Source organism: Nuphar pumila, chromosome 8 (assembly GCF_984573655.1).
Source record: "Nuphar pumila chromosome 8, dmNupPumi1.hap1.1, whole genome shotgun sequence".
In the NCBI taxonomy this organism is placed as follows: Eukaryota; Viridiplantae; Streptophyta; class Magnoliopsida; order Nymphaeales; family Nymphaeaceae; genus Nuphar; species Nuphar pumila.
This window is the reverse complement of record NC_143256.1, coordinates 35,495,489-35,567,577: the sequence shown is the minus strand read 5'-3', so window position 1 is coordinate 35,567,577 and position 72,089 is coordinate 35,495,489. Positions and strand designations below refer to the sequence as shown.

The following is a 72,089-nucleotide window of genomic DNA, read 5'->3' as shown; positions in this document are numbered from 1 at the left end:
TGCTTAAGAAAAGTAGAATATCCTTAAAACATGTGCAGCCAGTTGGATTCAAAGCTAGCTGAAGATGGAGAAGGTAGCTGGTTTAAATTCTAGTGGAAAACTTGTATAAAGCAGGGAGCTTTTGCTATAAGAGGCATTTCTTTCATGTTATCTTTTATAAAAAATTTAATGAATGTATGCCACCAAATTTTAAGAAATTTACATTATTTTAGAGTTTACAATTTTAGCTCTAGTTTTTTTTATTAAAATATGAATAACGATTTTTATACCGATTAACATGTTTCTGTCTTGCCAAGAATGAGGTTGACCCATTTTTAACCGATTAATAACGAATCGCCAAGGAAAACACCACGAGGAATTGCCGCTATTCCTAAATCTTAATATCAGCTGGAGGTAATATTGTGTTTTCTTTCCGTATTCCACAAATTTGTCTTCATCTCTCTCTCTCTCTCTCTCTCTCTCTCTCTCTCTCTCTCTCTCTCTCTCTCCTGCTTCCCCTCTGTAAATATATCGAGTTGTGGTGATACACGTTAAGATAGATGGATATGTGGTGTACTTCCGATTGAAAGATAAGAAAATGTTGAGACCCATCTCCCGTTTCTCGTCCGCATCATCATCACCACTTTGGTCATCTTTGATTTTGCACCACCGCTCCGTTTCCCCTTCTGTTTCAGCCTCGTTAGTATTGAATCATACAAATAGAAGCAATAATAATCACAAGTACTTATCTCCCCGCTCATTCCTTAACCACCCACAAACCACCCATCTTCGTGGGATCAGCAATTCTTCTGCCGAACTAGGCCATTCGTCTGAGGGCTATGGAATCCTAAGTAATCTGAGCCATAACTCTAGCAATGTTGAAATTGAGAAGGCTTTGGCTGTTTTCGACCGCATTCTCATTCGTCGGGCCAGCGAAATCCCAATTATCTTCTGCAATCGTATATTCGGTGTTGTTGTTAGAAGGGGATACTATGAAGCGGGGTTCTTGCTTTACTCTAAGATGGTAACCTTTGGGGTCTCCCCTGATCTTGTGACTCTCAACACCTTACTCAACTGCTGCTGTAAATCTCACTCTGTTGGCTCAGCGTTGTCGGTGCTCTCTGGTATCTTCAAGCGCGGGTTCGCTCCCTCCACCATCACTTTCAATTCTCTTATCGACGGTCTGCTCAAGTTCGGTAGAGTGGATGAAGCTCTGCAGATGTGGAATCGGATGCATACTGAGGGTTGTAATGCCGATGTTTTTACGTATAGTTGTCTCATAGATGGAGCTTGTAAAATTGGTAAGCTTGAAGATGCTAGATCTCTCATACAAGAGATGGAGTTGAGAGGCGTTACTGCAGATTTGTTTACTTATAGTGCTGTTATGGATGGTCTTTGTAAGCAAGGACTCGTGGACGATGCTTATAGAGTCTACAAAGAGATGACTGAAAGGGGTGTCTCTCCTGATGCTGTTACTTTCACCTGCTTGATTCACAGTCAATGTATTGCTGGGAAGTGGCAAGAAGCCAAGGCATTGTTTCATGAGATGTTTGATCAAGGAATCAGGCCCAATGCTGTTACTTTTAGTGCACTGGTTGATGGTTTTAGTCGACATATGATGGTTGAGGAAGCTGTTCGATTCATTACCTTAACGACTGAAATGGGTGAGGTTCCTGACGCATACGCGTATAACCCGCTTATTGAAGCATTATCTAAAGATGGAAGATTGTGTGAGGCAATGCAGTTTATAACCCACCTAGTTAAGAGGGGAAATTTATTTAATGTCAGGACATACTATATTCTTATAAGTTGTTTTTGTAAATCAGATAGGGTAGATGAAGCACTGAAATTGCACCATCTTATGATAATGGAAGGCTATAAGCCAAATGTCGTTGCCTATAACACTCTCATATGTGGAGTTTGTAAGGTGGGTAGGCAGGAAGAGGCGAAGGTTTTGCTACATGAAATGAGTTCGATGGGAATTAGTGCAGACGTAGTTAGTTACAGCATACTTATTGATAGCCTTTGTAAAGAAGGGTTTCTTGATGAAGCTGTAAGAATTTATAAGGAGATGGAAGAGAAAAGTATTTGTCCTGATGTTGTTACTTTTAGCATTTTGATTAACGGATATTGCATTCAAGGAAAATGGCAGGAAGCAAAAGATACACTCCAGCAGATGTTTATTCAGGGAATCAAGCCTAATGTTGTTACCTTTACTAGCATCATCGATGGCTTTTGTAAAGAAGGAAGAGTAAACAATGCCACTGATATCTTGAGTCTGATGCTTGATGTAGGTGAATCTCCTAATACACTTACTTACAATGTTCTTATGGATGGACTTTTCAAAGAGGGGAGACTTAATGAAGCAATGCAGCTTTTTTCCCATCTTGTTAAGAGTGGTAACTTCTTTGACATTGTGACCTATGCTATTCTCATTGATGGTCTACGCAAATGTGACAGAGTTGAAGAAGCATTGGAAACATATAATCATATGTTGTGTGTGGGTGAGAAACCTAATGCAGTCGTTTTTACTTCCCTCATAGATGGACTTTGTAAAACTGGCAAAGTTAAGGATGCCATGATTCTGCTAAAAGAGATGGTTTATGGAGGAATAAATATCGATGTGGTTACATGTACTGCACTTATTAATGCTCTTTGTAAAGAAGGGCTCCTTGATGATGCTTGGAAGATCTATAAAGAGATGGCTGAGAGAAATGTTTATCCTAATGTTGCTACTTTCAATATTCTAATTCACAACTTTTGTGTTCAAAGACGATATCAAGAATCAAGGGAACTATTCCGTGAGATGTTGGCTCAGGGGATTAAACCAAATGTGCTTACCTTCAATGGAGTTGTTAGTGGTTTTTGTAAAAATATGAACATTGATGAGGTAGCTGGTTATCTTTGTGAGATGGCTGAGATGGATATCTCATATCAACCAATAAATGAAAATGGTTAATACATATCGTTTACTGGATTTATTATTGTGGTTGTTTTCACTTTGCTGCACTGGATTTCTCTGGCTAGAATTGTCTTCTTGGTATGAATTTATAAAAGTCTATTGCAAATCTGGTAGGTTAGATGAAGCATTTGGGATTATACTGTGATATATGTTGCAAACAGCCTTAGCCCAATGGGTGGCTAATCTTTAGACTAATCTTATTTACATAATGCATTTGAAGACCACTTCTATTTGGTCTGGGTGGAGGTCATGGGGTAGTGAAGCCTGGAAGCCAGATTTGGTATCATTGAGGGTACTATGTGGCAGCTTGGGGGTGGCAACAACATAGAGTTCTGGTTTGATCCTTGGATCGGATGCTATTCTCGTGTAAGTCACCAGAAGGCTCCTTGTCTAAGCAGCTTTATAAATCTCTGCTTTTAACAGTGAAGGATACTTTTATGATTCATGGAGATGTGGTACCAGCAGGACTCTACAAGTTAATTTCTCAAGGTGCTGGCTTTTGTAATGCTCCTGATCAGCTTGTCTGGACAAGGTCTACAGCCTTCAGCACAAATTTCTGCTTGGGATGTCATTAGGGAAGAGGGTGACAAATTCTCACTAAGCAGATTGATATGCACAAACCAACATCTACATCGTGCAGCTATCGCACTTCAGACATGTGATGACCCTTGCTAATGGGCTGCTCACAATGGAGAGATTGATTGCATTTTGCAAAACGGATGTTGCCTTTGTAGGAGGGCGAAGACAAACTCATCTCTTGAGCGCAGGGTGGTGAAGAAGATTTGGAGAAGGGTCGGCAGTCTCCTTGGCACCTTGATGAATCCACATCTTAATCTGAAGTATGCCATATATACTTGGGAAGTGTGGATTTTACGAATAACTATGTGAAGCCTAGTTGTGTAATCACCTTTCAGGTTGCTATTCAGAACATCTGGGATGTGTGGGATTCTATTATCTTAAAGGCTGCTATCAAAACTGAGGAACATATCTTTAAGGATGTTCTGAGTTTGGCTTGGGTCCAAATTCTGCCGTTCCTTAGAGAACCAATCATGCCAAGCTGCGATGGCTATATGCAATAGATGGACACCACCTCTAACTTGTTTGATTACTGTATCCATCCTTTAGCAGATGCACTCACCAGCAGTACATTGGATATGCAGTCAGGGACTGTCAAGGCTGGTTTAGGAAAATTGGGTGGTTGGTTTGAGCTGACAAAAGAGAATGGAAATGGTGGAAGGAAATCCTTATAGAGTTTCAGCACTTTCATCAGGTGATCATGGAGTCCTTGGGGAGAAATGTCTTGAAGGTCATTTTTCAGATGCTGGAGTGCAGTGATGCACAACGCTTAATCAATGATTGTGTTAAGAATTTCCAGTTTCATTGATTTCTGTGTTTCTGGGTCCTTGAGGAATGTAATCATGTTCCTAGATGTCTCGCTCATTTAGGGATCCTAGGGATTTATCATTACTGGAAGGACAAACCACCGTTCTGGTTTCCTTCATCCTCTGATATGACTTGGTCTTCATATTCTTGTAGGGGCCTGCTTAACCCAAGCTTGTATCAAAAAAAAAAAGAACTGCTGGACCTAATGTTATAATTTTCTTTTACTGGGAGATTCTATAAAATATGCAGGTTTCAGGGCACTAAAACGCAGGAGAATAATGCCCTTTATGAGAGACTTCTTGATGAAACCTGTCTTTGTCACAAAGGGATGATTGGGAGCAGTGCCTTATATCGTTGCTTATAGTCCATAATTTTTGTGTTCAAAGCTATGTCACACGGACTCGACTGGGGAGGCGACGCACCCGCATCGACACGCCCCGACATGGGTGCGGCTTCGGACACGGGGCGGACTTGGTCAATAGGTGTCGGACTCGGTCAACGCACCTGGGCCGAGTCCGTCTACTTTATAGACTCGGTCAACTTTGATAGTCTATAAAGGTTCATTTTCAAACTCATTTTGGATCCGAGTCGGGTCCGGATTTGGACCCAACCTAGATCCAAAATGTTACCTGCGTCAGGGTCGAACTCCAAAGAGGGGTTTACGACAGGGGGAGGGGCTTACCCTGTCAATCTTTGCCTCCCCCCCCCCCCCAGTCGTCCGGTCTTCATCCCCTGCAGTCACGTCGGCGACCCAGACCTCGACGATCGTAGCCGTAGGCGATGCCAGCCACCCTCTTCCCCAACCACCGGTCTCAGGTATGCCTCCTCCCTCTTTCGTTCTTCTTCCTCTTCGTCCGACAGGGGGCTCCCCCTTCCTCCTTGTTTTCCGATGGGGGGCTGCCCCCTACCTCATTCTTATTTTCCAGCAGGGGGCGGAGCCCCTGCCATACTTTATTTTCTGGCAAGGGGATCCTCTCCCTGCCTTGTTCTTTTTTTTTGGCAAGGGGCGGAGGCCCCTGCCATACTTTATTTTTTGGCAAGGGGCTCCGCCCCCTGCCTCGTTCTTTTTTCCGACAGGGGGTGGAGGTCCCTGCCATACTTTATTTTCCAGGAGGGGGCTCCTCTGCATCAGATGTATTTTTCAACAGGAGGCTGCCCCTGCCTCGGATATGTGTTCAGTAGGGGGCTCCGCCCCCCTGCCTCAGTTTCTCAAACATAAGCCCAAGAAAAAAGTTCTTCTGGGGGGCAACGCTCAGTGGGACCCGCGTCGGGGGAGCCCCCAGACACCCCTTCCTGTAAGGGCAAAAATCTGAATCAGGCTCCACAACTTATCACCCCCTACCTTGTTCTTGCTAGGTTGGTGCCTTTTGGGGTCTCTGTGTTTGCTTTCCCTTTGCCGCAGCAGAATCGTGTCCCTACTCGGTGTTAACAACTCAACTGCAAGGTTTCTTGTGCATCTTGCCAAAGGGCTTGGACATGCGGTTTGGCAGGCCGCAACATGCACTTTTTGATGTGCACAGCTGCGGCAGAGAGTGAGAGGGGTGGAGCGCTTGTTACTTTTTTTTTGAAGTGTTTATTAACTTTATTTTATTTACGTATTTTATTTTCAGTTTTCACTTTTCAGATATAATGGTGCGTTCTAGCGGTAGTGTCAATATAGTTGGTTCAAGTTCTAACCCTGAATTAGAAGTTTTTCAACTACTTTGGAGGCTTGTGACAAAAGGGATAAAAGCTAGTGGTAGTGGGAATGTGCAGTTTCATTATAATCTATGTAAGACTGTTTTCACAGGTTCTTATACACATGTGAAAGCACATCTTTTGCATATTCGTGGTCAAGGAATTAGGGCATGTTCTGGGGTTGGCAAAGACTTGTTAAAACAACTAAAGAAGGAACAAGAGAAAGCTGAAAAGAAGAAAATTGCAGAGATGAGAAGCGATTCGATTAATCTACCTTTTTCTATTGCTAGTGATGTACAAGAAGAGCTTTTGAAGAAAAGAAATATGGAAAGCAATAAAACAATACAAGCGGCATTCAAAAACATGGCAAGAGCAGAAATTAATAAAAAGATTGGTCAATTCTTTTACTCAAACGCAATTCCCTTTAATATAGCTAGAAGTCCATACTGGAAAGATATGATTACATCTTTGGCTAATTATAATTTGAGTGTTTATGTGCCTCCTAGTTCAGAAAAACTAAGAACAGTCGTTCTTGCAGAGGAAAAAAATAGAATTGAAGACTTGTTAGAGACCCAAAAAATTGCATAGAAACGACATAGAGTGTTTATTATTTCTGATGGGTGGACTGATATACAAAGGCGACCATTGATAAACTTTATTGCTTACTCACTTAATGGGCCAATCTTTTTTAAGATTCTTGATGCATCTGGGGAGTATAAAGATGTTGAATATTTAAAGAGATTATTTATCGAAGTGATAAAAGAAGTGGGTGAAGAAAGTGTGGTGCAAATCATTACTGACATTGCTCCAGTTTGCAGTCATGCAGGAATGAATTTGGCAAGTGAAGATACATATTCACATATTTTTTGGACTCCTTGTGCAACACACAGTTTAAATTTGGTACTTAAGAGTATATGCAATCCATCAAAAGATGATGCACATGCACGTAAAATATGTCTATGGATTGAGGAAATAGAGCATGATGTTCGAAATATTAGAAATTTTATTATAAACCATCATCATGCCCTTTCTATATTTAATAGGCATTCTGATCTCAAGTTACTGAAAGTTGTTGAAACTCGTTTTGCTTCTCTCATTGTTATGATGAAAAGAATTAAGCAACTCAAGAATGCATTGATGATGATGGTGGTTGATCAAGATTGGGATTTTTATTGTACTGAAGATGATGTCAAGGCTCAAGCTATCAAAAAATGCATATGTGATGATTTTGGTGGGATAAAATTATATATTTTGTTGAATTTACAGAGCCTATTTGAGAAATGTTGAGAGAAGTTGGCAACGATGTACTCATGCTTCATAGAATTTATGAAATGTGGGACAATATGATTGAAAAAGTTCAAAGTATCATTTTTAAACATGAGAAGAAAAATGTTGCACTTGATGATTCAGAATTTTACAATCATGTACATTTAGTTTTAGTGAGAAAATGGGATAAAAGCAATTCACTTTTGCATTGCATGGCATACTCTCTTAATTTAAAATACTATGCAAAAAAATTATTGACAGCAGATGTTGGTCGTGTTTCTCCAAATGAAGATCCTGAGATATCAAGGAATAGAATGATATGTTTGGGAAGACTTTTTAATGATCCTCACATGTTTAAGGTTGTAAATAGTGAGTTTGAAAAGTTTTCTACTTGGAGATTTGATTTTTTAGCAGTACTTGTGGCAAGGGATGAGGAAGATCCCCTTAATTGGTGGGCAACATATGGATCAGAGACACTGAATCTACAATGTCTTGCAATGAAGTTGTTATCCCAACCTTCTACATCATCGTGTTGTGAAAGAAATTGCACTACATATGATTAAATTCACAACATTAAAATAAACAAACTCGCTAGTAAAAAAGCAAAGGATTTGGTTTATGTTCACTCAAATGTATGATTAATTTCTCGTTGCACCAAAGAAGAGTATAGGTACTTTTTTATTTTGTATTCAAAGTTTATATTTAAATATTTGTATTCAAAGATTGAAGTTAGATACTAATATAGTCATTTTTTGATGCAGTTGTGGATTATCCAAGTATTGGGATATAAATCCAAAAGATTTTGACTTGGAGGGAGAACATGATTTGCATACTCTCAACATGGACTACCTCGATCTTGTTCTTCCCTCTAATTCAGACGATGAGGTAGATTTATGATAAGTTTTATTGTTTATGACACTCACAAGCTTCTTTATGTGTTATATTTTGGTAATTTTGTATCGTTAAGAATTACTTTTTTATTTTTGCTTTAAAATTTATAATCTTTATGTGTTAATTTATTGTTATATATATAATTATATATATATATAGCTGAGTCCCCATATCCAAAAATTTTGAAATTGTGCCGCACCCATATCGCACCCGCACCCATGTGACATAGGTTCAAAGGTGATATGAAGAAGCAAAAGAGCAATGGAAACAAAATATAGTTATCTTTAATGGAACAACGGGTGTTTTTTATAGAAGGGAGTTGTTAATGTTCAAGAAATACATGGGCATTAACAAAGTTCACAAATTTCTACCCCTGCAAACATTAAATTATTGAAGAGTAAATGGGACATTTAACAACTGATCTTTACGAGTGCAATGTCTTCTAAATTTTTCGTTGAAATATATGTCCATGATAATGTTACTTAATGCATGAGCTACTATGTCATTTTTGTGGTGATGGCAAATTTGATGACTTTGCTAACGTCCACATATCATTGTAGGCATTGCCAGCCACTTCATGGAAATGTGACCATTAATGAGACGATCATCTTTCTAAGACAGTCTAGATGGATGTTGCAGTATGTTTCATATGGAATAGGTCAATTAGCTTAATTGTGCAACCTTTTCAAGCTTATTTTCCATTTTACTTATCCTTCAATAATAATTACCCTCTTCATGAATGTGTAATGAAATAAGGAATAGATATTCACACATAAGGGACATATACATAAGCCACTAAGGGCTAGAGAACACCACTCAAGAGCACACAAGCCAATAAAGGGCTACACTCAAAATATAAAAAATATAATTTTATTGGATATAGGAAATGCTCAAGAGAGAGGCATGTTTGAAAGAGAGTTTGTCCTTAGACATGGGGAAGCATTTTTCACCCAGACACAATTCAGAAGCATGAAATGTGACGCTTTCAAAACGCTAGAGGAAGCGTTGTTTTAAAATGAAGAGTGTGTTTTCTCGTTAATGAAAAGCAAGCTTCCCTAAATGGGAAGGAGAGCTTCCATTAATGACTATTTTTCCTTTAAAATTTTAGTTTTTACCAAAAAGTAACTTTTTTTAAGGCTATAATGGTCATTTGTCATTATCTCTCATTTTCAATCTTCGACGAACCTCGGCTCCAGCAACTTTCGGTGACCTGCTGTGGGTTTCAACAACCTCCAGCTCTGGTGATCATGACTATTTTCAGGTGTGGGTCCTCTCTCTCTGACTCTCTCGCTATCTCTTTCTCTCTCACTCACTCAGATTCTCTCACTCTCCCTTTCCCTCTGTCTCTATCTCTCACTAGAGTTTTAGCAACCTCCAACTCTGGTGATCATGGCTATTTTCAGGTGCGGGTCCTTTCTCGCTAACTCTCTCGCTATCTCTTTCTCTCTCACTCACTCAGATTCTCTCACTCTCCCTTTGTCTCTGTCTCTCACTAGAGTTTCAGCAACCTCCTGCTCTGGTGATCATGGCTATTTTCAGGTACGGGTCCTCTCTCTCTCTCTCTCTCTCTCTCTCTCTCTCTCTCTCTCCCTCTCTTTCGCTCAGTCTCGCTTTCTCTCCCTTTGTCTCTGTCTCTCACTCTTTCTCCATCTCTCTCTTTCTCCATCTCTTTCTCCATCTCTTTCTCTCACTCTCTTCGTCTTACTCATGCGTTGTCGTTATTACATGTTAGCAAAATTGTTTTATGATTATTATAGTTAATATTGTTTTCTGTTTTGGTTTTTCATGTGCTTTATCACATCATAGGTTGACTTATAATGTTTGTTTTTTCATATTTATGGTAACTTATTTTTGTTGATAAATGTATTTGTAATTTTGCACCATGTTAATGATTCAGTCTCTCAAGTTAACAATTTTTTTCCTCCAATCTGATTCTATATCATGTTTTTTGTTTTAATCTTCATGGCATTGTTTATAACTGTAATTTGATTTGTATCATTTTGCTACATGATGAGCATTGCAAGATCTTTTTTATTGCTTGTGACCTATAGTGAGTGGGTTTTTACTTGCCTAGATTTCCAAGTGTCCTTCCACTATTATGAAATTAAAATATGTTTTTTAGTGCTTAAATGTATTTTGTGCATTTAAAAATTTAACCATATCTCCATATAATCTTTTAGTTTATTGATTTTTCTTTCATAAAGATCACAACCTCAAATAACAAGTCATTTGATTTACTTCTTAAAAAAAGTACATCTTTTTAATTAAATTTATAAGATTTCTTGATGTATTTATAAGATTTACAAGTCATTTAATCTTTGTTAAATGCTTGTATTTGAATGCATTTATTAAATGGTTGCAATAGGAATACGAATTATGGATTTTTCTTAATGTATTATTTATTAACTGTTTGCAACATAATGCATTTGTTAAATGGCTGCAACTTGCAACTAGAACATGAATTATGATTTTTTCTTGATGTATTATTTATTAAATGCTTGTAATGGGATGCATTTGTTAAATGGTTGCAACATGAATATGAATTATATTTTTTTATGTATTATTTATTAAATGATTGCAACAAGATGCATTTGTTAAATGATTGCCTTGCATACATGATTCAGTTTTGAGATTAATAAATCAACTTTAATGTTATCTAGTCATATTTTATTTTGTCAATGATAATATAAATCTTATATTTTGATAAATTAGAAAATATACATTTTCGATTGCCTTTATATTCTTACTCGCTTCCCTCTTCTTTTTTCCTTTGAATCCTTGTTTGCTTCCTGTTTGCTTCTAAGTCGCTTCCCACTTCCTGTACTCTAAAATTTTAAAGTGCATTGCTTCCCACTTTCGCTTTCGCTTTCCGCTCCCACTTTCTCGACTAACAACTCTGATTTCACCCCATATATGTATACACTAAGTGGAAAGGAGAGGGAGAGCTATCCGTTGGGCCTAGCCCAACGGCTAGCAAGTTGAACAAAAATACTCCTTATGAAAGGGGCAAAATACAAACAATAAAAAAAATACATAGAATCATAAAATAGTATTCTAAATAAATATATATGTATGTATATATATATATATATATATATATATATATTTTATATATATATATATATATATATATATATATTTGACATCTCCCTCAAATTGACTATGAGATCACCAAAAGTTTGTTAAGGAGGAAAGAAAAGTGAGGTGCCCACAATGCTTTAGTGAAGAAGTCTGCAAGTTGATATTCATATGTTACAAAAGGAAGCTCAATAATTTCTCTGATGAGCTCTTCGTGAACGTAGTGACAAGTCATCTCAATGTGCTTTGTGCACTCATGAAATGTGTGGTTCTTGGCAATGTAGATGGCACTCTTGTTGTTGCAACACCTTTGATAGAGTAGAGATGATGACAGCCATGTCTTTCAAAAGACTCTTTAGTTAAAAAAAAATTTAGGTAGTTATAGTCATTGCATGGTACTCAACTTCGATGGAAGAATGCAACACTTTTGTTGCTTCTTACACCTTCAGGAAATAAGAGAGTTGCCAAAAAAAATACAATAACCTATCTCAAAAATACAATAATTAAGATTGTCTCCCCAATCATAATCAGTATAAGTAATTAATTTAAACTAGAAGAAGAGGAAATAAATAATCATTTAGTTAGAGTGCCCTTGATGTATCAAATGATCCGCATGACTGCACTCATATGAACTGAAGTGGGTGCATGATGAAATTGGTTGGCGTTGTATACCTCATGTGCCATGTCAGGTCGAGTAATAGACAAGTGAGAGATCCAATCAGTTGTCTGTATAGCATTAGATTGTCCAGAGGAATCTTATCGTTAGCTCTTAGTTTAGCATTAATTACTTCAAGTGTGTCTCAGTCTTTTCATCTGACAACCCTCACCTGACATCAATCTTATATTCCAATTTCATTTGAGATAAAGCATACTCACGAAGACAATATACTTTGATACATAGAAAATATGTTAGAAAACCAAGATTAGACTGTAATAAAACAAGAGCTTTCAATCAAGAACAAGTGTCTACTAAGGGCACACTAATAAAACCCATAAAAGGGCATACACAAGAAGGCTCAATAATATAAAATAAATATTTTATTCAATCCACAAATGCAAGAAGCATTGGTTACCATTTGAGGGGAATCACCCCTATTTATATACAAAAGCGGACACAAGAGAGAGACTCAAATCGAGTCATTGGAGCTAGTCCAACGACTCTATTTGTAGCCATTGGTCTAACTCTAACAACTATCAAACTAGTTAACAATGTGTATCCTTATATCTAATAGGATCTCCTTTCACCCTTGGTACTTCAAATCTGACGATTCATGTTTCTTGCCTCTTTTTCTATGTTTTGGATCCTTTCTTTAAATTTATTGGTTTGAAAATTTGAAATCTGATTTGTGAGTACTATGACCTCTTGAAGGTACCAAGGTTGAACTTTCCTCGTAGGAATATTATGTTCCCTTTGTCTCAGTGACTAACTAGATATTTTTGACATTGGCTTCATATTTCTCTCATCAGTATCCTTAGAGCAATATTCTCATTTTGCAAATCATCATAGGTGGATCTGCTTGTGTACCCTTAGATTATCTCCTTGCCCTTATCTAATGCTTGTGGACAAATTGGACCTCTTCTTCCTCTTCATTTAGATTTGTTTCTCCCCCCTCGAGTTGGTTAAATGGATCTACCTCAGGCAAGAGTGACACCATCCCTAGGTTGGAACTGTTTCCTAATAAGCTTTGCATTTCCCTGATGCCCATGGGCTTCCTACCAAGACTCTTAGGTGGTTCTTGGACTAGGGACTCATATTGTAGATTTTGGTAAGGATTCTCAAAACCTTGTGCTGACTTTGGTTGGCTAGGATTCTTATGTGGTTCTACTTGGGAATCCTTACTTGTATCCCTAACCATTGATCTAGGTTCTACCCACAAACAAAAGCACATTGCACACAATTAAACTTTAAAAATAATCAATTTTCTAAAGTCTCCTCAAATGTTCCACGAATTTGCAAGGCCACTCTATAGGGTTCTATAGGGTTCTATTGGGTAGGGCTTACTCATGTTGAACCTTTCACTATATACCCAAACTATAACTCCTGGTACGTGCAAGCGAATACTCGATCGCCTTGAACCATCATCAATAAATCTGAGTTGATAGCTCCCGTTACGGATGGGGGGATCCGAATATCTAAAAAGTAGATCAGAATGGAGGGTTTTAAAAAACTAAGTGAAAAAATAGAGACTCTACAATCAAAAGTCCTAAGAAAAGGATAAATCAGAGAGAGAAACAAAGGAGATGCAAACAATATCTCAACCAGGTTGAAATGCTTGTTTGAGATTATGATATCTACCTAAAAGTTCTATGTGAGGATTTTCTTCAACAAGGGTTTCTAGTTAAAATTTTTAATCTAATCAAATTAGCAAACACCTAATAAATGCTAGTTTCTAACTAGAAAAAACAAGAAAAGGACACTCAAAAATAGCTTTTTTAAACTAAAAATTGTTGAAAACCAAAGTCTATTTTCATGAGAAATGGCTTTCACACGAGATCTTATTCAGGAGAATGCAGATCACGAGATCGAAAACTATATCCGAAAGAGACCCTCTCCAAAGGATCTATTTGGATTGTAGTGCAATACAAGAGCATGCCAAAATAATATCAAGACAGTCCATGACCCAAGGGTGTGAAATTGTTGGGTTCCATTGCCTGAAGAAAAAATTCCTATTCCAAAGTTGAGTTACTGAAAAAATTATGCAGCTTAGAATTTGTTTGACTTTGATACTAGTTTTAAGCCTATAAAATGGCAAAATCTGGGAAAACTCTTAAAATAATAAATAAATAGGACTTTGAGAGCTTTACAACAACACTAAGATCATTGAAAAATGACAGATGGATGTTGAGATACAACCCCAATAGCATGCCTATATCAAGAGAAAAAAGGCACCTGAGTACCTATTTTGACAGTTTTAATCTATTTTTCAATCACCATAACTAAAAATCTAAAGAAATAGTAAAAAGATAAGAGAAAGATCAAGAAACCAGCTTTCCAACAACACCAAGATCATGCTAATCTGATGTACAGTTGGAGGGATATAGCTCTTAGAAAATAGGTTGTTCAATGACTATCGATTGTAGTCCAAAAATTTGCCTCGGTTTTGGAACGCAAAAACGATGACCCTAAAAGGATTTTTGGTTTTGATCCAAAACAAAGAATTTTTAGGCCAAGATTTCAACTTTCTAACGGTTATGAAAACACTAGTTTTCAAACTTGGGACATAGAGATATGACCTCAAAAGAAGGAAGTAGTTGATAGAAAATAGTAGGAAAATCAAATGTTTTATCAATTCTTGTGTGCTTTTGGAGACCTTGTATGCATAATCTAAGTTCACACCAAAAATGAGAAAAGTAGCCCAAAAAGTCTATTTTCCAACAACTTCTAGTAGATGACAATATGACTCACAAACACAGAGATATGGCCTTGCCAACAAGGTAGGGTCCAGACAAGAAAATAAAGCAGAAATAGATTTTGCAGTCGGGGTAGATCCAATATCCAAAAATACTAAAAATAACAAAATTGACCTTGTAGCGCTAAATCCCATAATTTTTTTATTCCAATGCTTAGATAAGTGGTTCCATAGTGATCGTCATTTCATTGGTTCCCAAATCTTGAAAGTGAAAAGATATGTAGTCCAAAAAAGATTTGGACTCGAACATAGAATCCAAATTTGAGACACAAGAGATGTGGAGTTTGTTTTAAGTTGCACACCTTTCCTCTTCCGTTGAGTAGGAATCAATTGCCCTAGGAACTTCAGAATCTTCAATGGGTGGGCTTTAGCTTGCAAGAGACCTTTATCACATACGCAAATCTTAAAAAAGAAGGTGAGTTTCATGGTGTGAGCTACCATCAAGGTTCAAAAAAGCACGAAAACACAAGTATGATGAACTTTTGAAAAATCTATACTTTTTTAATAAATAAAGAAAATAAATGCAATAAAAATACAGAGAATCTAAATCTCACCTCGAACTTGGGTAGCCCTTCCTAAATACGTTGACAAACGCGTAGAGACTCTAGTAGCACTCCGGCTAGGTGCGGACTCTGGTAGACTGAGTGAGATAGGGGATTTATACCTATACTAGGCTAGGCAAGCACAACAGGCTAGGCTTGCATGGGTAGATTCTGTGTTGCGCTCTCAGATGCTAGGTTGGGTGGTAAATGAGACAGGGTATCTATATTCAAGGTCTAGATCTAGGTGCTAGACTATGGAGAAGGGGTCCCGATTTAGAGTTTTTCTTGCAAGTTTAGAGCTTAATCCCCTGGATATTGAGTCTAAAGATCTAAATCTACTTGTTGATGACATAGCACAATCATAATGATTGAAGGTTTCATGGTATCTTTCTAATTGTCCAGAGTTACCTAGCTTATGAGGAAAGAAACTAGGATAAGAATATAAACATGATAGATTTTCTAGAATCCAAGAATGTAGGCTAGTTTCATTGAATTTAACTTTTGAGCTTCTAAAATAGGGATGAGAGGTTTCTAGAAGCTTATATCCATTCTACACATGAATTTGAACCAAATGAATCAAATAAACCTCTAATGACACAATGCTAACAACATATTGAAAGTGCTAACAACACATCAGAAAATGCTAACGAGACATTAAGGTTTCTTAACAACAATTCATGATTTTTTTTACCTTGTTAACAACACTCCATAGAACTACTAATGATAATTCAAGAGCTGCTAATGACAATTCAATGTATCATTAGTAGTTCCTAACAACAATCCCTAATTGTTGTTAGCGATAGGCTGAAACGTAGCCAATATGTTAACTTTTTTATCGTAACTTCCTATAAAGATGTTAAATTGAGAGACTTTTATGCGTTAAAAAGCTAACATCCTCAATTTTAATTTATCTTTTAAGTGTAAAACCAATTTTGATTGTTTAGATAGATGAAAATGTACCAAAAATAGGCCCTACATGAAAACAAGATTTTACTGAACAAGTCGCATTGTTTTAATCATCATAACTTTTTATTCGGATGTCTCATTGACCTGATTTATATTTTTATTTTAAGTTAAGATCCTCTAGTTTAATTGATCTTTTAGATAAAAACCTTAAGGATGTCATTTTAAAAGCTAAAAACAAAGTAGAAATTAGAATAATTTTAAAAATGAGCTGAAGACATTGAATTTTGACATGATGCGCCTGAAATGATTTGGTCAAAATTGAAGTGTCCACAGCCATCTATCTTCGTAGGTCTGGAACAAGAAACATTGATTCTGTACTCCCCTGATCCAATGCCATCAAGGAGTTTGCAACGCACTAGGAATTTAGGAGAAACACCACCCTGCGAACAGCAACTCACTCCAGCTACAACATAACCCCCTCTATCATCATCCTCATGGCAACTAAAAGCCACCTGTTTAGGTTCCCTCCTCCAAAACACCCCTTGGCGAGCTTTCTAGGTTGCGTTTTGAGTTTTGGCAAGAGCAAATCCTTCCTGATGACCAACTTCACCCACAGACTCCTGGTAAAGCACCAAACACCCCAGAAATGCCTGATTAGCAGGATTTATATCTTCCAACCATCTGAAGCCAATGCTTTTATATAAATAACCTTTCAAAATCTTTAGGAAACAATTTTAACAACTAAACTGACATTTTTTCACCAAGAACTAAATGATCCAAACCATCCACTGTATCAAACTGACCAATTAGGATTGAAGTTGGGATCGGGTGAAACATAATTGCACACAGTAAAAGTGACTATCTCCTTACACGATGCATGTTCAGCCCCAAGAAACATGACAAGAACCCGCTTTTGTAGAATCCACAGACTGAATTGAACAGATGTTATATAAAAGGCAGCACGTCACTTTTTTGCTTTTCCTTAATGTAAATATGGCACCTGCTTTTGTTTGCATTATGAGGTTTGTCAGCTGATATTGGAAGACCATAGTTCGAATTACTGCAAGGTCGAAAGTGGGAGTACTCCCCAGCATAGTGACAAACGTTTTTATCGGCAATTTCTTGTTTTTCAAAAACTCACGAGAAATAAAAAAAATCATAAATCTCGCATTTTTTTCGGCAATAAAAAAATTAATTAAAAATATAAAAAATAATTTTTATAAGAAAATATTAATAAAAAATATTTAAAATAAAAAATACACAAGTTTTTCGCGATAAATAGCCGTTTAAAAAATAAATATCCCATTTAAATCGCGGTATTTATGTTTTTTTCATAAATCTCACGATATTTTGAAAACCTCAAGAGAAATTGCTATTTTAAACTTTCAGGCAATTTCTCACAATATTAATGCGAGATTTTCATAAATCTCATGATATTATCGCAAGATTTTCACAAATCTCGCGGTATTTGTCACTATGCTCCCCAGTAAGCAGGAGGGACCTCAAGGGCTTTACCAAATGGCAACATGAGAACTTGAGGGATTTTTTTGAATTGGCAACTAGAGGGGTTTTACCTTGGCCTACCCCGAGAAAAAAAACAATCTCATTATACTGAATATGGGTCGTAGCTTCAGGATACCCATTTGAAAGGCCTATAAATATGGGTGTCATACCCCTATTTCAAGTCTATCTAGGTTACCAACAGGTTGATAATCTAGCAATAGGGCTCTATTTTGATCCATTTTAACTATCTTAGCTTAGATTTGCCTAGATCCAGAATTCTGGGTCTAGGCTTTATAGCCTGGAGTCGGCGTAGTTGGCCCAAAAAACCTCATCTGCCTAGCTCATATCCTGTCAGATTTACAAACCAACTCAATTGCAGTTGCATGAACTTGCTGGAATTTATAAAGATTTACAAGGAAATAATTGAAATACAAACAATTACCAAATTGTAGGCAGAAAAAGCAAGTTCATATCTAGATATAGTGTTTCTCATCGGTGCTACTGTTGCTGCCGTTATCAGAGAACAATTGAAAGAGATAAAAACAGTGGGCTACTTTTTAGATATAATAAGGGCCAAGTCACATACTCAACATGAAGAAACTGAATAAAGTAAGAAATAAAATATATAATGAGCAAAATACACAATTAAATTACTCAAACATATGTTTCCTGTTTTAATCGAAATTCATAGACACTCTGGTGCAGGCAATGCAAACCCCCAAAAACAAGTCATAAGTTGGGAAACATGTACAAGCTCTGAAATTTGGTGCAAGCATGCTAAATATGAAAAGACAGAACAACCAAATCCCAGATCAAACGGAACGCTCAATAGATAAGAAGTAGAATAGGCTAACAATGGGGAGAAGAAGAAAGCACAAGTCTGGGAAGGGCGTCTTCAACTTTGGGTCTCAGCGGTAGGAGGGGACAGAGCAGATGGAGGCTTCTGTGCCAGAAGTGGCTGTAGTGCCTTAACAACAATGCTCATGTTTGGCCGGAATTCCGATTCATACTGCACACACAATGCTGCCACAGCCGCTAACTGCAATGAACCAAACAGAATCAAAATATTATTGCACAGTGCATACAAATAAGCATACAGGAAAGCCAAAGTATGTGATTTATGCAGAATTGACAAGTAAAACCAATTCCAGTTTTCATTATGTGCTTAGGTCCAAGCAAGATGTGCCCTCAGAATGGGAAATGCAAGTTAAAAATTTGCTACCAACCAAACACAACATACAATACGTGGCAAGTGAGAGAGAGAGATAACCTTTGCAACTCCTTTTGCAGGATAGTCCCCCTTCAACTTTGGATCCACGCATTGCTTCACCTTGTCCTCACTCAGTCTAGGAGTTGCCTAACCCACGAAAGCAAATGTTAAGCCAGTTTCTAGCATTAAAAGTGCAACCAATTTTTATGACTTCAAATTTGAGACATGGCTATGTACCCAAGTGACAAGACTTTGTTGCCCTCGAGGCATCGTATGGTCCACTGGTTTCCTTCCAGTTAGAAGCTCAAGAAGAACAACACCAAAGCTATATACATCACTTTTCTGAGTCAGCTGACCTGTCATCGCATACCTGCAACAGAATGACAAGTAAATCACGATATATCCAAGTATATTCATGCACACAAACGAGCCCCCTCCATCTCTAGCTCTGATGTAAAAGGCCAATTAAAATGCTTCAGCATTCGCTTGTTTGAATGTTATTTCTGCTTGACATGGAAGAAAAACAAAAGAGAGCATGAACTCTTATTTTTTAAGAATTTACTCTGGTGCATGATAGCCAAAGGTTCCTAATACTCGGGTTGAATGAAGACGAGCAGCCATGTCAGGAGCCTGATTTAAAAGGTTGAAGTCTGCAATTTTGGCTCTGAAATCCTCAAATAGCAACACATTGCTGGATCTGATGTCCCTATGTATTATTGAGGGCTGAACTTTCTCGTGCAAATATTCCAGCCCCTTTGCTGCATCAACAGCAATTTTCACTCGTTGTATCCAGTCAAGCACAGGTCCAGGCTGTGCACCTTGTACTCCTTTTCTACCTGAAATTGGAAGAAATCACAGGTTAGTCAGCTTCATGTGGAAAAATCCTTCGAAAAAGAAGCAAGAGGTGATCTGGTATACCATGCAAGATATCGTGTAAGGAACCCATTGTAGCAAACTCGTATGATAAAACACGCAAGTTTCCTTCTACACAGTACCCCAATAATTCGACAACATTCTCATGCTTCAGTCTTGAGACTGCAGAGACCTGCAATCAGTAATGAACAAACAATTAGTACTGAAATAACAGTGCTGGCATCTTACAACAAGAACCATGCATTGAGTTATGTTTAAATTTGCATTCTAAAAAGGGTCTATTCATGAAATTATTATCTAGTAGGCTGAGGCCTACCTGAGTCAAAAACTCAGTGTTGGATTCAGGTTCATTTGACACGTCAAGCTTTTTAATGGCTGCAACTTTTCCAGTATTTAATGTTGCATAATAAACCCTGCCATATGAGCCTTCACCGATTAAAGACTTGGACCCAAAATTGTCAGTCTTTTCCTTCAGTTCATCTAAAGACAATGCAGGTACTTCAATTGGCAGCACTTTTTGTGGATCATCTTTTGCCGGTGCAGATGACTTCGAACCTCGCATTCCTGAGACACAAACAGCAGTAATATAGGAAATTTAGAGAATAAGTGCCAAATAAGAAATGATAATTAATAAAAGAGATGGAAAAGGGAATGAATTAAATATCAGTGGAAATTCTCAGATAACAGCCATGTCAGCGACTAAGTCAATCAGATGTCACCCATCCCTCTCCATTAATGGATATCTCTCCTTCCCACTACTCGACCATATTGACTCGTTCTGTGGAGCTATGCCGTCATTTTGGTTTTTGGTTGTTAACCGCATCAACCCTTTGGGTGGTAAATGCCAACAATTTCTTTCACCCATTGCATGTCTGATACTCTAGCAATCATCAGCATGAAAAGGCGCATAAATTGGAAAAGTCCAAGTTCAGGGAGATCAAGGTCCTTCACAAAACCACAATTCTCAACTCAACTTGGTCTCATCATAGACTTATTGGGAAGCGACCTATACAGTCCAATGCCTGATTATCCGGTTGTCCAGTATCCTAGGCCACCTAGGCACTTGCTGATCAACTAGTCTCAGCCTCCTAGTTGGTAGTCTACCAACCAGTTGCACCCAGGTGACCTAGTTGTCAAGTGGATGGGCTTTTGCCCAATTAACAACTAGGTAACAGAGATTCTTTCCTTTTTTAAACAAAAAGTAGAAAAAAAATGGGGTGCTCTCTCTCTCATCTTTTTCTTCATGCTCTGTTTTTCTATAATTGTTTTAGCATTCTTTTATTTTCTTGAACTTCTGGGGTCCTTGGTTGTGTAGGTGTTGACTAGGCTTTTAGGAGCCTAGCACCTAGACAATGCCTAGCACTTTTGATTACTAAGGAAACAACCTCCATAATCTGGACGATGATCTATACATGTAACAGTTCCTCGTGCGAAACAATATATTAATGACATCCATATTTTCTTATATTCCAATTGATTGATCAACTTGCTTAAAATATGTATAAAGCAAATAGCATGAGTTTGCAAATTCCTATATTCAAATGCCTTCAAACTCTCATTATCATTTCTAGTTATGTAATCTTTCAAATCTTGGGACTACCAATCTTTTCATCTATGTCACAGAGACACGGACAGGGACATGGATTTGAACAGATATGAGATGGTAATATCCAATTATTTTCAAAAACCATGACATGAGAACATTGATTTTTATTACTTAACTGACAAAAAATATATATTTTTGATATTTTGATGCATAAAACTATATTTATTGCTGTAAATACCATGAAAAAATTAAAAATTGAACATTTCATAGCATGTCACCTGGCGTGTCCATGTGTTACAAGTGTGTCTGCATGTCATTTCATGTTGTGTTTCCTAGAGACAGGATCCTATATAGAATGTTCCATGTGACGGTTTTTTAATTTTCTTGACAATAATACTTTACCTTTCTCCATGTTTTATGTTCATGGTGCAAGTCAAACGCCCTCTTAAGAATCTGAAATTTCAAATTATAGTGCTTAATTTCATAAAAGTATCTAAAAGACTGAACTGAAGTTGACAATCTGCGCATTATAGAAAGGTTAGGATTTCAGTGTTTCTCTTGCTTCTTTCGTAAGGTCCTGTGGATATTAGTCCCATGTTGTACTTGAAAAGTATCAAAATTCATATATATGACTATCTTTGATTGCATACTTCATAACAACATCTCTCCCTGTGGCCATGTTAAACTCCTGGTGGTTTAAGAGCTTGACTTTATGCACCTTAATCACCCTAAGGCCTTTAAGTATATTGGTTAGGCACCTAACAATTGGTATCAAAGCAACCACCACGTTCCAAAAGGGATGATCTTGGAAAAGGGCTACCCGGACCAGAATGAGAGCCACCAAAGATGGAAATGGCTACCTGAAGTTAAGGACAGAGCAAGTGTCATCCTAAAGTGGGCTACTGAGGACGTTAGCTGCAAAGCGTGGTGGATTGTCAAGATGCCAGTTTAAGGGCTTGATTCATGCACATTAATCACCCTAGGGCCTTTTGATGTATTGATTAAGCACCTAATAGGTCAGTTTTACTTTTTTCTCAAACAAAAATAAATTTCAGTAAGAAAAAAGCACATAATAAGGATTGACTACGAGAAATTTTTGGGTATTCATGGTTAACTATATAATTTTCAATGATTGAGCTTCCAAATGTTGCATCAGATGCTGAATGAAACAATCAAGATAGGAACCCTGCCTCCTAAGATATCATGATAATGAAGATAGTCATCCATGATAATAATTTGACTAATGCATCTGAATTCCATAAAGCTGATATTTTTTTTATGATTGTTCGAAAACTGCGCATTGTCGAGAAGGCTCAAAATCACGTCAATAAGAAGACATGGCTTACAATATCTTCATTTATTTACTTCCAGCCCCATCATATATTAAAGTAATCATGGTTTAATTGATATATAAAAGAGAATCTTATAAAGGAACCAAATACCTTATCAATTTCAAAGGGACACATCCAAGTTTCACAAAATTTAAATATTAACATAGATTCACTTATTGTAATCAACATCATGCTTCTGTTAAGATAATTCAGATTATTATTACCTTGACTGAGGTTAACAATCTATTTTTAACATCCTAGATGTAAAAGTACTCCTTCTCACCACTCTAACCCCATCCCCCTTTTATCATGCACCATCCTTCACCCTAACTCCTCTTTCCATCTCTCTCCCGCATCACCCATCATAGCTTTATTCTCTCCTCAATCCTGGTCTCTTTTTTTCTTTTACACTACTAGACTTTCCTCTATCCACTCTCCTTACAGGAAGAAGATGGATGCCCTCTCTCTCTCTCTCTCTCTCTCTCTCTCTCTCTCTCTCTCTCTCTCTCTCTTTCTCTCTCTCTCTCTGGAAAACTCTGCTCAATTATCATGTGTAAGGCTTCTTGTCCACCCTGCTAGACAATCCATGCTCTGCCACTGTGTGAGGGGAGAGAGAGAGAGCATTTGGGATCAACTCACCAACTAAACTATTTCTCTCTTTTCTCCCTATGTCAAAAAATACCCTCACATAATTCCATAAAAAGTGTTTACCATATCACAAGGAAAATGTAGGAAACAAAGGATGGAGGGTGAGTTAGGCACCTTCATAGACTTGGAACTAAAAAAATCAAAACATTGGCACTCCCCACCATTTGGCACTGCCCTACTCCCACTCTCTTAAACCATGATGAATGTCAAGTGAACTTTTGAACTTTCTAAAAACTTAACTGTGTTTTCAACAGCTGCTATAAACTTAGGTGTTTATTCAAATTCTTCCATTCAAAATATACCTTTTTAGATTTTCCTTTACAAGTAATGTGAACTTATGCAGGAAACTTTGTTTAACATTGTCCTCTTCTTACATCTAGAAAAAACAGTTTATTCGACATGTATAATGAAATCAAACAAAATAAAAATTCTCATCCACATGCTTACAAGCTATGTAGTCAAAGGTGCCAACTAGGCACCTAGTCAGGCTAGGCGTTAGGAAATCTAGGAATCAGGTCTTAAAAAAAGAGGTCCTTTCTTTCCCGACTAGGCGCCTAGTCGGTGCCTAACTTGCCCTTGCCTATGTTAAAAATTGTAATCTCATAGATAATCTCATATGTAAATATCCCATAACATGTACTCTTTTTTTTCAGTTTAGTTACAATAGCATAAGTTAGTTAGGTTTTTACTTTTTAGTTTATTTTTCATTTTTGGACATAATATAGACCTTTTGCTTTTTGACTAAGTCAAAAAGCAAAAGTTGGACATAATACAAACCTTTTGCTTTTTGACCAAGTCAAAAAGCAAAAGCTGTGAGAGTTAGAGCTGTTGGAATGTCCAACAACTCTCCCTTGCCCTCTCTTTTTGTGTATATATATGGGGAGTTACCCCATTGTATTTTATCTTGTGCATGTGGGTTTTGTCCCACTTAAATGAAATCAATTCTTCACTTTTTCATTTGGAATCTCTCTTTTGAGTATTTTGTGTGTGAACCCTAGTGGTTCTTAAGTGTTTGCCTTGTGTGTGAACCTTTATGGTTCTTAAGAGAGTTTAGTACCTTTTGCTTTTTGACTAAGTCAAAAAGCAAAAGTTGGACATAATACAAACCTTTTGCTTTTTGACCAAGTCAAAAAGCAAAAGCTGTGAGAGTTAGAGCTGTTGGAATGTCCAACAACTCTCCCTTGCCCTCTCTTTTTGTGTATATATATGGGGAGTTACCCCATTGTATTTTATCTTGTGCATGTGGGTTTTGTCCCACTTAAATGAAATCAATTCTTCACTTTTTCATTTGGAATCTCTCTTTTGAGTATTTTGTGTGTGAACCCTAGTGGTTCTTAAGTGTTTGCCTTGTGTGTGAACCTTTATGGTTCTTAAGAGAGTTTAGTCATGAAAAAGCATTTGAAGTTTGTTTGAAGATTCCATTTTCTTACATGGTATCAGAGGTTGAAGCAATCAAGATAAGTTCTTTCGGTGCATTGGAAAATGTGCCACAAGTTTTTTGCAAGAAAGTGATCATTCTTGAAGTGGTGATCGTGTGAAGGTGTAAAAAGCTTGAAGGATATTCATACTCATCATTTGTGGTAGAGTATTCTTCTATTTTAGTTTTTTTCTTTCTTCTCTTATCTCTTTTACCAAATATTGTAAAATGGATGACAATGATAATGTAACCATTAAGCCCATCAAACTAAATGATTCCAACTATGTCACATGGGCTTCAATTATGAAGCATCTTACATGTGGAAAGGGTTTATGGGGATTAGTAGATGGAACCGACGAGGAACCTACTCTAATTCTTACGAAGGATGAAGGAGAAAAGAAAATACCTCTCACGGAGGTAGAAAGAGTTAAGGTCATATATACTTACGAGAAAAAGTGGAAAGAATGGCGTATGGGACATGTCAAGATCATGGTTTTCAAGTGTTGATATAAAAAAATGCTCAAGTTTAGCAAAAATTGAGCATGCAAATGAAGCTTGGGACTATCTTAAGAGAATGTATTCTCTTAAAGATATTGCACATGTGTGCAATCTTCAAATTAAAGTAAAAAATATAGTTTAAGGAGACAAGAGCATTAAGGAGTATTATAATGGTTTGTCGGAATTGTGGGAAGAATTAGCTCTTCTTGAACCAAAGTGGCATTGTCCACAAGATATTGAACTTCGCCAAAACCAAATCAATGTGGAGCACTTTTTTCATTTTATTAGTGGATTAAGATCGGAATTTGAATCCACTAAGTTTATCCTCCTTCATCGTGGAAAAGTGCCTTCAATAGAAGACACAATAGAGGAGTTAAGTATGAAAGAAAATAGACTCAAAAGTAGAATCTCAAAGAATTATGACTCAGTTCTAGCCGTCTCGAAACCCGAAAACTATGTCAGGACTTACAAACCTCCTAACTATAGAAGAGGAAATGATGAAAAACAAGGAAATAATTTTGAAAGAAGAAAAATCATTTGCTACTATTGTCGTGAACCGGGACATGTAAAAACCCATTGCCCAAAATTAAAAAAGCCCTATGAGAAAAAGGTCACCGTCGTCGGACCACCACAAGAATCAAGCGAATCTTTCATTGAAAGCATGTCAGTGGCACAATTGGTGGAAGCTCTTGGACCTCTACTCAAGGGAGCATCTTCATCTACGGGAGCTGCAGTCTCTTCAGTTAGCACTTCCGATCCAGGTAAAACTCTATGGCTTCTTGACTCAGATGCTTCTTTTCATATGACTCTGAATATTAAAATGTTATCCGAATGTCGTAACTCAAATGGGTCCAATGTTTTTACTGCTGATGGAACATCACTAGAAATTAAAGCAATAGGAAAGTTTGAAAAAACTTCTCAAAACTTAAAAGGATTTCATATTCCTCAAATTAGATATATTCCAAAATTGAACCTCAATCTCTTATCCGTTTCTCAATTATCTGACCATGGATATAACGTTTTATTCTCTTCTCATGGTTGCCAAGTGCAGGATCACCAGTCAGGGAAGCTGATTGGGGAAGGCCAAGGAGACCTATACTACATGAATTTTTTTGAAATTCCCAAGAATACGTTTTGTTGTAATGTTCAGAAAATGAACTTGGATTTATGGCAAAGGAGACTTGGTCATCCTAACATATCCAAAATTCATTTTTTTTCAAATATGGAAAACTTTTGTAATTCCGAGATATTTAAATGTGAAAAATGTATTCTTGAAAAAATGAAGAGATTACCCTTTCAAGAAAGAAATTTTATCTCAATTCGACCTCTTGAGTTAGTACATTCGGATATGTATGAGGTCTTGCACCTGTCATATCAGAAAGAGGGTTTTCATACTACGTCATTTTTGTAGATGATTTTACAAGACATACCTGAATTTATTTTCCCAAACATAAATCCGAAGTATTTTTACATTTTCAAATATTTCATAAACTGGTTAAGAACCAATTTAAGAATGATATATCTATATTTCGGATTGATTCATGAGGAGAGTATTTATCAAAAGAATTTAGCGAAAACTTAAATCTACATGGTATTTTACATCAAAAGTCATGCCCATATACCCCCACAGCAAAATAGTTTAGCAGAACAAAAACATAGACCCATTATAGAAACAACAAGAACTCTGCTCATTACCCATCAAGTTCTAAAAAAAAATTGGGCCGAAGCAACTCTAACCGCAGTATATCTCATTAATAGAATGCCATCGTCTTTCTTAAAAAATGTATCACCTATTGAAAAAGTTTTCAAACAAATTCCTGATTATTCGCGATTAAGAGTATTTGGTTGCAAATGTTTTGTTTTCTCCAACAAAAATGACAAGCTTTCCTCCCGGGCCATTCCTTGTGCATTCCTTGGTTATGCAAGCAATCAAAAAGGCTATAGATGCCTTGATCTCAAAACTAGGAAGTTATATGTGTCACGAAATGTATTTTTTTTAGAAAACAAAAGTTTTTTTTAAACTAAAAACCCTAGAGAGGTCGATGAATACTCCTTGTTGGACTTAGTTCCAAAAATTAATGAAGAAGAAGTTGATCAAGAAGATCAAAATAGTATAATCAACGTTGAAACATCTTATCCAGACTACATTCAATACTTCAGGCGAGGAAATCTAGAGCAACCTTGTGCTCTAGAAAAATATATTAAAGTACGGGATCAAATAGAAACCAGAAAATCATCTAGGGTGTCAAAGGTGCCCGAAAAATTTGTATCCTATGAATCTTTTTCACCAAAACATCAAGCATATATTGCCCTATTACACTCCTATATAGAACCTTCAAACTATAATACAGCAAAAGAACATTCAGAATGAGTCAAAGCTATGACAGCCGAGTTAAATGCCTTGGAAAAGGCAAACACGTGGACTATTCAAGATATTCTACCTGAGAAAAAGCCCATAGGATGTCGATGGGTATACAAAGTTAAAACTAAGAGTGATGGCACTTTTGAACGATTTAAAGCTCGAGTAGTCGCCAAAGGCTATTCCCAAGAATATGGCATAGACTACGAAGAAACTTTTGCACCAGCCGCTAGAATGACCGTCGTAAGAACTCTAATAGTCCTTGCCTCCATAAAGAAATGGTATATCTTTCAAATGGATGTCAAGAATGCATTTCTCAATGGAAGTTTAGCCGAAGAAGTCTATATGGAACCACCTCCTGACATTTAAGTTTCTCAAGGAAAAGTTCTTTGGTTACATAAGGCCTTATATGGTCTTAAGCAAGCCCCAAAGGCTTGGTATGATAAATTCAGTAAGGTTATGCTTGATTTTGGCTTTCAATTTTGTCTTACTGACACAGTTTTGTTTATTAAGAAATCTAATGCAGGGATCATCATTCTTCTTCTCTACGTAGACGACATGATCATCACAGAAAGTGATAAACAAGGAGTTGACAATATCAAAAAAATTCTCAAAACCAACTTTGAAATGCGTGATTTAAGTTTTTTAAAAAAAAATTATTGGTATTGAAGTAGTTTATTCTTCTAGAGGTTATTTACTAACTCAATCTAAATTTGCTCTTGATATTATTGACAGGTCAGGAATCACAGATGACAAACATGTTGATACCCCTGAAGTTGTGAACATCAAAATGAAAATTAACAACGAGGAACCTCTTGAGAACCCAACACCTTATAGACAACTTGTTGGGGCATTGTCTTACCTCTCCATCACAAGACCTGACATTGCATATGTTGTTCACACAGTAAGTCAATTTCAGCATGCCCCCACCTCTGTTCATATGGGAGTTGTGTTACGCATTATTAGATATATTAAAACTTTCATTTTTAGAGGACTGTTTTTGTCGGCTTCTTCCACACTATAATTAATTGCTTACACTGATGCAGATTGGGGAGGTGATCCAAATAATCGACACTCAACTACTGGACTGTGTGTGTTCCTTGGAGAGTCATTGATCTCGTGGAGGTGTAAGAAGCAACATAAGGTTTCTCTTTCTTCTACTGAAGCCAAGTACAGAGCCATGGCTACTACCACCATGGAAGTGGTCTGGTTGAGACGACTACTTCATGATATGGGTGTTCCAAGTACAAGTGTATCAAGGCTATGTTGTGACAATAAAAGTTTCATTTACATTGCCAGCAATCGGACATTCTACGAACGAACCAAGCATATCGAAATTGACTGCCACTATATACGTGAGGAATTTCTACAAGGCACCATTGATTTTCCCTGTCTCCTCAAAACTTCAACTGGCAGATTTCTTCACCAAACCGCTTGCTACTCCTCGATTTCATTTTCTCTTGGACAAACTTTTGGTTGTTCAACCGTAAGTTTGAAGAGGGTGTTAAAAATTGTAATCTCATAGATAATCTCATATGTAAATATCCCATAATATGTAATCTTTTTTTTTCAGTTTAGTTACAATAGCATAGGTTAGTTAGGTTTTTACTTTTTAGTTTATTTTTCATTTTTGGACATAATATAGACCTTTTGCTTTTTGACTAAGTCAAAAAGCAAAAGCTGTGAGAGTCGTTGGACACTCCAACGGCTCTATTTAGAGTTGTTGGAATGTCCAACAACTCTCCCTTGCCCTCTCTTTTTGTGTATATATATGGAGAGTTATCCCATTGTATTTTATCTTCTGTATGTGGGTTTTGTCCCACTTAAATGAAATCAATTCTTCACTTTTTCATTTGGATTTTGTGTGTGAACCCTAGTGGTTCTTATGTGTTTGCCTTATGTGTGAACCTTTATGGTTCTTGAGAGAGTTTATTCATGAGAAAGCATTTGAAGTTTGTTCGAGGATTCCATTTTCTTACAGCCTAAGCATGAGGGCAAGAAACTTTCTTTCTTTTTATAGGAAAACAAGGGAGGGAAGGGATATAAACCCTTTTTACCTCTCTCTCTCTCTCTCTCTCTCTCTCTCTCTCTCTCTCTCTCTCTCGCAAGCTCGCCCACCCTCTGTCATCGCCCTCGCCCAACGTCGTGATCGTCGCCCTCCGCCTCCGAGTATGCTTCTTCTTCTTCTTCTTCTTCTTCTTCTTCTTCTTCTTATTATTATTATTATTATTATTATTATTCTCCTCTCTCTCCCCCTTCCTCCTCTTCTTCTTCTTCTCCTCCTTCTCTTTCTGAGTCCTCTCTATGTCTCTCTTTCTCTCTCCCCTTCCTCCTCTTCTTCTCTCTTTGTCTCTCCCCCTTCCCCCGCCTCTTCTTTTCTCCCCTTTCCTACGCCTCCTCTTCTTCTTCTTTTTCTTCTTTTTCTTCTTTTTCTTGTTCATCTTCTCTCTCTCTCACACACTATTTTTAGATAAGGAAAATAACGGCATCTTTTTTCTCATGAAAAAATGAGATTTTTTATATGGCCAAAAAATATCGTTTTTCTTGTGGAAAAATGTCATTCACATGATGTATATATATACATACCAATGTATGTACATGTATGTATATATATAATATATATGTATATTTATATATTTTTTCTTTTCTTTTATTTTTTGTTTTGTCTAGTTCAGTTTTAAGTAGATTCAAACTAGTCAACACAATTGTTGACTAGTTTGATAGTCGTTGGAGCTAGTCCAACAGCTACAAATATAGTTGTTGGACTAGCTCTAACGACTCTATTGAGTCTCAAGAGCCTCTCTCTTGAGCCCCCTTTTGTGTATAAATAGGAGTCATCCCCCTCACATTGTAATTCAATGCTTTAGCAATTTTATGGATTAAATAAAAATATTTATTTTTTAGCCTTCTTGTGTATGCCCTTTTGTGGGCTTTGTTGATGTGCCCTTAGTGGACACTTGTGAACTTTTGTATACTTCTTTGAAGGCTCTTGCTTCATTACATGGTATCGGAGCCTCGTAGCTCTTGGATCTTTGGAGATTAGTTGCCTCATTTTCCGTGCTTGTGGGAGCAAGAAGTCTTTCAAGTGTTTGTGTGCCTGTATAGTTGGAGAAAAGAGTGACTCATTGGCTCGAGTGCTAGTTGATTTTACTCAAAGTTCATGGAACCGTGATTGTGTTGTTGTTTCTCTCCAACACTCTTCTCTTTCTCATCTCATCTTGTCTCACATCTTCTCTTTATTTCACTCTCTCTCTCTCTCACACACATCTTTGTAGGAATGGATGACAATGATAAAATCATCATCATACCCATGAAACTCAATGATACAAGTTGTGTAACGTGGGTTTCAATTATAAAGCACCACATTTGAGAAAAGGGGTTGTAGGGATTAGTGGATGGTTTCGATCCGAAACCAAAACTAATCCTCACAAAGGTAGAAAATGATATCTCACGGATGAGAAGAAGACTAAGGCATTAACCATATATGAGAAAAAATGGAAAGAATGGAAAATGCGTCATGCTACGATTATGTATTAGCTAATTAATAGCGTTGATATCAAAAAATGCTCTAGCCTTACAAAATTTGAGCATGCCAATAAGGCTTCGGAATACCTTAAAAATATGTATTCCATGAAGGATATTGCACTTGTGTGCAATTTGCAAGACAAGGTTCGTACTATGACCCAAAGGGACAAAAGTATTAGAGAATATTATAATGAGTTGTAGGAACTTTGGGAAGAGTCGACTCTTCTTAAGACAAAGTGGCATTACCCCGAAAACATCTAACATCTACATCCGCCAAAAACAACTTGATGCAGAATACTTCTATTAATTCATATATGGTTTGAGGTCAGAATTTGAAATCACCAAATCGGCTCTCCAACATAGAGATAAAGTTCTCTCTATTGTTGACACTATTGAAGAATTAAGTATGGAAGAGAATAGGTTAAAGAAGCGTACTTCGAAGAGTGAAGATTTTGTTTTAGCCGTCTTTATACTGAAAAATTATATGCATACTTGTATACCACCTCATTTCGGAAGGCAAGGAAATGATTATAACAAAAAAAAAGTTATTTGTCATCATTACCATGAACTGGGACACTATATACCTCAATGTCCAAAATTAAGAAGAGAAGAAAAGAAGGTGGCTTTGGTTGGCTCACTAAAGTCAAATGACACAAGTAATCATGATGCACCCGTATCCATGGCTCAACTAATGGAAATACATCAGTCACTTCTTAAAAGGGCATCTTCCTCGACCGAAACCTCAACTGAAGCTGCAGTTTCATTCTTGACTCTGGTGCATCTTTTCACATGGCCCCGAATAGTAATATTTTATTTAAATGTCATAACAACTCAAGTGTTTCAAATACTTTTATGGCAGATGGTATATCTCTTGAAATAAAAGGAGTAAAAAAATTCAAAAGTTCTTTTTCAAAACTCCAAAAAGTTTACTATTGCAAAAGTTAGACATATTCCTGTGAAAAAGTCTTCAAAGAGACTGTTCACAAAGGCACTAGATTCTCAATATGAAATGTGTGCACAAAGGCACAAGATGAACACTCACAAACGGATACAAATGAGCAAAGGCATAAAAATAATGAGAACTTTTATTGAATAAGAGTGAGAGCTTTACAAAAAGCTTAAGCTTACATAGGGGGGAACGCCTATTTATAATACATTGAGGACCCTTGGAGGGGCTCCCTCGTATGGACGTTGAAGCCCCTCCATGGCTAAAAGCCAAAAAATAAAGAGAATAAAAAATAAATAAAAAATAAAGAAATACAAAAAGAAAAACATATTCAAAAGGAATATGCATGAAAAGAGAAAAAGATAGTTTTACCCCTAGTGGGTATTACAAGAAATGAAATATATATTACATTTTAACATTCTCCCTCAAACTTGCGGTGTAATGACCGAAAGTTTGCTAAGAAGAAAATTGAATCTAGGTGAACAAAGTATCAGATTTTATAACATACCATGCGATCTGCAGGAAACAGGGCGAGAGAGAGAGAGGGAGGGAGAGAGAGAGAGAGAGAGAGAGAGAGAGAACTCAATGGCTGGGGCGGCTCACAATACACGACCACCAAGCCCTAACCATGTTATATAAAACAGCAAGTATACAACTATCCTTGTAATATCAGAGATATTACAAGGATGCCATTAATGAAAGTAAACAGCATGTGTTTCATTAACATACCATGCGTATGGATCTGGATCCAGATCCATACGCAAGTTATATTTTAACACCCTCCCTCAAGTTGTACGTGATTTTGGATCATGTACAACTTGCTCTTCAATAGCCAAAATTGACGTCCTGTTAACCCCTTGGTAAACAAGTCTGTCACTTGATCTTCTGTTCGAACATGACGTAGTTCTATCTCCTTCATCTCGACTTTCTGCCGTATGAAATGTTGATCAATCTCAATGTGCTTCGTTCTGCTATGCTAGATAGGATTACATGCAATGTTTATTGCGCTTTGATTGTCACATAGAAGAAAAGATCGAATAATTGTCTCCCCAAGATCACTCAATAAGTGTCTAATCCATGTGGCTTCTGTCGTGCCTGCAGGCATCGATCTGTATTCAGCCTCTGTACTCGATCGTGCCACTGCCTTTTGTTTTCTGCTGCTCCAGGACACTAAATTGTGTCCAATATATGCACAATATCCAGAGACAGATCGTCTCTCATCTGGATCCCCTGCCCAATCTGCGTCTGTATAAGTGATGAGTTCATGTCCTCTATGCAAATTATCGTTCTTGCGATAAACAAGTCCGTCTCCTATAGTTCCTTTTAAATAACGTAGAATGCGCTTCACAGCTTCCATATGACCCTCCGTTGGAGCATGCATAAACTGGGATACCTGATTGACAGCATAAACTATATCAGGTCTGGTAAAGGTCAAGTACTGTAACATTCCCACGAGACTTCTATACATTGTAGGGTTCACACAAAGATGACCATCTTCAGAGCTCAGCCTTTGATGTAATACACTAGGAGTACTGACTGGTTTGCAATTCGTCATCCCGGCTCTTTCCAGAAGATCAAGAGTGTATTTTTGTTGCATGAGTGTCAATGTGTCTTGTTGTCTGTCAACTTCCACACCAAGAAAGTACCTCAACTCCCCTAAATCTTTCATTTTGAAAGTTTTCATTAAAAACTGCTTCACGCCTTGCACATGATTATCTTAACTCCCAGTGATCACAATGTCATCAACATATATAAGAATAAGTATAACAATGTCTGTCTTTTGGCAAATAAAGAGTGAATGATCCAGAGAGCATCTTCTAAAACCATAACTCTGAATTTGCATAGAGAAACTTTCAAACCAGGAACGGGACGCCTGTTTCAACCCATACAGAGATTTCCTCAGTTTGCACACCCAGGCACTAGGGTCCTCGGCATAACCAGGAGGTTGCTCCATATACACTTCTTCCTTTAAAATTCCATGCAAAAATGCATTTTTAACATCCATCTGGCTAAGGCTCCAACCTCGATCGACTGCTAGAGATATGATGACACGAATAGTACCCATTTTGACTACCGGACTAAAAGTTTCATCGTAGTCTTCACCATATTGTTGTGTGAATCCTCGAGCAACAAGTCGTGCCTTATATCTGTCAATGCTTCCTTCAGGCTTATACTTGGTTTTATAAACCCATTTTGAGCCAACTACATTCTTTCCTTCTGGCCGAGGGACTATTTCCCAAGTCTGGCATTCATGAAGGGCTTCCATTTCTTCATTCATAGCTTCAGTCCAATGACGGGATTGAAGAGCTTGGTTAAAACAAGTGGGTTCAGCCTGTTTTGTGAGCTGAGACATAAACAATTGGAAATCAAGGGAGAAGGTCTCATAACCATCGTTGAATAGGATGCTTAATGCGTGACGGCCTTTGAGCCGGATCATTGGCGATGCTTTCCACATTCCTCGGCTCTGTATTTTTGTCCCGTCTAGTGTATACCTGCCCAGAGAAGCGTTCTACTGGGGGTTGCTCAACTAGAGATGATTCAACATGTATTTGTGAGTCATTCAACTCCCTACTCAAGCCGAAGGAAGGACAATTTGTCTGACATGTTTCTCCTGTATTAGCAAAAAGATTTGCGCTCATCCATGGATCATATACTTCTAATTCTCGATATGGCACCGCTGCAGAGTCATTGGCCTGAAAATTTCGTTCGTCAAAAACATTTCTAGAAGTCCTAATACGTTTTGTAGTAGGATCATAGCATCGATAACCTTTGTATTCATCTGCATACCCAACAAATCTGCACTTGACAGCCTTGTCCTGAAACTTATTTCGCAGAGATGAATCAATATGTACATAACATACACAACCAAAAACACGCAGCTCATCGTAAGAGGGATGTTGCCCGAATAAAGTATAATAGGGAGATTTACGATCCAAAAGTGCCATAGGAAGACGATTTATGATATGAACAGATGTGTGAAAAACTTCTGTCCAGAGACTAACGGGCACATTGCTATCATGTAACATGCTCATCGCGCTCTCAACAATATGCCTGTGTTTCCGCTCTGCAACCCCATTTTGTTGAGGAGTATGAGGGCAAGAAACCTGTCGACTTATTCCTTTATCCCGAAGAAAGGCAATAAAATCGTTCGATGAATACTCTCCTCCACCATCACATTGTAAATGCACAATATCACAAGCAAACTTTGTTTTGACCATCGAATGGAATTCCCGAAATATTTGAAAAACTTCATGCTTGTGTTTTAAGAAATATATCCAAGTATAACGGGAATAGGAATCAATAAGGATAACATAGTAACGACTGCCAGAAAGAGAAGGAATAGGTGCGGGTCCCCAAACATCAGAACAAATAATCTCAAATGGCTTTGAAGCTCTTTTATTTATAATATGAAAAGGAAGAACATGACTTTTGCAGAGTTCGCATAAGGAACATTTATGATTATTATCAGAAAATGAGCATAAACTAGACTCTGGAAGGAGACCATCAGATACAAGGTTTTCAACGAAACCTCGATTACAATGTCCCAAACGACTATGCCAAATATCTGGCTTATTACAATGAGATGAATTAAAAACTGCCAATGAAGGAAAAAACAAAGACTCTGAAGGCGAAGACACTGAAGAATGCTTGGACGACTTCAACTGGAGAACTGGGACTGAAGGCGAAGACATTGAAGGAATCTCCTTGAAGACGTACATGTTTCCTTGTCGCTCTCCCTTAACGAACGTCTCCTTCGTTCGTAGATCCTTAACATAAACAGAAGAGGGAGTAAATTCGACAGAAGAATTCATATCGTCAACAAGTTTAGCTACAGAAACAATGTTCTTTTTAATATTAGGAGCAAGAAGGACATTGGACAAGTGAAGTGAGGACTTTGACATAGGGATATGTGCATTGCCAGTATGACTAATGGAGTGATAAGTTCCATCTCCCGTAACTATACTACCTTTTTCAAAATAAGGCAATAAGTGAGATAACTTACCCGCATTACCCGTAACATGTGTGGCGGCACCTGAATCAACATACCATTCGCCTTGTTTATTTTGCTTGATCGTCATCTGTGACAATGCTGATAACAAAAGTTGTTGCACATCTGTGGATGGCCCTTTTGTGTCCACAGCAGTAGTGGATTTATTTTCAATTTTGTTTAATTTTCCTCTATTCTGTAGATTGAACCAACAATCAGCTTTCACATGTCCTCTTTTGTTACATAAGAAACAAGTGGGTACTCTCCTCTGATTCCCTGTGTTAAAACCCCCTGAAATATTAGGTGTAGGCAAGATACCACGTCCTCCCTGCCCAAAACGTCCGCGACCTCTGCCTCCTTGATGCCCTCCATTCCATCATCCAAAACCTACAGAAGTGTCCATGGCCAAAACTGAATGAGGACGAGCTGATTCATGTCCTTCTGCCCTTTGCTTCATAATCATCTCATGCTGGAGAAGTTTCGCTTGGAGGTCGTCAAAAGTGGGCAAGTGAGGAAGACATGATAAAGTTGTAGTAAACATGTCAAAATCAGGACCCAATCCATTGAGGAGTTGTTGAACTTTATCTTTATCTGCAATAGCACTTCCAACAACAGTCAATTGATCAGTAATACTCTTCAAGCGGCCTATGTATTTCATGACTGTCATGGAGCCTTTCTTCAAACTTTGAAATTCATTTTTTAAGAATATAACTCGGGATTCTGATATCTGAGAGTAAGTCTGTGACAGCTTACTCCATAGATCCGCCGCAGTGCAATCATCTGAAATAGTAACCAACACTTCTTGAGAGAGTGTTGACGTAATATAAGCAACTAAAGACTGATCCCGCTTCCTCCAAACTGTATACTCTGGATTCTTAATGGAAATGGTAATTGTGTCACCTTTCTCATCCTTGGTTTCCTGCAAAAGAAGCCGTGGTGGTATAGGAACTAAACCATCCAAATGTTCATCGAGATCCTGACTCCGTATAAAAGGAAGGATTTGCCTTTTCCACGTCAAAAAATTAGAATGAGTAAGTTTTTCTGTAACAAGCTGACTCAAGAAATTGGCAGAGGGACCGGATGATGAAGACGAAGAGTAATCCATATCAGTAGAATAATGAATAAGCAAACAAGATGAATGAAAAGAAATAAACAGATTTGAGATCACTTAATCAATCAGAAAACTGTAATAAGGCAGATACTTGTACGACCAAAAAAAAAAAACTGCACAAAGAACACTAAAACAGCAATAAAGGAAGGAAAGAAAACTTGTGGAATCAAAACTGGTTTGAAATAAAAAGGGAAACAGTAGTCGGTGATGTGTTAAAAAAAAATGGGAACCAACACAGATAATAGAGTAACAGAAAAGAGAAAACTTAGGATGAACGGAAGATGATCGATGGGCACGCTGAAGGAGGAACACGCTGCTGCTGTTCCAGAGATTTCAGAAGAGGGAGATACGTTGCTGCTGTTTCAGAAGAGGGAGATACTGCTCTACGCTGAAGGAGGAACACGTTGTTGCTGTTCCAGAGATTTCAGAAGAGGGAGATACGCTGCTGCTGTTTCAGAAATTTCAGAAGAGGGAGATATGCTGCTGTTGTTTCAGAACTTCTTCACGCACAGGGAGTTCTGTTGTTCACGCTGACCCCATCTCGATGAACACGCTGAAAGAGGATACGCTGTTTCAGAAGATTCTTCACGCACAGGATGGCCTGTGCTCTGATACCATATCAGATTTTATAACATACCATGCGATCTGCAGGAAACAGGGCGCGCGCGCGAGAGAGAGAGAGAGAGAGAACTCAATGGCTGGGGCGGCTCACAATACACGACCACCAAGCCCTAACCATGTTATATAAAACAGCAAGTATACAACTATCCTTGTAATATCAGAGATATTACAAGGATGCCATTAATGAAAGTAAACAGCATGTGTTTCATTAACATACCATGCGTATGGATCTGGATCCAGATCCATACGCAAGTTATATTTTAACACAAAGAGCCTTAGTAAAAAAGTTTGTCAGTTGATACTCTGAAGTTACATAAGGTAGATCTATGACTTTCTTTATATATTCTTCTCTCACATAGTGGCAGTCCATCTCGATATGCTTCGTGTGCTCATAAAAAATGTGGTTCTTGGTGATATATATTGCATTCTTATTATCGCAATAGAGCTTCGTGGGTCCTTGAACATGAACCATATCTTTCAGCAGCCACTGGATCCAAACTAACTCCATGGTCGTAATTGTCATGGCTTGGTATTCAGCCTCAGTTAGTGTTGTGAAAAGCGTTGAGGCGTAGCGAGGTGCTCTACCAAAATCTGAGGCGAGGCGTAAAGCGTAAGCCTCAAAAAAAAAATTAACCTAAAAAAAACTATGAAAAAGATCTAAATTACGAATAAATAAAAAATGCTTTATTGATGAAGCAACAATCAATAAGAAATAAAAAATCTCAAATAAATACTGAAAAAATATGAGATTAACATGTAAAAGCAACATTAATGCAACAACTTGATCTACGTAAGTATCCAAAAAGTAAAATATGAGCATTCATTCGATAAAAAATTAGAAAATGTATGTTATCATTAGCAATCAAATGTTAATATATTTGTCCAAAACTCTTCAAAATAAGAGTGTTAACATTCACAAGTGCAAATGAAAGACCCAAAAAATATATAAATGCCCATAGCCCTATGATATGAATTAGGGCCTAGGCTCTTCTTGTGTCTCGTCATCATCAATATCTAAGTCTTCAATGTCATCAGCTGAGGAATCCATATAAATAGGTTCTCCTTCATCCTCATTCTCTGACTCTTCATCATTTGCACTTTCTTCTTCCACATCCTCAATCACTTCTTTTGCTTTTATTTTTCTTTCAATAAAAAATTATGTATTAAATATTTATTTAATTTAATTTAAAATATATATTTATATTCATAGCAAGGTAAAAGGAATATAGCTTTACCTCGATCTCTTGAAGACCTGTTTTGCCTAGAACCACTTTGTGAATCATGAGGTGAAGTGACTTTTTCTATAGGCACATGTTCAATAGCATTTATGTTGAAGTTCAGATCCAACCATGAATCCTCTAACCAATTGGGATCACTAGGCAACACCGGATCTTCCTTCTCCACAATCCACTCATCGTCTGAGTCTATATGATCTAGACATATAGGGCCTTTGGTAGCCCTTCTCCTCATATTTATCTCTGTTAATTTCATATTGTACATTACAAAAACCAATGCATTCATCTTCTCTTGTTCAAGTCTATTCCTCCGTTTTGTATGCACCTATAATTTCAAATAATTGATAATCAATTATAAGACAATTACACTTATAAAAATGCATTTCAAAAATAAAATACAAAGTCACAAACCAATGAGAAAGTACCGCAATTCCTCTCACAGCCCGATGCACTGCATGTAAAACTTAAGAATCGAATTGCAAAATTCATCAATTCGGGATTTTCGTGCTCAAATGAACTCCACCAATCAACTGCATTCAAATAAAACAATAAAAATTTGATAAAAACATTAAGGATGTCATAATTAACAAAAGTATTAAAAAATTATTAACAAATAACCACATAATTGCAAACTTACTAGGACTATTTAATTTTCTTGTTGTAACGGTTGCCTCTCTACCAAACAACTCCTTTGCCTTTTTAAATGCATCGATTTGTGTTATAATTTTCAATCGAACATTTGCATCAGAAACCAATTTTTTAACACAATCATAAAAGTCACTCATTACTTCTCCATCCGAGTTGAAGTTGTCAGCATAATGAAAATGAGGATTTAAATAATAGGCAGATGCATGCAAAGGCTTATGAAGTTGCAAGTATATCCCAAATAGGTTTATATTTTTTTTCAACTTTGTCAAGGTTTGAAGCATTTTCCTCCTTTGCTCTATCCATTGCCTCGTACAAAAATCTCATAGCAGGCTCATACGCATTCATTAATCGCAGCACTTTCACGAGAGGTAGTGTAACTTTAATTGCATATGATATGGCAACTCAAAACTTATGATCATTAAGAACAATATAAGAAATGTTCTTAGCATTAGATTTCTTATAGTAATTAGATGATCTAAAATTTGAAAACAAGAACATTGACTTCAACTCTTTCTTATAACATCAAATACTATGAAGCGTGAGATATGTTGTGGTAAAACGAGTAACGGTTGGACGTAGAAGTTCTTTCTTCTTTGTGAACTTTCTCATCAAATTTAATACTCATGCATGACTATAGATATATCTTGTAATTTTTTTTGCCTTTTCCACTATATCTTTAAAAATTGACATCTTTCCAATATCTTTTAACGTCAGATCCAAGCAATGTGTCGCACATGGTGTCCAAAAACATGTTTTTCCTGCTGTTAACAGATTCTCAGTTGCCACGTAATTTTGTGCATTATCTATAATGAATTGCACCACATTACTTTCACCAACTTCTTCAAATAACTTACACAAATTTGCACCAGTTTTTTCCATGTCGTTGATGTCAACGGACTTCAAAAATACTGTCCCAGATGAGCTGCTCACAAGAAAATTGATTAAATTTCTTCTTTTTCCATCTGTCCAAACATCTATCATAATGCTGCAACCAACTTTTGGTCATTCTTTTTTGAACTCTTAAAATTTTATGATCATCCTTTAAAATTCATGTTTTGATCTCGTGGTAAGAAGGCGGTTTGAACCCTCGCCCATAATTTGCAATAGCTTCTACTATTGCACCAAAATATGGACTGTTGCAAAGATTAAATGATAATGCATTTGAATAAAAAAATCTACCAATGGCACGACATACACTTTTTCTTTCATCTCTTTTGAAAGCAGTGTTTATTGTGGTTTGTCGTGCTTCTTTATTTACAAAGAGGTTCATGGGACTACCTATGTTTGTTTTTGCATCACTACATGATCCACTAATTTTTTTGTTCACATTATCGTCTGTTGATGATCCAAAATAAACACTCCTCTCGATTTCGAACTTGTTTTGTTCCTCCTCTTGTTTCTTTTACTTTTAATCCATTAGATGATTCTGAAAAAACCTTTTCACATCAGGTGAAACCGCTTCGCACATGCTTACACCATGTTTCGTGTCAGCTAAGTAATGTTTCAACCTATAGATGCCTCATAAAGTCTCTTTATGATAGTAATTGTAAATTACATGTCCTACGAGTTTTGGATCTTTAGTGGGATTTGAAACTTTAGTTCCATGATCCTATCCTACATCTCTTCTCATTGTTCAACTGCAAAAATGCATATAAAAATATATATATTAACACAAAGAAAAACCAAATAAAAGAACATTTACAGTTCTATGGAATCATTCTTATGGAACTAAATCATTCAACAAAGGAAAAAGACCCAAATACTCAAACATGTATCAACAACTAAAAACACTCTACCAAATATGCAGCAATCACAATTACATCAATTATTTAGATGAAAATAACATATATAACATCTATTGAGTACAGTGCATCTATGAAGAAATCAATATTAAAATCTTTTCATAAACTCGTACCAAACTAAAACAAGATCACTTGATAATTTCAGAAAGATGACTTCCTCTAAGGAAAAGATGTAGTTGGCCAACATAATAGCTTTTTGTCATATTTTGTGTTTTTTGGTCTAACCTGGATGGTACAAATCAAAAACTCATTTAATAGTGGCAGAAACACTAAAAAGTCCATGCCTTATTCATTTTCTAATAAACTCTTGATCCATGTTTTGCTTATTTTATTATAACCTCTTTCCTCTGGGAAGAGGCTTTTCCACCTTCCATCCTGATAGCAGGGAGCACTCAAGCATCAGAAAAAATAGCACAAGATTGAAAATCACCAAAAAATGGTTGAAGCATAGACAACACGCAGGAAAATCTCTTGGGCTTTAGAGGCATGACAAAACAAAAAGCAAAAAAAAATTGCAAATTATCCTCAAACCATAACTACCCAGAGAAAATGTGTCATAAAATAGAACATACTGCCTAAATAAACAACCCAGAAGATAAACCACAATAGAAACCCCAAGCAAAAAGACTCTATAATCATGGATAACCTCATGAAGATTTGATAAGGCTTGAATGAATATGAAAACGGAAATAAACTGAATCATGGACAGAAAAAAAAAGAACTGCATTGATAACAATAGAACATATAGAACATATGAAAGATAATAGATAAATATATATGTGTGTGTATGCACATGCCCACGTGCACGGTGTGAAATTACAAACACAAGAAAGAAGAACACCTAAGTTGACGCTATTATGGTTCGTATAGGACATTCACAGTTTGAGATGGATACTCTGTATAGAAAATTTAATTCTATAATGGCACCTCTTGGTGCTTGCGCTGAACTGCCATATATGAATATTCATATGAATTAAATGAGAGAATTGAGAGAATTTTTTAGGGTAACCTGTTTAGCATTTAACTTTTCAAAGAAAGATTCAAGCTGGCAAATGTAAACTGCTTTCATTGTTAGAGAAGGGTTGGACTGCTATTAGACTCAGTGAGCTTAATGAAATAGTCTTGTGAACTGAACAGTTAGCAACAACAGTAAGGCTCCATTTAGAAACCGGCAGTCGGATGGGGATTATGAATTTGAGAAACTGGCAGTCAGATGACTGAAAAAATCATTTTTTTCAAGTTTTAAGGTACAGCCGGCCATTTTTCAACTACTCACCAACCGAGAATAGCAGCGGCTGGCCGGAAAATAGCCAACCACCCAAAAGAAATGAAAAAACAGAACAGTTGCGTGAGAGACGAGAGAGATAGAGTGTGAGAGACGAGAGAGAGTACAGGCACGTGAGAGACGAGAGAGAGAGAGAGAGTGTACCTGTTTTCTGGGCTCGACCACGAGAGAGAGCCTACGTGTGAGCGACGAGAGAGAGAAGCTGCGTGAGAAAAAATATGAGAGAGAGAGAGAGAAACTGAATGAAAAAATAAAAGATTAGGCCCCCAACCCTAATTAGGGTCGGGAGCGCTTTGTTTATACCCTAACTTTTAGTCAAATTAGGGCTTTGACCCTCATTTGACCAAAAGCCCCCAGGCGTATACGTCTCATCTTGAGGCGCGTGTCTCAAGGTGTATGAGGCACACGCCTCGGGGATTTTGCACTTTATTCATGTGCCTCAAGGCATAAAGCCCATCACCTTGAGGCGAGGCGTGTTTTTTGCGCCTTGAGGTGTGTTTTTAATAACACTAGCCTCAGTAGATGACAAAGACACTTTTTGTGCTTCTTGCATCTCCACGAAATTAATGATTCACCTAAGAACACACAAAAACCAGTGGTGGAGTGACGATTATTTGGATCACCTCCCCAATCAAAGTCAATATAAGCAATTAAATTTAATTCAGAAGATGAGAATAGAAATACTCCCTTATTTATGGACTTCTTCATATATCTGATAATCTAAAAGATGGCACTCATATGAATTGATGTAAGAGCGTGCTGAAATTGTCTTGCAACTTGCAACATGTACAGCATGAGAGATATTAGGTCCAGTGATGCTAAGATACATCAAAGATCCAACAAGTTGCCTGTAAGGGGTGGGATCTTCTAGAGGAACCTCATCATCAATTTTCATCTTTATTCCTACTACTTCAGGAGTTTCACAAATTTTATCATTTCAATGGCAAGTTTAGTTTGAGAAAAAAAATAACCCCTGTGAGAGTAGGCAACTTCAATGCCTAAAAAATATGTCAGGAAACCTAAATCTAACATTTCAAATCTTTCTGTCAAGGTGGACTTGATACTTTTAATCTCTTTAGTATCATCACCCGTGATTAGCATATCATCAACATATAATAACAAAATTACAATTTCTGCATTAGATTTCTTAACAAACAAGGCAATGTCAGTATAACATGAAGAAAAATCATTTTCTATCATTAAATTATTAAACCGATCATACTAAGCCTTTAGAGCTTGTTTCAAACCATAGAGAGCTTTTCGTAGACGGAGAATTTTTCCTTTAGGAACATCCATACCTAGAGGAACATCCATATAGACTTCTTCATTTAGGTCTCTATTTAAAAATATATTTTTAACATCCATTTGATATATGTTCTATTTTTTAATAGAGGCAATAGTAATAAGACACCTAACAGTGACCATACGAGCAACGGAAGCAAAAGTTTTATCGTAATCTATTTCATATTCTTGACTATACCTTTTGGCAACGAGACGAGCTTCATATCTTTCAAGAGACCCATCACTTTTAGTTTTGACTTTAAAAACCCACCTACATCCTATTGTTTTCTTACCTTTAGGTAGATCTTGACATTCCCAAGTTTTTGCTTTTTTAAGAGCTTTAAATTCACTTTCTACTGCATCCCTCCATTCTACAATTTTCTTGGCTTCTTCAAAAATTTTAGGTTTCACATATGAATAGATAGCACTAAGGCTCTATGTTTAGGTGAGAAAGATTCGTAGGATATAAATCTAGAAGGAATTTTTCTGGCTCTTTCGGTCCTACAATGATTTATATTATTTGTGAAAGTAGGTTCACTAGATTCACTATACTTTTCAATTGCACTTTTAAAAGTGTTTCTATCTCTATGAGTATAGGTAATAAGTTCATTGGATGTTCCTATTTCGGTAGGTTGTTCAAGAATTTGAAAATGAAAATTATTGCTCTCCTATATATTTTCATCATTACTAGGAGCATCATATATCATTTCATCATCACTAGAAATATCATTATTTCTAGATAACAATTCAAACAAAAAGGAAATATACACATTATCTCCAAGAGGTTCATATTCTTTAAAACCACTAACATTTTCTAAAAAGGTTACATTTTTAGAAACATATAATTTATCATTTTTAACATCATAACATCTAAATCATTTTTGTATTTCAGAATATCCAAGAAATGCACAAGGAATAGCTTTTGGTGAAAGTTTATCATTTTTATCGGTAAGAACAAAACATTTACATCCAAAAACTCTTAACCTATTGTAGTCGGGTTCTTTTTTATATACAATTTCAAAAGGTAAGATTTTATTTAAATTTTTTGATGAAAGATGATTGATAAGATAAACGGATGCAAGAGTCGACTCAGCCCAAAATATTTTAAGAATTTTTTGAGAAATAAGCAAGGTTCTAGTGGTTTCAACTATATGTCTATGTTTTTTTTTGGCTAAACCAATTCGTTGAGGTGTTTTGGGATAATTTTTTATGAACAATTTCATTAATTTCAAGATAATTTTTAAATTCATTTGAAAGATATTCTCCTCCGAAGTCGATCCTAAGAATCTTTAGATTACTATTAAATTGATTCTTAATCATCATGTGGTATGTCTTGAATAATGCAAACACCTCATGTTTATGCTTACGAAAGTATATCCAACAATATCTAGAGTAGTCATCAACAAAAATGACATAATAAGAGAATCTGCCTTTAGATATAACGGGTGTCGGTCCCCACACATCCGAATGCACAAGTTCAAAAGGTTTGGTTGTGAACATAGATCTTTGATGAAAAGGCAAGCTTCTCATTTTTCAAAGAATACAATCATTACAAGTGAACTCACTTTTACAAAAAGTCTTTAATAAAATGTAAATAAGAGAGCTTGGTAATATTGAGATGCCCAAGATGCTTATGCCAAACATTTATATCTTTATGTTGGGCAATGTTACAAAAAAAGTGTTTTGGAATTTGAAGAAATTCCATGTAGTATAGATCTCCATTCCTAGAGCCTTCTCCAATCAACTTTCTGAACCGGCGATCCTGTATCCAACATTTATTTGATGAGAATTTGACATCACACCTATGGTCTAAGAGTTGAGAGACCGAAAGCAAATTTAAATTTAATTTAATATAAATCTAATTTTAGAAATAAAAAATCCTTGATTTTCAAAAATTTTAATCCCTTTGATTTCAAGGGAAGCGTCATCCACGGTTGAAACAAAAGGAGATATATTTTTCGTGTATTGGGAAAGAGCAAAAATATTTGGAGTCATATAAAAGAAGGTCACCCGAATCTAAAAGCCAAGAAGACTTACCGAGAGGAGAGAAGGTTGACATGGTGGCTTTGAAAATGGAACCCTTGAGAAGAGGTTGAAGAGCCTTCATAATTTGATTTAGAGATAATGCTCCATTGTTGGAAGTAGATGGACCCTCCTCCATATGTGGTTGAAATGTTGTAGACATGGCCACCTTCTTCTTCCATTTTGGACAAACCAATTTAATGTGTCTCGGTTCTTTGCAAAAATGACATGATTTTACCATAATCTCTTCCTTGGTATTTTTCATTTTAGCCACCATTTTGACCACCATCTTCTCTCACCCTTGGATTTTGATTTTGAAATTTATTGAAGTGAGGGGGTTTATAGGTTTTCAAATTATTCTTCGGTCTAGAAATGGCATAGGCTCTTCCATTCTCATCTTTGTTTAGAGGCATAGCAAGAACACTTGGGTTGGTTTTACTCATTCTCAATCAAGTTTCTTCTCCACTTAGCTTAGTAAGAACATTTTCAAGAGGTGGAGAAGTGAAAGAAGCTAGAAGGGAAGATCTTATTTGCTCGAATTCGGGTCTAAGCTCATTCAAAAAATTAAAAAGTGATCTTCTTCCAATTGTTTGTGTCAAAGCTCAATAACTTCTCCACTCTATTTTGGTTCAAACCAGAGTTACCGGAAGCGCCTAGGCAAAAGGGGAAGCGCGCTTCCCCGAAGCGCGCTTCGGAAGCGCGAAACGTCGCGCTTCCGAAGCGTGAGGGGAAGCATCCCCCTTTTTTGGGAAGCGCGCTTCCCTTTTATGGGAAGCGCTTCCCCCACGCTTCCCCCACGTTTCCCCCTCGCTTCCCCATTTTTTTCATTTTTTTCGCTTCCGGTTCGCTTCCTAGGTCGCTTCCGGTTCGCTTCCTAGGTCGTTTCCGAGACGGTTCGGAATTTTCTTCTAAGTGGTCCCACGCTTCCCCGCTTCCTAAATTTTTTAAAGTGCCTCGCTTCCCGCTCCCGCTTCCCGTATCGCTTCCCGCTCCCGCTTCCTCGACTGGTAACTCTGGTTCAAACATAGCAAGCTCATCCCAAATAAATGACAATTCGGCAAAATATTTTCTAATAGCCAATTTGCCTTGTTAAAGGGTCAAAACCCTTTTTTGGAGATAATACTTTGTGGGATAAATCTCTCGAGGTATACATCCTCTCAAGATATTCCCAAACTTGAGACGCCTTTTTAAATTTCAAAATATTTGCATTGATTCTAGTCTCAACCAAAGAAAAGATCCATTAGAGAATTTTATAATTTTTCATCTCTCATTCTTCATGCTTTTTTTGGAGATAATACATGCTTTTTGTTGTATTCTTCATCAAGAACTTTTATTTCCTCTTTTTCAACTATAATAATTTTTTGCTCAGGTTTCGGAATCGTACCTTGGATGTAACCCCAAAGTCCCTTACCCTTGATGTGAGCCTCCGTATTGCCGGCCCAAACATAACAGTTTGACCCACTGAGTTTGAAACCAAGGAAAAAGTGGGAGTCTTTTTCCGCCATTGAGGAGTTTTAATGAGAAACAAAAGAGTGTTAAAAAAAATAGAACACTTACCACAACGGGTCTTCTTTAAGCTTACTTGATGTAGTGTGTCTCACTAGAAGTAGATTGCAAGTCCCAAATTAAATTTAAATCTTTTATATGTCACCCAAATATTTGACCATGGATGTAATGTTTTCTTCTCTTCTTATGGTTGTTGGGTATAGGATCGTCAATCAGGGAAGCTGATTGGGGAAGGCCATAGAAAAGGAGGTCTCTACTATATGGACTTTTTAGAAATACTCAAGGATACCTTCTGTTATAATGTTCAAAAATTGGTTGTGTGATTATGGTACAAATGACTTGGTCATCCTAATATATCCAAAATCCAATATTTGTCAAGTTTGAGAAAATTTTGTAATTTTAAAAATTTTGCTTGTAAAGATTGTATCATTGGTAAAATGAAGAGAATATCATTTCACGAGAGAACTTTTGTTTCTTCTAGACCACTTGAGTTAATACATTCAGATGTTTGGGGTACGACACCTGTCAAATCAAATGGTGGATACGCATACTATAACGCCCCAAAAATCCAGGACATGTAACTTTTAGAATAGTTTAGAAAGCTTTGAAATCATACAATTATCAGAGTCTAAATAGTACTTCAGCGGAAAATGATATTTTTAAAACAACAAGTCGATGGACCTTGAGCGCATTACAGCGTAAACTTTCATTTACCGAATTTCGCACAACTATTGAAATCAAAGGGTTTTAAAATGCAATTTCAATGATTTAGAATTTGTTTGTTGAAACCAAGAAGAAGTTTACTAAAATAGTTTTAGTAACTCAAGGTTTAATAAAAAGAGAAATTTGAAATACACTTTATACCAAATTTACCAACATGTCCTCAGGAGCGAAACGTCAGGGAAAGAGCTTTATCTTGAACTCATCGCGTCATCGTGTCATCGCAGAGTGTATCACCTATACATCACATGCCCATAAAATGGGTCAGTTTCACTAAAAACTGGTAGGTGCACATACAGGACGATACAGAACATAGTTAAGCAAAATAATTTAATATGTCCAGTAGACAGGCAATTATATAGCAATTTAATTTCAACAGATTCATGGAGCAACTATAATGAGCAAAATGCTAAAACTATTACAAGCATTTCACTAGCACAAGTAGGCCAATTATTATAAGCAAAGCACTGCATAAGCAAGCAAAATACGATGTTACATCAACCACACACACAATTCCATAACTATTGAAACCCGTTGCATGCTATAGCTTTCATACGTGCATAACTCAACAAATTGTGTGATCGGATTTAAATTAAGTTTTGATATTAACTGGCCAAGTGGGTACGCAAAAGGCACGACTCTAGAAACAGCCTAGACTGATCCGGGGGTTTATTATGCTATGTATTTTAAGATAACCCGGATAGCTGACTGAGTCCGCACCTAAGGGGACGGTCAGTGACCAAGAGAGAAATCCCCAAAGCAGCATAAACAATGGATGCATCCCGAACATGGAGAGCTACCACACCTAGGATAATTATGGTAGTCCATTTCCCCTAACTCCGATGACTGGGGAAACCGAGTCTTTTGCTCGTAACTGTCATTAATGGCTTGTCCATCGAAGTTTTTGTACATTCCTGTCCTCTCTCCTGACAGGAGTCAGCGGCTCGAATGAGTGCATCAGGGGTAGTTAACTGAAGACCCATTCTACATACTCTGGTCTTTCGACCCAACCCGAGTATCTTGTTGGTGAAGGCGGAAATCATCACTTATTTAGGTGATCTCAGCATTTTGTTATTTGCACTCATCAAGGTTGCCACAACCTACTCATCCAATCATCGCAACGTAAGAAGACGTACTTGTCAAAAAGTACAGACATACTTGTCAAAAGTACGACTACGATGAAAGGGATATGATTTCACCAAGGAAACCCCAACAAATATTATCTGCATAAGAAGTAACACAACACAATTTGACAAGATAAGTCTTGAATTCATTTTAACAATATTTTCCATATTTCATGATACAAGGTCGCCTCGGATATCTCGTCCGATCAACAAAGTACTTAACATGTCGTGCATGTCTAAAAGTACGCAACACTGAAAAAGGGAGGTGCGTAGGCTTCTCAAAAGGAACACCCAACACACAACTTCATAACGATCCAAAGAATATAGGAGTGCTCATTTGGCACGATCCATCCTTAAAAGCCACAATGCCACATTAAGTCATTCACACAAGGCACAACACTATCAATCTTGCATCCAAAAATTTATCTTAGTATCGACATGCGACACTAGATTGATAAATGAAGAATGGGTCCTTCAACAGAACCCCACTCATTCATAGGCTCATGCCCCTGATCGGGGTTATTCGAATTGGGTCGCAACTCGAATCGGGGTTATAAAACATTTCTCCCAAGTGTGGACTTGGGAGGGCCCAAATGTGACTTCGCAATCCTGCGAGACTTAAAACTTAACTTTGCAAAAGTTGTGCAATTTGAAGAGCACTGGGTTGACAGAAGGAAACTCGCTTTTAAAGAACTGCAATGCACAAACACAACTTCTAGTGTTTTGAAAACAAGTGATATCAGGATAGGCACAAGACTACGTTTATGTAAGTACATATTTACCATAAATATGAGCATATGCAGGTTATAACCTGACAACAAGCAACTCTCGACTTGCAATGCCGCACATCGAGCGAAAAGCACATAAGTAACACACGAGGTACCAAAACCATACCTTGACCACTTAGATAGACAAACACATAAGGTCATAAGTAATACATGAGACCCGAAGTCGTACCTCACTTAAAGGAAACGTGCAGGCAAAAATGTATGCAATCAAACAATGGCATAGGTATTGCAAGAAGTACGAAACCACACCTCAAATTCATCAACAACTACACAAAATAATAATCGAAGAATGAAATTGTACCTCGACCCATGAGCATGCAAACAAGAAAATATGAATTGCAGAAGCAATATAACTCTAAGCATGTCTAGCATGGGCATCTTAATTATTTCAACTTAATTAAGTTCATCTATTACCCTTTGTGCGACTTTACCCTACCTCGGAATGTTGTGCAGCTGCGTGCGTCTACGGGTGTGGATGATACGAGGCTCAGGCCGCGGAGCCAGAGCGGGGTTCGATACGAAGTCTACAAAAGTATGAGTATTCAGCGCTACATTATTTATCATGCGAAGAAAAGAAAATCAGGCCTGTCGATCGAAAAAGAGAGAGGCAGCAGGGGTGTGCCCCTGTTGGCCGAAAACGGAAAAGCGACAGGGGGCGAGCCCCTGCCGGCTGACAACAGCAGGGCGACAGGGGATGAGCCCCTGTCGAAAACAGCGAAGCGGCAGGGGGCCAGCCCCTGCCAACAGCAACAAGGCGGCAGGGGGCCTGCCCCTGCCGACCGCAGCGAAGCGGCAGGTGGGCCAGCCCCTGCCGACTGCATCGAAGCGGCAGGGGGGGCAGCCCTTGCAGACAGCACGAGACGGCAGGGGACCAGCCCCTGCCGGCAGCATCGATGCGGCAGGGGGGCAGCCCCTGCCGACAGCCAAGAGACGGCAGGGCTAGCCCCTGCCGACAGCAACAAGGAGGCAGGGGCCAGCCCCTGCCGAGAGGGAGAGAGCTCGGGACGGGGGTGACAGGGGGGCAAGCCCCTGCGTGCCGAGAATAAAGGGGCAGCAGGGGGATATCCCCTGCCCTCCCAGAAGCCAAGAGACGGCAGGGGGCGGGACCCTGCCAGCCCAGCAAAACAAAGGGCGACAGGGGCATTGCCCCTGCCAGCCGAGACAGGAAGGTGGCAGGGGCACTACCCCTGCGTGCCAAAACCCTAGAGGCAGCAGGGCGAGCCCTTGCCTGCCGGGAAACAGGAAGCGGCAGGGGCATTGCCCCTGCCTACCGGTGATCGAGAGGCGACAGGGGGACTAACCCCTGCCAGAGAGAGAGATCGGGGCGACTGGAGCCACCAACCTCCTGCTAACCCCTTCGCAGGCCACAGAGGAGGGGGGGCGCGGCAGGGGCCGTGTGCCGCCTGTCGGCCTCCCGGCAAGGTGACAGAGAAAAGGGGGGGGGGGGGGGGGGGGGGAAAGAGGGAGGAGAAGAGTCGTACCTGAGAGGCGGTGGCCGGCGTCGGCGTGGGTCGCAGCGACGACGGCGTTGGTGGCGCTGGTGGCGTGCGCAGCAACGGAGGAGGGGGGTCATCGCGAGGGGATCGAAGGGCTGCGAAAGGGAGGCGTGCCTCCCCTCGCCCTCCTACACAGGTCTTAAAGGCATGGGGGGGGCGATGAATGGGGAAACCCCAATGGGTTCCCCTAATCCTTCCGAAATCGAAGGTGGAAGGGGGGGGGGGCGGCGCTCGGGAAGAGGATTTAAAATCCTCTTCCTGAGTCGGGTTATTAAAACCCTAATGAAGAGGGGCCCGGGTCGGGTCCGGACCCGACCCGGCCCGGGTCCAATACAGTATTTTTTTTTGTGGGTTTTACATCCCTTTGTTAAAATATATGTAATTCATATATATATATATATATATGTGTGTAATACCCGATAGGGGTATTTTTGTCATTTCACAAGTACCCGATAGGGGTACTTGTTTTTCTTATTTTATTTTTCTCTTTATTTTTTGTAAATTCTATTTTTTGTTTTTTGTTTTTTTTGCTCACCCAAAAGGGGCCCCACATGTAGTCGATGGGGCCCCCAACGGTCACATTTGTGACCATTGGGGGCTCCCAACGACTACATGGGGAGCCCCCTAGGTGGCTCTCCTTTTAAGGCCTCTTGGCCCTCTCCCTCTCCATCTTTTGTGTATAAATAGGGGTGAACCCCTCTTGTATTTCTTACTCTCTCGAGAGCTCTCTCTCTTTCAATAAGAGACATTTATATTTTTATGTTGTGTTGTCTCTTGTGGGTTTGGGTATTATCCCTTGTTGTTTGTTCATTAGTGGATGTTGTAAGTGCCTAGAGCACTCTTTGCTTTTCTGCATATTTCATTACATGGTATCAGAGCCTTGTGTATGCTCTTCTTCTTAATATAGCTAGTTGTGTAGCTATATTTTTTCGTGTTATATCTCTCTTCCTTTTTTATCCTCTTGTAAGTGATTATCATGGAAGGAGAACAAAAGATTGATCTCTCCTTCAAGCTCAATGGATCCAACTACATGATGTGGGCCGCCGCCATGGAGAACAACCACAAAGGGAAAAAGCTTTGGGGATACGTTATGGGCACCATTCCGGAACCACAACTCCAACTAACTAAAATGGAAGGTGATCAAGAAAAAGCTCTTGAAGGAGATGCCCGCATGAAGGCCATTGAAGATCACCAATCTAAAATAGAAGATTGGGAAAGTAAGCATGCCAAGATTCTTGCTTGGTTCATGAACAATGTGGAGCTCAAGATTTGCGCCAACATTGCCAAATTTCGGATGGCAAATGAAGCATGGTTCTTCATGAAAGGTATGTTTACACAAAAAGACCTTGCTCGTCAATTCTTTCTTCAAGAAAAAATCCGGACTATCAAGCAAGGAGAAATGAGTGTTAGGGACTACTTTAGCACTCTTGGCCCTCTATGGGATGAGCTATCCTTACTAGAACCAAAATGGGTTTCTAGTATAGATGTGGAATTAAGGAGAGAACAAATGGAAAAAGAACACTTTTTTCAATTTTTACATGGGCTTAGGCCCGAATATGAACAAGTTAGATCCTCCCTCCTACATAAATCTAAGCCTCTTCCCTTGGAAGATGACATAGCCGAAATATGTCAAGAAGAAACCCGTCTTGGTATGATTAAAGGAGGAAATGATGTCTTGGCCGTATCAAAACCCGGCAACCATATGAAAACCTACAAACCTCCACATTTTGGAAGGCAAAATAACTATAATGGCAACTATAGAAAAGCCATTTGCCATCATTGTCAAGAACCGGGTCATATAAGACCTAATTGCCCTAAGTTGAAAGAAGCACCAAAAAATAAAGTTGCTTCCGTTGAAGAAGCTACTCAAAAGAAAGAAGAAACAATCAAAGGAACGGACTCTTTTTCTCTTGCTCAACTATCGGAGGCACTACAAACTCTACTCAAGATTCCATCAACTTCCGGTGCCGCCGTAGCTTTCTCCTCTCCTCCAGGTATGTCGTCTTGGATCCTTGACTCTGGAGCTTCCTTTCATATGACCCCCCTTGAAAATGAGCTTTCTGATTTATGTAATAATTATAAAAACTCCTATGTTTCAACTGCCGATAGTACATCTTTACAAGTAAAAAGTTTTGGAACCTTAAACTTTTCAAAAGACTTCTTTGTGCCAAACGTAAGAGTTGTACCTCAACTTAATTTAAACCTCCTCTTTGTTGCTCAAATATGTGATCATGGATGTAAAATCTCCTTCTCAACTAAGGATTGCTCTATACAGGATCTCCGGTCCGGGAAGCTGATTGGGCAAGGCCATAGAAGGGGAGATCTCTATTACATGAGCAACTTGAAACTCCCCACTAACTCTTTTTGTAACTATGTCCAAGATAAAAATATTGATATTTGGCATCAAAGACTTGGACATCCAAGTTTCTCAAAAATGTACTCCTTTCCATTTGGAAAGAAATTTTGTAATGAGAAACATTTTGTTTGCAAGAATTGTATTTTTGGCAAAATGAAATCTACTCCTTTTCCAAACCGAACTTTTGTATCCAAAAGGCCTTTTGAGTTAGTCCATTCGGATGTTTGGGGTCCTTCCCCCGTCATGTCTAAAGGAGGGTACTCCTATTATGTCACTTTCATCGATGACTACACTAGGTATGTATGGATCTACTTTCTCAATTTGAAATCCGAAGTCTTTGATTTTTTCAAAAAAATTCATATGATAGTTAAAAATCAATTTTCAAGTAATATCTCTACTCTTAGATCCGATTCGGGTGGATAATATTTATCAAATGAATTTCAAAACTATTTAGAAGTAAATGGAATTTGCCATCAAAGATCGTGTCCTAGGACTCCCCAACAAAACGGCTTGACCGAAAGAAAGCATAGACATATCATGGAAACCACTAGGACACTTCTTATTTCCAAAGAATTTTTGGGCCGAAGCGGCCTTAACCTCAACTTACTTAATAAATAGAATGATATCTTCATCCTTACAAAATACATCTCCATACGAAAAACTATTTGAAAGAATACCCGACTTCAATAGATTAAGAGTCTTTGGATGTAAATGTTTTGTCCTTACCCATAAACGGGACAAATTATCTCCTAAAGCTATTGAATGTGTTTTCTTGGGTTATGGAGAAAATCAAAAGGGTTTTAGATGTTTTGACTTGAAAAATAACAAACTCTATGTATCCAAAGATGTAACATTTTTGGAAAATGAAAATGGTTTTGTGAAAACTAAAGATATTGACGAAAGTGAATATACTTTTTTATTTGATCTTCTATCTCAAGAAGATGAGACTCCTCAAGAAGAGGAAATCTCTAATGAGTCTTTGAATGACCTAGAGGAAATTCTTCTTGATAATGCTATAGATGAGAACAATAGACCAATCCAAACATATGGTAGGCGTGGTCAACAAACTCAGATAAGTGCCTTAGAAAAATACTCTCAAGGATCCAACATAGAAGAAACCTCTTTAAGGAGATCCAGTCGGATCTCCAACCCTCCTAATAGGTTTGTTTCCTATGAGTCCCTAACTCCTAGATATAGAGCATGTCTAATTGCATTACATTCATTCCATGAACCTTCACATTATAATGAGGCCAAAAATATTCCCCAATGGGTTGAAGCCATGAACTTAGAGCTTAGTGCCCTTGAAAAAGCAAAAACTTGGGAAATAACTTCGCTACCCATTGGAAAGAAATCAATAGGATGCAGATGGGTCTTCAAAATTAAAACCAAGAGTGATGGTTCATTAGAACGTTATAAAGCACGGTTAGTAGCTAAAGGATATGCTCAGGAATATGGTATAGATTATGAAGAAACCTTCGCACCTGTTGCTAGAATGACTAGTGTTAGGACTCTTATTGCTATTGCGTCAGTGAAGAAATGGCCTATCTATCAACTCGATGTTAAGAATGCATTTCTAAATGGCGAATTAAATGAAGAAGTTTACATGGATCCTCCACCAGGAGTATGTATTGGTAAAAATAAAATTCTTAAACTTAAAAAGGCATTATATGGTTTAAAACAAGCCCCAAAGGCTTGGCATGATAGATTTAGTAATGTAATGACAAGTTTAAATTTTCGTTCATGTTATACTGACACTGCTTTGTTTGTGAAAAGTGCAGGGTCTTCAGTAGTTATTTTACTACTTTATGTTGATGATATGATCATCACTGGAAGTGATGAACAAGGCATTAATGATATTAAAAAGGTTTTAAAAGAAAATTTTGATATGTCTGACCTTGGTTTCTTAAGATATTTTTTAGGAATTGAAGTGGCGTACTCTCCTCGAGGGTACATTCTCTCTCAGATGAAACTTGCTACTGACATCTGTTCCAAATCCGGTATCTCCGATGATAAAAAGACAGAAACCCCAGAAGTCATCAATGCAAAATTAAGGTTGGAAGATGGAACACCTCTCGAGGATCCTACTCCCTACCGGCAACTTGTTGGGTCTCTAACCTACTTATCCATCACACGGCCAGACATTGCTCATGCCGTCCACTCAGTCAGTCAGTTTCAACATGCACCTACAACCGTGCACATGAGTGCAGTCTTAAGGATTGTCAGATATATCAAAAATACCATAACTAAGGGAGTTTTTCTTTCTTCTGCCTCGTCACTTGATTTAATTGCTTATACTGATGCAGATTGGGGAGGAAATCCCAATGACAGAGTCTCAACTACCGGATTTTGTGTTTTCTTAGGTGACTCTATGATTTCGTGGAGATGCAAGAAGCAACACAAAGTATCATTGTCCTCGACGGAAGCAGAATATCGTGCTATGGCCACTACAACCATGGAACTTGTGTGGCTAAGAAGCCTCCTCAGTGATATGGGCATTGTCATCTCTACTCCTTCGAAGATGTGTTGCTACAACAAAAGCGCAATCTATATTGCAAGCAATCACACCTTCCATGAGCGTACTAAGCATATTGAGATAGACTGTCATTACGTTCGGGATGAATACCTAAGAGGAACTATAGCACTACCTTACGTCACATCAGAGTACCAGTTGGCGGACTTCTTCACTAAGGCTCTTGCCGCTCCTCGGTTTTTGTTTCTGCTTAACAAGCTTTCGGTTATATCCCCGTAAAGCATGAGGGAGGGTGTTAAAATATATGTAATTCATATATATATATATATTTATATATATATATAATACCCGATAGGGGTATTTTTGTCATTTCACAAGTACCCGATAGGGGTACTTGTTTTTCTTATTTTATTTTTCTCTTTATTTTTTGTAAATTCTATTTTTTATTTTTTGTTTTTTTTGCTCACCCAAAAGGGGCCCCACATGTAGTCGATGGGGCCCCCAACGGTCACATTTGTGACCATTGGGGGCTCCCAACGACTACATGGGGAGCCCCCTAGGTGGCTCTCCTTTTAAGGCCTCTTGGCCCTCTCCCTCTCCATCTTTTGTGTATAAATAGGGGTGAACCCCTCTTGTATTTCTTACTCTCTCGAGAGCTCTCTCTCTTTCAATAAGAGACATTTATATTTTTATGTTGTGTTGTCTCTTGTGGGTTTGGGTATTATCCCTTGTTGTTTGTTCATTAGCGGATGTTGTAAGTGCTTAGAGCACTCTTTGCTTTTCCGCATATTTCATTACACCCTTGACGCATGCAGCGCCGTTTTGTGTTTGCTTCGGCTGCGCGCCTTCCGCTTCACCCGGTGCAGATGAAAAGAACCCACAACAAGGCAAATGCGCAAGGCGGTAGGCCTGTGGAGAGATGCTGATGCGCAAACCAGACATTCTCCAACTCAAGTGAAGGGTCACGTATTCACGGGTCTTATGGTTGTTGGGTATAGGATCGTCAGTCAGGGAAACTGATTGGAGAAGGCCATAGAAAAGGAGGTCTCTACTATATGGAGTTTTTAGAAATACTCAAGGATACCTTCTGTTATAATGTTCAAAAATTGGTTGTGTGATTATGGTACAAATGACTTGGTCATCCTAATATATCCAAAATCCAATATTTGTCAAGTTTGAGAAAATTTTGTAATTTTAAAAATTTTGCTTGTAAAGATTGTATCATTGGTAAAATGAAGAGAATATCATTTCACGACAGAACTTTTGTTTCTTCTAGACCACTTGAGTTAATACATTCAGATGTTTGGGGTACGACACCAGTCAAATCAAATGGTGGATACGCATACTATAGAATTTTTGTTGATGACTTTTCTAGACATACTTTGATCTACTTAAACATAAATATGAGGTTTTCTTACGTTTTCAAATATTTCATAAATAGGTTAAAAATAAATTTCAAAATGATATTTATATTTTTCGAACAGATTCAGGGGGAGAATTTTTATGAAAAGAATTTAAGGATTCTCTGAATTTACATGGCATCACACATCAAAGATCTTGTCCTCACACACCTCAACAAAATGGTTTGGCCGATCAAAAACACATTCAAATTATGGAAACTACTAGAACCTTACTAATAGCAAACCAAGTTCCAAAAGATTTTTGGGTTGAAGTAACTTTAACTACTACCTATCTCACTAACAAAATGTTATCCTCTTCATTGAAAAATATGACCCCAATTGAAAAACTTATTACTCTAGATTGAGAGTGTTCGAATGCAAATGCTTTGTTTTCACTAACAAGAATGATAAACTTTCTCGTCGTGCCATTCTTTATACCTTTTTAGGTTATGCAGACAACCAAAAAGGCTACAGGTGCTTTGATTTTAAGAATAAAAAATTGTATGTTTCAAGAAATGTATCTTTTTTTAGAAAATGAAAGCTTTTTTATTTTGAAAAAACTAAGAAAGTACTTGAGTATTCCTTTGTATTAGATTTAACTTTGAAGTATGATAATGAAAGTTGTGATTGTGAATGTGACCTTGATAATGGTCGGGATATAATCGATACAGAACAAAACCATGATGATGTGATTAGTGAAGAGCAATCCCATAGGGACAAGAACTATTTACAATACTCTAGGCCTAGGGATCTCAATCATCCATGTGCACTCAAGAAATATTTTGATTAGCCTGAAGTATAATCCAGAAGGTCATCTAGAATCTCTAAACCACCTAGGAAGTTTGTCTTATGACTCTTTTTCTCCTAATTACAAGACATTTACTGCATTAATCCATTCATATGTAGAACCTTAAACCTATGCTCAAGCCAAAGAACACTCTGAATGGGTAGAAGCCATGAGAGTGAAATTAGGAGCTTTAGAAATGCTAACACTTGAACTATTCAAGATATCCCACAAGAAAAGAAACTTATAGGTTGTAGGTGGGTATACAAAGTAAAAACCAAGAGTGATGAAATTCCTGAAAGGTATAAAGTCAGATTAATTGTCAAAGGGATATTCGCAAGAGTATGGCATAGATTATGAAAAAATCTTTGCTCCTGTTATCATGATGATAAAAGTTAGGACCTTAGCAACCCTAACCTCTGTTAGAAAATGGTCTATATTCTAAATGGATGTCAAAAATATATTTCTTAATAAAAATTTAGTTGAAGAAATATATAGAGAGAGACACCATTTGGTATAAGTATCCCTAAGGGTAAAGCTCTTCATTTAGATAAAGCTATTTATGATCTTAAACAGGCATCAAAAGCCTAGTATGATAAGTTTAGTCATGTTATGCTTGATATTGGTTTCAGAACTTGTTTAACTGACACTGCCTTGTTTGTTAAGATTTCTGATACAGATATTATTATTCTCCTCCTTTATATAGACGACTTGATCATCACCAGAGGAGACAAACATAGAGTTGAAAACATTAAAAAACTTCTCAAAAATCATTTTAAAATGACTAATTTGGGTTCATTAAGATACTTCATAGAAATTGAAGTTGCTTACTCTCTTAGGGTATTTATTATTTGTCTAAATTTTCTTTTGACATTGTCTTCAAGTCTGGAATCACAGATGATAAGAGAGTTGATACCCCTGAGGTTGTCAATACAAAGATGTGAATTGATGATGGAAAACCTCTTAAAGATCTTACTCCTTACAGACAGCTTATTGGAGCACTCTCCTACCTCTCAATTATTAGACGTAATATAGGACACGTTGTACACATGGCTAGTTGATTTCAACACGCTCTCACTTTTGTTCACATGGGATCAGTTTTGTGTATTATTAGATATATATTAAGACTTCTCTTTCTTGAGAATTCTTTTTGTCTGCTTCATCTACATTAGATTTAATTGCTTACATTGATATTGACTATGAAGGTGATCCCAATAACAGACACTCAACCACTCGTTTTTGTATTTTCTTAGGTGAATCTCTGAATTTGTGGCGATACAAGCAGCAGCAGAAGGTCTCTATTTTGTCAACCGGAGCTAAGTATAAAGCTATAGCGACCACAACTATGGAAGTAGTCTGACTCAGAAAATTGTAGTCTGACATAGGAGTTGAAGTGACAAAAGCTTTTCATACATGTGCAGTGACAACAAAAGTGTGATCTACATAGTCAGCAACTAAACATTTCATGAACACACCAAACATATATAAATGAATGTCACTACGTCAGAGAGTAGCATCTACATGAGACTATTGATCTGCTTTATGTTACATCATAATACCAGTTGGCAGACTTCTTCACAAAACATCTCGTTGCTCCTAGATTTCATTTTCTCTTAGGCAAACTTTTTATCATTGCACTGTAAGTTTGAAGGAGAGTGTTAAAAGTGTATATATTATATGTGTACATACTAGTCAAAACAATTGTTGACTAGTTTGATAGTCATTGGAGCTAGTCCAACAGCTACAAATAGAGTTGTTGGACTAGCTCTAACGACTCTATTGAGTCTCAAGAGCCTCTCTCTTGAGCTCCCTTTTGTGTATAAATAGGAATCATCCCCCACATTGTAATTCAATGCTTTTAGCATTTTTATGGATTAAATAAAATTATTTATTTTTTAGCCTTCTTGTGTATGCCCTTTTGTGGGCTTTGTTGATGTGCCCTTATGGGACACTTGTTGTGAACTTTTATGTTCTTGTTCGAAGGCTCTTGTTTCATTACATGCATATATTCTATGTATATATATATAATACATGTGCATACATTGGTATGTACACATATAATATATTATGCTTAACTCAATTACGAATCCAATTTTATCGGATATTCGGTTAAGATCGCTTGGCGATAGCAATATCTTATGGTTCGTGAATTTGTTGTTGATTAATTTTATGTTGGATACATGTTTCTTGTTAGATTTAACACTTTATTTTAAGAATTTAGATTTTTTTAAAATTATTTTGTATTTGTTGATAATTTTTTGCTTTGCTTATTCAATTATTTTTAATATTTGGGCAGGTTTTGCAATGTTCGACATGTTTTGTTTTTTATTTTTTGCTTATTGTTGGTTGATTTTATGTTGCATACATGTTTGTTACTAATTTTAGCCATTCATTTGCATATTTTTTTTTTTTTTAATTAAGGTACCGACTAGTCCACCTAGTCCTGCCTAGTCTCCCACTAGTCTTTTTAGGGGTCCACCGACTAGGCACTGCTTAGCCCTTTTGACTACATAGCTTACAAGAATCAATTTTTAAAAGTTGCTATAAATTTGGGTGTCTATGAAAATTCTTCCATTCAAAATATATCTCTTTAGATTCTCCTTTACATGTCATATGAACTTATGCTGAATGTTGTTTGACATTGTCCTCTCCTTATATCCAGAAAAACAGTTCTACTCAATATGCATAATGAGATCAAACACGATACAAATTCTCATCCATCATGTTTACTACAATTACAAACATATACAGGATCTGGAATGAAGCCTTAAATTACAAAAAAAAAAAAAACAGAAGAGTTGATTGACACAATGATGTGGGAAAATTCCAGCTCCTAGTATTAGAATCTTGATATCCATTAGGCAACCACAAGCATTGAGGCAACACTTTATCATAACTTTTGATTACATTAGATCCATTGCCTAATCTATTAATCTTTGCATTCAACTTGCAGAATCCTCATCCATAAGAATGAAACCGATGTGGCAAAGTTAAAATTAGCTCTGAAACAAGAGAAGCTTATTTGTACAGACATGAAAATAACAAAGACGATCTGCAAAGAAGCTTTTGAAATGAGAAGAATTCTCAGACAACCAGCATGATTTACTTTTTTTCTGTTTCCAAACTATTCATTTTTATGAGAAGAGATTCCTAGCACATTGGTCCTCACAAAAGTGCTTCAATAGAACAGCAAAAACTGCAGAAAGAAATAAAATACCATCTGCAGCATTCTTTCGACTTTTTAGAGGATCATTCTCATCTGGCTTGTATGGATCTTCCACCTGACAACTGCAGCAAATCCACCGCCTCATCGTGGATCTCTTCTTGATATGCCTTAATTGTTCAATGTAGGAATCGTCCCTACATGCAAAGAAGCAAGGAGAACATGCATGTGCCTGCAACAGAAGGACACATACAATCGCATAGTCTATTCAAATACCACTAAACATCTGCCAACAAAGATGAAGAGATGCAATAGCTCAAACACTTCTGTTGCAGGCACATGCTCTGAAACAGCCACAGAGCAAAACAACGTCCCAAGAAAATAAGACAGAAAAAAAAGAACAAGAAATGAAGAACCCAATTGGGAAAACACCAAGAAAATGGCAGCCAAAAGAAAAAATCAATGGTATCTATTGAAAGAAAGAACAGCCTAATCAATGCCAAGTCGGCATCGATGCCCTCAATATTTTTTAAGTAGATGCCCGTGTAAAGTACACGTTAATTGTAAAAGCAAGACAGATTCAATGGAACACCACCAACCAATTAATTCAAAAACAAATTCCAAAAGCAAATTGGTTACAAAAAACGCCACATTCTCTTATACAAAAACTCGCAAAAAAGTTCCCCCCGAAAACACACCACATCATCATCACATCTCCCAAACACATATTTGAGAAATCCTTTCTTTCTTTGAAAGAACAAATTCGAGAAATCATCGAAGTGTCAAGCGAAACACCAATGCCAATCCAAGGAAATTTGAAAAAAAAACAAATAAATTCTAAGAATGGGCACTCCTTACCTATTTTGCCAAGGAAAAGCCAACAGATCGACAAATGGATATGCGAGGAAAACGAAAATTTCGAATACCGACGACAGAATAATTAACGAAAAGGCTGCGAAAAGGAAAAGGAAGCGCAAAGGCGAAAGAATACGACCCTTGCGATGAAAGAAAATCGAAAGATTTCAATAGGAACGAAGGAAAAAATGGTCTCTAAGTCTTAATCAATATTTTGAGAGAGGGAGAGAGAGGGATTATTGCATGTCCTTTTAAGGAGGAAGAATTCTTCGGTGGCTTCGACGTTGATGGTTTCGATCGGTCGGTCGTGGCTTCTTATTCCTCGAGAGAGAGAGAGAGAGGTGGCAAAAGGAAACCGCGTGGACACATAAGAGGACGGCGGTGGGAGTTTTATAAGATGATCAGTCCTGTTAATTTTGTCTACTAGTGGTAATGTTTTATTTTGCTTTTTTTTCCTTTTTCTTAAATGATTAAAATACCCCTGAAGTTATCAGAATATGCCTTCATACTTTTTTTTTAGTCTCGAATCCTGGTTGGATCCGTAAACGGTTAGGATTCAGGTTGGATATTCGATTGAATCTAAATCCATTTTAGTCGGGTTTGTTAGCCAAGATTAGATCCTGATTCAGTATCAAGCTTCACAGCCAAATCCGAGTGTGAATCCAACTAAAGTCCAAATATGAATACATGTAAATGTTAGATGTTAAGCAAATCGGATCAAAATTCATTTTAGGTTGTTCCCCATCTGACTCTGAATCCAAATCTGATTATGCTAGCTCCAATTAAGTCATAGTCGGCTATCCTACATCCACCCAAGTCTCACCATTTGCATCCCTATATCCGGGTCATTTAAATTTGAACCTGCCAGGTTTGGATTGCATGGAGCATAAGTTAGTACAACCCTTATTTGCGATGCCTTGTGATTCTTGGATCATGCACAATCATAATACCTTCTTAAGGTTAGTGAAACGTGAGAAAAGGCAAGTTATGATTGTGATTGCCAGCCAAAAGAAAAAAATGAGTGATTTAACCAAATGTTCAGTCCATATCAAATGTTCTATTAAACAACATTGTAGATCACATCGTTAGGTTTGATATAAAACACAAACGCATATATATATATAGATATAGATATATATAGATATATATATTGCTATTGAAGTCACAAAACTATTGAGTATTAACCTTCTTTTCATATGCCGTTTGGACTTTTTGTAGATCGACCCGTATGGATGTGAAGTTCAATCTTTGTTTGATAGAAAATGAGTTTTGAATCATGTGACATGTAAGTTTTTTAAAAGCTTCAAAAATCAATATCGCATAATACACTAACATTTCACGTCTCAAAAAGTCATATTTTTTGGATCAAAATAGCATAATCTAAGGCTTGATCCTTAGCAAATCATGTTGAACACATCTATGCAGTCATATTTAAGTCCATAATGAACCTGTGATTTTCAGTTGAATAGTTTTGTGCTTTATATATATATATATATAGAGAGAGAGAGAGAGAGAGAGAGTACTAGTTATATGTTTAAACAATTCTATCACCAAACCATCTCATATAGTTTTAAAGGATAAAATTTTGGATATTTGCTTAATTTAAATCTGTAGATGCATTATTTATAACTTATAACCTATAAACATGTATTAAATTAGACATTTTTCATATTTAGATGTTTTTTAGAATGATAAAAAAATCATTGTACAACTTATATTACGTTAAGGTACTCTTTGGGTGACACCCTAGTTTGGTGGTTGTTTGGATGCCAACAACCAGGTCTTGGTTTGAGTTGCAAAACTGAGTTTTCAACCCAATTTTACAAAAACACCATCAACTTTTTTTTTTCAACCTGATGGTGCATCCCTTGCGGGGGAAAAAATTACAAAAAAATTACATATTTTTTTAACAAACATTGGATGTGGTGGACACGCAGAACACCATCCGTCTGTTCATAAAATAAAGTTATTTTTGTTTCACCCCTGTTCCGAAAAGAACAAGAAGAAGGGAACAAATTTTTAAAAAAGCATCGACAAGCGTGCCCAATGATCTCTCTCTCTCTCTCTCTCTCTCTCTCTCTCTCTCTCTCTCTCTCCCCTGTACAATGAAGGGGAGTCGGAGATGGGGTGGGACCCGGTGGCAATGGCTGCAGCCAGGAATGGTGGGTTGGTGGTGTTGTCTGAGATGGGTGGTGTTGCAGCAGCTGGGTGCCAGAAATGGGTTAGGGAAGGTGCCAGAGATGGTTGTCCTGCTCTATCGTTAGCAGGGGAGGCGTTGGAGATGGGTTAGGGGTGGTGCTGCCAGAGATGGGTGGTGCAGGAGCAGAGCAAAGTGAATCGGGCCTAGCAGGGTTCATGAGATTCATTTTAGTTTTGGGATTTTTTTTTATCTTTGTGTACGGTCCATGTTTTTAGGATAAGTTTTAGCTTTTTGTAAAATTATGAGAACAAGAAATTGTTTGATTTAGGATTTTGGAAAATTTTCATCTACTTTTTAAATGAAAAATATATGGAATAGTCGGTTGATTGGAATATTGAAATATGTTATTTCTATTTAATTTTTTTTCAGTTTAACCTCTTAGTTGGTTAAATTTTCTCGTAAATCGGGGGACCGATTTATATAATTCCAACTAGTCAGTAATTGCCTTGTTCAAGCCACAGTAGGGATGTAAATGAGAGCGGATACAATGATCCAGTTGAGTAGCTAGTAGCTCAGCCTCCACTATCACAAAATTATGTTTAACTGCCTATAGAAAGTTTTTGAATAAGCGCTTATGTTTTCTAGAAATTGTTCTCTGTCACTTTTTCTTGCTACAGTTTCTTACTTGGCCACTACAAAAAAGTGGCATTCAATCAGTTGGAAAAAAAAATGGTTAATATGTTATTTTAAAGAATCAAACTGAACTTACTGAACTTATTTAGCCTTAATTATAAAAAAGTGGCATTCAATCATTTTCAAAAAAGAAATGGTAAAATTACCATTTTAATGAGTCGGTAGAGTGAAGCGATATATAAAAAGTAACTAACAATTTCTTCCAAAAAATAGGCACTTATTCCAAAACTTTTACAACATAGGCAATTAAACGTAATTTCTTTTTGGGATAATCCAAGGGAAAAACCCTGTATCGCCGATCCACCTTGGCTGGCCTCCGGTTGGTAAAACCCTTAAGGTCCCTCCTGTTCATCGGGGAGTACACCAAGCTTCGATGCCACCCGTGAGTTTCGAACTTGCCAATCAATTTGGTGACATTCACAAGTCGCCCCTACCAGATGAGTACCGCCCTTGTGGGCACAATTAAAAGCAGTTTCGCCATATGCTAAGCACCTAAACATAAATTTCCCTTCAACACATCCTTTACCAGTGATTAATAAAACTAGCATTTCTGTTCAGCAATTTTAGAGAAAAAAAATCACTATCATGTTTTAGCAATTCTCGATGAGGTACAATCACATTGCACACTGTAAGTGTGCTGCTGCACCTAACAGCCCTCCATCTCATTGTTGGGCCCCACAACTGACAAGCTATATCGAGATAGGGGGGGCGAGGTTCAACGATACACTCTTATTGTGCAATGTGATTGCACCTAATCCGCACTTCAAAATTGGTCTTGTTTACTGGAAAACATTGTTAACAACATATGCAGTGCATGAGTAGGGCCACTCACATTTTGTATGGCTAAATACCTTGAAAGCTATTCAACTCGATTACTGGATCGTGCCTTGATGTAAACAGGTGGATTTAATTTGGGTATAGACATTACTAACTCCAACCTAATCCAATTCGGATTCAAATTCAAAATCAGAAGGAAAAAAGTTAAACCGAATCTAGATTTGACTAGTCAATAGGAGACGTTTTATATGTAATTGGAGACTCAAATCCTATCCATTGACATCCCTAAGGTCAGGCATTATGTTACAAATCTAACGTGGTAAGTAGGGTCGAAATGGATCAAATTCTTCTGGATCATTCACCTGAATTTGATACATTATTTTTCACTGTAGGTCTCAACATAGAATCTGAATTTGTTATCATTTGTATTCAGGCTTATATAATCAAGATCCTTTCCAAAATGGATTTGGATTTGTTTGTGTTCCAATCTTGATCAAGTCTGATCCATTTGTACTTTTTACATGAAGAATACATGTTTTCAACCTATTTTTATTGGATCCAATAGTACCATACAAATTTCAGATTTAGATAAAATCTACTTCATCATATTTATTTCAAAATCAGTTTTGGACTTGGTGCTTAAAATGCATATTAGAATTAAAACAAACCTGTGGATTACAAAAGAACTTTTCTTTTTTCTTTTTTGGTCTTTTGTATCTTATTTTTCTTAGAACTAGGGCATGGTTTTGAACTTTAGACCATTGAGCTTCCGATAGTATGGACTTGTTGTTGCACCATATCAGTGGCCCTGTTCTAGAGCCGGGTTGTTATGGACCAAGAGCTTGCCATTGACAATTCAAATGAACTTGGTACGATCAACAATCTAACCTCGATTCAAATCAGGTTTGACAAAACCCAACCAAACATGGACCAAATTGACATTCTTTCAGCCCTAAATATCGTGTGGAACTAAAAGGATTAAAAAAATAAACCATATTAAAAAATTGATGTCACGATGCAGAGTAAGAGCACGATGTAGCCCAAGTGGCCAAGTTCACAAAGGCTTGTTTGGTGGTTTGTTCAGGATTGAACAAAATGAACAAACAAAATGGACAGCCATGAATAATGAGTCGGATTACTTAGTTTTGGATGGTATGACCTGATTTTACATGTTTTAACAAGTTTATAATGGATTTTTGCCTCGGATGTGTATCAATTACGAACGTATGTCTAAAATCATGGATTTTTCTTGAAATATGGATCTCGAATTTGATCCAACATAACATAAAAAAAATGTTAAAAATCTAAAATCTAAAAAATATTTAAATTTTGAGTATTATGAGAAAAAAATAAGAAATGATGTTTTTTTATATATAAATGATCTAATCAATGTCATATTACATCTAATTATGAAAGTTTATTATAAAAATATCAAATCCTATTAAATCAAATTATCAAACCCTATTAAATCATAAAAACCCTAAAATGCAAGAAAATAAATTATAAATAAACCAAAAAAAATCATAAACTATAAGAAAAATAAAGCATGAGATTAAATAAAAAGGCCCGAATTCAAACCTTAATCAAAGAAAAAAAAACAGCCCTAACCAAATACAAGAAAAGCCTTTATCAAATTAACTATAAAAAGCCTTAATTAAAAAAATTAATTCAAATCCCTAATCATAGAAAATAAAAATAAAAACTCTAATCTAATAAAAAAGGCCATAATCAAATTAACTATAAAAAGCCCTAATTTAAAAATTATGATTCAAAGCCTTGATCAAAGACTTCGGTTTCTCCTTGGTGGGGAGAGGACTTGGGTTTTTTACACAAGTGAGTGAGGTGCTTATTGATACACATCTGCACCAAAGACTTATCCCAAATAATGGCCATCAAAGCAGTGAAGTGTTGTTAACACATTTTTAAAACAAATCAGTTTTAGATAAACATGGCCATAATCAAGCATCAGAATTTTCCAACATCTGCTTCAAAACTTTTGATCAGTTGTCCATGTACCCAGAACCCTAGGATGTTTGGTGACACGCCTGGTCTTCAACTTTACCTCTTTCTTTCCCAATGCATTCCTTAGGCTGATAGCATGCAGCTGTATTTCCTCCGGTGTCATATTCTTAACACATATAACTCGTTGGTTTTTGTTTTTTGCATGATTTCCAAATCAAATGATAATAAGCAAACATATTCTCATTGGAGTGCCTTGGTTCACTGTTTAACACTGTAGATAAATTTAGAAAAAAATGAACCATTACATTACTTCCCTTGTTGACCATGAATCAGCTCAGTAACTACTTTCAGCTGAGGGTTACCTTCTTTGAATGCTGGCAAATGAGACTCCATGAATGTCCTGCAACCTCATAACACCAGACTTTCATGGATAATTTATTTTCATTATCTAATTACAAAAAATTCAAGCACAGATAATGTCCTATGCAGTAATAGATTTGAGGATTGGAAACAGACCAAGTTACAATAATACAAAGTTCACCTACAACAATGCATTTTGCATGGCACAGGATGCACTGCATTACACTTGAGTCATTTTGCCCATAGAGGCACAGACTGTATGATGCCGTGCCAAATAAAAGTCTCCCTGCTCAGTGCCCAACAAAAATATGCAATAAAGAAATGCGACTTTGGGAATGCCAGAGAAGAGAAGAAAATAGGTTAACTCTCTCTCAATGACATTCTTCAAAATAAAAGGGGAGAATATAATAAAATACAATGACACAAATTCTTGCATAATTTTAAAAGCAAAGCATAGAAGGAGCAACAGCAAATAAGAAATAAAGAAATAAGTGAAACAAGTGTCTAACAAGTCTGGCTAATGTCCTATGCAATAGCTGATCAACTTGTTCGAACAAGCAGGCATTATGCGCATCAGTGTTTGAATAGGATGGCTTGCAGTGTAGCATCTGAATTTGAAATCAATTATTGTAGGTGTTTACTTGTTATAAGAAACACAGTTACTATTAAATGAAAAAACTTGAAAATGATAGAGCAACAAGACATATCCTGAAGGCAACAATACACTCAGAAGCATGGAGATAAAGATACAAAGTGTCTCATATAGACATGCAAAATCAAGCAGAGCAATCTAGAGCACAAAATGAATCACCTTATTCCCCGACTGGTTCCGCCCCAATCACAGTAGCTCACAACCAGCTTCTTTAGTTGACACACCCCTCTCAACGCTAGGACTAAATCTTCGTCAAAGATACCCTACACCATAAGAAAATTGAGCCAGTAAACCCTGGTTGCTACTCAAAGTGTTGAACTATGTTGGGTTTCCCTCTGTAGGATCCATTGGTTCGATGCACATTCAGTATCGTTGTTGAATTCCAAGCACAATGCCTAATCTTCTTGAGGACGATTTTCATATTCGCTGGATAGCGATTTGTAGAAGTTCTCTCAGCTGAATGTCGATTCAGTTGTTCAGAGTTTAAGGATCAGCGATTTATCGATAACGATTTGGCGAAAAGTGCTTTAACCTGAATAGTGATTTGTAGTACTCGTTGGATAACAATTTGTGGTATCGTTACATAGTGATTTGTGGTATCGTTGCATAGTGATTTATGGTATCGCTACATAGCGATTTGCAGTACTCATTGCATAGCGACTTGTGGTATCGCTGCATAGCGATTTGTGGCTTCAGGTGGATAGTGATTTATGTTAATGCATTTCAGGCGCATTGTAAGTTATGCAAGATGTTTAGTCTTTCACATTAAATGCGGGTCTCGTCCTCTATTTAAGGGATGGATGAGAGAACAAAAATAAAAGGCAAAAGAGAGTAAAAAGGTGTGAGAAACTCTTTTAGGGCACCAAAAGGGTGTGGAGTGAACAAAAGCAAGAAGTGTTGCTACACTTCTTTCAAGACAACTTCGTCAAGTTGGTTCTTCAGATCATTCGTTCTTTGTTTCTCAGTGAGGTATATCATTTTGTTTATTTCGTTACACCTTGTGTATTTGTAAGGTTGATGCCTTTTGACCACTCTGTAATCTTTGTTTGAAGAAAGTGGAAGTTGATGACCTATTGGTCGTCGTGGATGTATCTCAGTTGAGAAGGAACCACGTAAATCGTTGTGTATTATTCTGTTTTCGCTATTGGTTTGTTTTGGTTTTATTTCTTCCACTGTCATTGTTTTATTGTTTTCATCAATTCACACTTATGGGAAGACCCGGTACGTCCGTTTTAACCCCAACAAACTATACCCGCTAATAGATGCAAAGAACAAAACAAGCATAAGAAGCAGAGAATCCTTTGTGTATATTTCAAATGCAGATGAACGAGATTGTTGATCATGGATCAACATCTAAAAGCTAGGAAATTCATCATAGAAAATTTGGGCTAGAACATCCAACATCATTTATTCAACTCCAAATTCTTCATACTCTGCGTGTGAATCTACAAAAGTGACAATCGGAAGTCCAAAATCTAAAATCAAGAAGATGGATACCTCCAAATTCAACTCAACCAACATTAACACCCACACACAGAGACCTGAGGTTCGGGGCATTCTTTTGCAGTTTTGCTTAGGACTTAATTTGGGCTCTGGAGGGTGGAGTTGTAACGACCCGATCTGGGGCCTCTCGAGCCTGAGTTCATGGATGTTAGTTTTCAGAGGAAAATTGCTCAATAATCTCAAAACAACTTAAAACTATGCTAAATTTTTTTCTTCATTTAATAATTGAAGGTTCATGCATCCATTTACAATATCATAACCATCCAAAGACAAAAGCAGAGTAAAAGTAAAGGTGAACCATACTTCTGATGTAGCAAAGTCGCAGTCTGATACTAGGTATTGTGAGTGACAGCAGTCCCTGAACATACAGTTGTAACCAAAAAAAGGGGGTGAGTCTACAACCTAGTAAGATTTTATCTACAAATAAACATGACTGTTACAACTACAGTGAGCTCTAAGCTCCTTGTCTTAGTTTAGTTTGTTACTTATGCACACATGTTATTTATGAGTTTTATCCCCTTTTTACCGTGTCTCTATTATCATTCTCAAACATATCTTCTACTCTAATTCGGCTATTTCGGACATAGCCTCCTCGAGCGTAGCAACCCATGTAGACAACTCAAAGTCTACGATGTTGGAGACATATGAACCACTCACAACAACGTAGTTCAAACCGGCGCAGACTACAAACACAGGTGTTGCAGTTGCCCGATGATTGCAAGTTGAGAGCGAAGGAGCTCAATCGATAGCTAGCCGAAGAGCCAGGGTGGCTATACCTTCTCCCAAGGTGTCTCAAGGAGCTAATACCTGATCCCAAGGTTTTGTGGTTTATGCTACATCCTACATGTATCTAGTGGGCAACGTTTTAACCCCTAAGGGTCACCTAGGAACATTTGAGATATTCTCAAGTTACTCACGAGGTGCATACCTCAACATTGCCCTAGACCATGCCTCCTACTAGAGCTCCCCATCATGTTCTGTGTGGTCATCGTATACACAAATTTATCTCAATAGTCACATTTTGAAGTCAGTGTGTTATACAATCATCAATGTATATCCACTAACTACTTTTTAACATATGTTTACATGTCAGAATTATTAAGGATGGCAACCCACCACAGATTAGTTCATGACACTTACAATGCCCCTCGCAAAGCATAAGCATGGCATTCTTCAAGGTAATACCTACCCTGAGGCTCTAAAACTCTACCCTCAATTTTCACGTAATACATTAATCTCATACATGCAATCATGTCATGCCATATTTATTTCATAACTAAGAAAATATGCATGATCAGGTTTAAGCATCACACTTGAATTTTATAAATTTCTAAGTATGCAAAACAATGTCTATTCACAATAAACAAAACTAGCATACTTGAAGCATTTGGAATCAT

General features: G+C 37.3%; 1 protein-coding gene and 1 pseudogene across 2 annotated transcripts; both read right to left on the bottom strand.

Annotated features, from left to right (window-relative positions):
* Nucleotides 1-18,182: 18,182 nt before the first annotated feature.
* LOC149829898 (protein CYTOSOLIC ABA RECEPTOR KINASE 5-like) lies at nt 18,183-62,970 on the bottom strand. Of its 2 annotated transcripts, XM_090016151.1 has the most exons (8): nt 62,609-62,970; nt 61,805-61,982; nt 19,997-20,244; nt 19,726-19,852; nt 19,370-19,643; nt 19,045-19,177; nt 18,868-18,954; nt 18,183-18,636 (listed from the first exon to the last, which is right to left on the bottom strand). In XM_090016151.1, exons 2-8 carry the CDS (start codon nt 61,896-61,898, stop codon nt 18,493-18,495), a joined length of 1,107 nt encoding a protein of 368 aa, XP_089872277.1. In that variant the 5' UTR covers nt 61,899-61,982; nt 62,609-62,970; the 3' UTR covers nt 18,183-18,492. The 2 variants fall into 2 exon arrangements, with proteins under 2 accessions (XP_089872277.1, XP_089872278.1); XM_090016152.1 differs by lacking the exon at nt 62,609-62,970 and having other exon boundaries at nt 61,805-62,028.
* A 5,232-nt stretch (nt 62,971-68,202) lies between these two features.
* LOC149829897 (large ribosomal subunit protein mL43-like) lies at nt 68,203-71,302 on the bottom strand (annotated as a pseudogene).
* Between the last annotated feature and the right edge of the window lie 787 nt (nt 71,303-72,089).

Bases quoted from the DNA above. Each gene is read 5' to 3' on its own strand.
- LOC149829898 (XM_090016151.1), bottom strand. From the start codon at position 61,898: ATGAGGCGGTGGATTTGCTGCAGTTGTCAGGTGGAAGATCCATACAAG. The intron at 19,178-19,369 runs GTAAATTCTTAA...ATTCTGTTGCAG, and splicing joins TTTGGCTATCATGCACCAGA to GTATGCGATGACAGGTCAGC. The intron at 18,637-18,867 runs GTTATCTCTCTC...GGTTCATTGCAG, and splicing joins CTGCAAAAGGAGTTGCAAAG to TTAGCGGCTGTGGCAGCATT.